The 62948-nt window shown below is 37.1% G+C and overlaps 5 protein-coding genes and 2 pseudogenes across 6 annotated transcripts in view; 3 read left to right on the top strand and 4 right to left on the bottom strand.

Annotated features, from left to right (window-relative positions):
- Positions 1-10557: 10557 nt before the first annotated feature.
- LOC117630392 (putative receptor-like protein kinase At4g00960) lies at positions 10558-13542 on the bottom strand. Its single transcript, XM_034363124.1, has 7 exons — positions 12705-13542; positions 12333-12476; positions 12076-12206; positions 11763-11973; positions 11405-11636; positions 11145-11301; positions 10558-11043 (listed from the first exon to the last, which is right to left on the bottom strand). The coding sequence occupies exons 1-7, from the start codon at positions 13540-13542 to the stop codon at positions 10696-10698; spliced, it is 2061 nt and encodes a 686-aa protein (XP_034219015.1). The 3' UTR covers positions 10558-10695.
- A 4029-nt stretch (positions 13543-17571) lies between these two features.
- On the bottom strand, positions 17572-19300 carry LOC117630391 (annotated as a pseudogene).
- Positions 19301-21728: 2428 nt separating this feature from the next.
- Positions 21729-23198, bottom strand: LOC117630390. The gene is made up of 3 exons (XM_034363123.1): positions 22650-23198; positions 22337-22562; positions 21729-21932 (listed from the first exon to the last, which is right to left on the bottom strand). Exons 1-3 carry the CDS (start codon positions 23196-23198, stop codon positions 21763-21765), a joined length of 945 nt encoding a protein of 314 aa, XP_034219014.1. The 3' UTR covers positions 21729-21762.
- Positions 23199-38558: 15360 nt separating this feature from the next.
- On the top strand, positions 38559-42595 carry LOC117631695. Of its 2 annotated transcripts, none has more exons than XM_034364972.1 (3): positions 38559-38878; positions 40037-40788; positions 41767-42595. In XM_034364972.1, exons 1-3 carry the CDS (start codon positions 38591-38593, stop codon positions 42293-42295), a joined length of 1569 nt encoding a protein of 522 aa, XP_034220863.1. In that variant the 5' UTR covers positions 38559-38590; the 3' UTR covers positions 42296-42595. The 2 variants fall into 2 exon arrangements, with proteins under 2 accessions (XP_034220863.1, XP_034220864.1); XM_034364973.1 differs by having other exon boundaries at positions 41781-41894.
- A 7720-nt stretch (positions 42596-50315) lies between these two features.
- On the bottom strand, positions 50316-53152 carry LOC117629572 (homeobox protein 5). The gene is made up of 2 exons (XM_034362094.1): positions 50588-53152; positions 50316-50481 (listed from the first exon to the last, which is right to left on the bottom strand). Exon 1 carries the CDS (start codon positions 52518-52520, stop codon positions 51117-51119), a length of 1404 nt encoding a protein of 467 aa, XP_034217985.1. The 5' UTR covers positions 52521-53152; the 3' UTR covers positions 50316-50481; positions 50588-51116.
- Positions 53153-56578: 3426 nt separating this feature from the next.
- Positions 56579-59502, top strand: LOC117630389 (annotated as a pseudogene).
- A 3196-nt stretch (positions 59503-62698) lies between these two features.
- LOC117630388 (succinate dehydrogenase [ubiquinone] iron-sulfur subunit 3, mitochondrial-like) overlaps positions 62699-62948 on the top strand; it is a 2613-nt gene continuing 2363 nt past the window's right edge. Inside the window, exon 1 of the mRNA XM_034363121.1 lies at positions 62699-62948. This exon is cut by the window's right edge and continues 20 nt beyond it. Coding sequence (XP_034219012.1) covers positions 62699-62948 — 250 coding nt within the window.

Here is a 62948-nt window from a genome sequence, read left to right as displayed (position 1 = left end):
CTACATTCTCACCAACCCGCACGGTTTTGTTTCTGGGAGCTCACGAAGCAACTTCCCAGGGTGGTCACCCATCCTGGGATTGCTCCAGCCTCCAACTCGCTTAACTTCGGAGTTCCTACGAACCCGAAGCCAGTGAGCTCCCAAAAGGCCTCCCACTATATTGATGCGAGGTGTGCCATATAAGGCACATCACCTCCTCTCCGTTTGGTCGATGTGGGATCTCACACCAAATTCGAAGAAAATGGTGGCCGGAGGCGTCTGAACGAGCTCCACGAAATTTCGTCAAAAACTGTCCAAACCGCCCTGTTTCGTGGCGGTTTCCGACGACCACGATGGCGGATCGAAGCTGAGATAGGCTGGTACTGGAAGAGAAAGGTATGGTGGTTCTAACGGGACTGGTCTTCCTTCAATTGGTGGTCGGAGTTGAGAGATATCACCTTTGGAAGTCAGCTGGTCGAGCTGCCAAACTGCAGAAAATCTGGGTTTTTAAAAAACTGAACTTCGAATTATTTACGGTTATGCCAATGAACTTCTTTTGGTCGTCATATCTCCGTTACAATTCCGATTCGAGTCCACTACGTGTCTAGAGACTCGTTTCAATTTGCTCTACACAAAGGTATAATCGGAATTCCTAAATTCCTTTCCAAACTTAAAATGACCTTTTTGCCCCTTATAATATTAAATAATATTTTAATTTCTCAAAAACCTTAATTAATTCAAATCATTTTATTTTAATGTTTATTTCAATTTATTTCCTCTTTTAAATTTATTCTTTCTTACTTTAAATATTTTAACACTTTTTCGGGCCAGGATGTCACAATTTCACCAAAGTCTCCCCGATCAACATGTAAACCTATTAAAATATTTCGGGGTAACGTTGTGTTTTTCTTTAATAATTTAGTATTTAATTATTAGTTTAGGACCGGGTCGTTACACTATGAGATACTATCATCCGTTAGAAAAGCTAATGACGCACCCATCAGGCACTGCCATGTGTCATTTTCTTCCATTTATTATTATTTTCCAATATTTTGACTTCCAAAAATCATAATAAATACGAAAAATTCACCAAAAAAATACCCCGGACTCCTTGCGACATTTCCAACATCTTTTGAGACTTAAAATATAAGTTTGACTAAGAGAATAATTCAAATAATTTCACAAAGTCAAGTTTGCTTCCATACTAACAATAACTCTAAGTTGAAGATCACTAGTCTTTATCACTACAACTCTTCCTCTTATTATTACTTCAAATTTTCTATACTCAAATTTTGATTTTCGAGTATCAAAGTCGAAGATAATGTCGCAAGGAATATGTGAAAATTTTTGGTGTATTTTTCTGATTTTTTAAATAATATTTCTTGCTTTTTTTTTAAGATAAACTCACAAAAATGAAACATTAATGACACATGGCGATATGAGATATTGAAACCCAATGGAAAGTTGACGACGCACTCATCAGGCACTGCCATGTGTCATTTTCTTCAATTTATTACTATTGTCCAATATTTTGACTTCCAAAAATTATAATAAATCTGAAAACTTCACCAAAAAAAACTATGGACTCCATGAGACATTTCCAACATCTTTTGAGACTTAAAATACAATTTTGAATTATAGAAAAATTCAAATAATTTCACAAAGTCAAGTTTGCTTCCATACTAACCATAACACCAAGTTGAAGATCACTAGTCTTCATCACTACAACTCTTCCTCCAATTATTACTTCAAATTTTTCAAAGTCAAATTTTAATTTTCGAGTATCATAGTCGAAGATAATGTCGCATGGAATACGTAGAAATTTTCGGTGTATTTTTCTTATTTTTTAATGATGTTTCGTGAATTTTTTAAGATAAACTCACAAAAATGAAACATTAATGACATGTGGCCCTATTAGATACTGACATCCGTTGGAAACGCAGATGACACAACCATCAGGCGCTGCTATGTGTCATTTTCTGCCATTTATTACTATTTTTCAATATTTTGACTTCCAAAAATCATAATAAAATCATAATAAATCTGAAAAATTCACCAAAAAATACCCTGGACTCCTTGCAACATTTCCAACATTTTTGTGATTTAAAATATAATTTTGACTTAGAAAATATTTCAAATAATTTCTCAAACTCAAGTTTGTTCCTATAGTACCTATGACACTAAGTTGAAGATCATCACTCTTCCTCACTACAACTCTTCTTTCAATTATTACTCTAAATTTTCAAAAGTCAAATTTCGATTTTCATGCATCATAGTTGAAGATAATGTCTCAAGGAGTATTTAAAAAATTTCAGTGCATTTTTCAGATTTTTTTATTAATTTTGTGTAATTTTTTTTAAGTCAAGGACACAAAAATGAAACTTTGATGGCACCTGGCACTACGAGATACTGACACCTGTCGAAAACTCATCATGTGCTATGTTTTAACTTCCAAAAATCGTAATAACAAAATAATAAAAAAATCTGAAAAAATTCATTAAAAAAATCCTAGGAACTCCTTACAATATTTTCTTCATCTTTTAAGTTTTAAAATATAAATTTGACATATAAAAAGTTCAAATAATTTCTCAAGACATTGTCGCTCATCATTTTCTCCCATTTATTGCATTTAATACGAATTTTTGAAGTTAAAGCATAGAAAATATATAAATAAACTGAACATAATCACACATGGCAATAGATGAATGATGCAACTTTAGTTTTTTACATGGGCATTGGTGGATCCACAGAGGCACAAGGAGATGCAGCTGCACCTCCCCTCGTCGGAAGCTTCCCTGGGGATGTTGGAATTTGCCCCTTTGCTAGTGCCCACAAATTGTTCGACCAAATACCTCAAAGATGTTATTTTGTTTGCTGCTGTACCCTAAATATTTACCTTAGATTGTTGGTCTCGATCTCACGAGCGTGTAGGAGAAAAAGGTTCATCAATCAGAGCTTCACAACCAAAGTTATGAATTTTCGAAATTTTTCTAGAACTAAAGTTGAGTTGCAGAGGCTCTTCGAGGAAGAAGACTGACTCTGCGCGCTTCTCACTTTTGATTCTTTTTTAAATGGTCCAATAGCAAGCTGACACATGTCCATTTCTAATTGACCTAACTTAAAAAATTCATTAAAAACTCATATGTGTGCCAAAAAATTCACTAAAAATTACCCCAAACTTTTAATCACGTGACCTCCAAATCACATGTGCTTTTAGTTAGATTAATTAGTATTGATTTTTGTTAGATTAATTATGTAATTGACATGGATTTTGTTCATATTTGATATGAATTTTGGTAAACTAATTGTGTCATTGGCATGAATTTTGTTCGTATTACTTGATATCCATACAGACTATAATCAATTAGTAATACACATAGAACTCTTATTTGTTTGAATTATGAATGACATTAGTATTGTTTAAATTCTAAGGGCATTTGGTTGTCTAAATTAATTTTTGAATTTTTAGCCTTTTTTAAACACACTACAAGGATATTAAATTTGAACCTTGCTTGAGTTCTTTGTGAATTTTTAGTCTTTTAAAAATTGCACATTCTCTGAAAAATTCATGGATCCGTCACTGTACACGGGTATCCTCTTATAGCGTCATGTGTAAAAAATATTTCTTTTTTATATTGTTTAGCAATAAATGGGAGGGAATGACAAGTGCGAGTGCCTTGAGGCTACGTCCTCAATGCTTCTCACGAGTATCACTCTCAATAGCACCATGCGTCATTAAAGTTTCATTTTTGTATGTTTATCTTAAAAACTTCACAAAAAATTTATAAAAAAATCAGAAAAATAAATGTGTAAGAGCAGTGTTTATAAAGCGTGTCATTGTCCAATTACACCACGTATTTATAGAATTACTCTAAGTGGAGAATAATATTTCACCAAAAATATGGGTTAAAATAGGTTCCATTAACATTTATACCTTCAATAGGTGTTTGCTAGAACTTCAGTAGGTGTACAATAAGCTTTCACCAATAGGTTTGCAGCAATGCGGTTTCAATAAGGGTACAAGAAAGTTCAGCTGAGGTTTCACACCTATTTCACGTAATATGCACAAATGTTTCACTTAGTGTTCATCTGAACCTAACTTGAGCAATTATCGCCAATTAGAAGAGTCATGAAGCCTTTAATTATCTACACTTCTTCACCGATCCTTCTGCAACCAAAGATCTGAAAAATAACAGAAATTGTCAACAACAACAAAAAAATAATAATTATCCCTCTCCATTAAGCATTAATCACAACAACAAAAAAAAAAAGCATATATCAAATAAAAGCCATGAGCAAATGCTCCCACCAACACATCAGTAAACAAATGGTAACCGTACAACTGAGTTCTTACTTAGCGAGAGTCGAACTGCAAAATCAAATATCCACAAAGAAAATTGTTGAAGGGGCACAAGACCCAGATGGGAAATATCGATAAAATCAATTAAGTCAAAAAAGAGTTGAGAAAATTGCAAAACTAACTGAGCGGAAGAACATGGGCACATATAGGAGCAACCAAGAACTTAAATTGGGAGCTCGTGCTTCTCTTTCTAATAGCAGCCTCATGTACACAATTTGATATCAATTACTAATAAAGAGAATAAATATCTATGAATTGAAAGGCAAAATCTATGTTGTGGGTTTCGTGGAACTTACTGATTAGAGGGATTGGACGATGAGGGCCAGGAGGCCATGGCGGAAAATTTTCTGAAGATGAGAGTAGTGATGCTTTGTATAGAAATGGAAGCAAGGAAATGGGTAAATTAAGGGCATGATCTGACATGGTTCCCTAAAGCACCTCACCATCCTGATTCCCACATGAAACTACCACGCACCAGACACAAAAAACCATTGACTCTTAGAAGTTGATTTACTCCTAATCAACTGCCCTCAGCACTTTGGAGATAGTAAAACCAGTCAAAAAATATGGGTAGAATATTTTTCAGGTTATATTTCATTCTCCAAAAGAAAGTATTTATAATACAAGAATGTAAAACAAGATAAAAACTTAATTCCACAATATCTGTACGAAAAGGAAAGAAATATAATCCTAATAAACAAGGAAATAAATACCCTAATTAAGCTAAGATCTCGCTAACACTCCCCCTCAAGTTGGAGCAAAGATGTCACGCATGCCCAACTTGTCAAGTGAGTTGAGAAAGACCGTAGTAGATACAGCTTTCGTAAGAACATCTGCCAGTTGATACTCAGATGATATAAATGGAAAGGAAATAATTTCAGCATCCAACTTTTCTTTAACAAAATGTCGATCAACCTCCACGTGCTTTGTACGATCATGTTGCACAGGATTATGCGCAATTGCAATTGCAGCTTTATTATCACAATACAAATTCATGGGTTTCTGGGGTTCAAACCCAAGATCTCTCAACAATCTTCTCAACCATAGTAACTCACACACATCTTGAGCCATCCCACGGTACTCGGCCTCGGCACTAGACCTAGACACCACTTTTTGCTTTTTACTCCTCCAAGTAACAAGATTATTACCAACAAATGTGAAATACCCAGACGTAGAACGTCTATCAGTGATTGAACTAGCCCAATCAGCATCCGTATACCCTTCCACATCTGTATGACCATACTTGCAAAACATTAACCCCTTTCCAGAAGTTACTTTCAGATACCTCAATATGCGCATCACAACACCCATACGGTCTTCACTATGAGAATGCATAAACTGACTCACTACACTCACTGCATATGTAATATCAGGACGTGTATGAGATAAATAAATCAATTTCTCCCCAAGTCGTTGATAACGCTCTTTATCTGTAGGGACTTGATCAAGATACAACCCCAACTTATGATTCTGTTCACTGGGAGTATCAATTGGTTTACAATCTAACATTCCAGTCTCTGCAAGTAAATCCAAAATATCCTTTATTTGATACAGAAAGATACCACGTTTAGATCTGGCAATTTCAATCCCAAGAAACTCCAATTTGCTCCCCCTCTCCCCATGAGTTGGAGAGGAATGAGAGACATAATAGGGCACTTCTTCATGGAAAGTCACGTCCAAAGTAACATGCACCTTCTGGGTAGGTGGATGATAGCACTTATAACCTTTCTGAGTAGAAGAGTAACCAATAAAAACACATCGCAGAGCACAATGATCAAGTTTACTTCGTTGATGAGAGTAGACATGAACATAGACAACACACTGAAAAACTTTAGGGGGCAACTTAGAGATTGAGACAGGGGAAACATGGTCACCAAACACATCATGTGGAGTCTTGAAATCAAGAACCCGGCTAGGAGTACGATTAATCAAATATGTAGCAGATAAAACAGCATGCCCCCAAAGATGATGGGAAACAGACATGTCCAACATAAATGAGCGGGCAACTTCAAGTAACTGACGATTCTTGCGTTCAGACACACCATTTTGCAGAGGAGTAAATGGGGTTGTCATTTGGTGAATAATACCTTGAGCAAGGAAGAAAGATGCCAAAGTGTTATTCACATATTCGCCTCCGTTATCAGTCCGGAATACTTTGACCCGAGCATGAAACTTAGTAGACACCATAGTATAGAACTCTGGAAGGATGGAAGCAACATCATGTTTATTTTTCAGTAAGAAAACCCCAAGTGAGTTGGGTACAATCATCAATAAATGTGAAGAACCAACGAAATCCGTTTGAAGTAACACGAGCCGGACCCTACACATCAGAATGCACTAAATCAAAAGGCTTTGCAGCTTTACTGTCACTCAAAGAAAACATAGTATGATGACTCTTGGCCCAAATACATGTCTCACACTTAAAACTGGAGTCATCACAAGAGTGGAATAAAGATGGAAACAGACGCTTAAGGTAGCCAAATGACGGGTGTCCCAAGCGACGATGCCATAACCAAATTTGTTGTTTGTCTTTGACACTGCAACTTTGAACAGTATTAATGACACGAGCACGAATTGGTGTAGAAGGCAATGTCAAATAATATAACCCCCTATCCGTTTACCATGCTCAATCGTTTCATGAGTCTTGAGATCCTGAAAAGAGCAATGCGTATGATAGAAAGTAGCATAAGCATTAAGTGTATCAAGTAATCGACCAACAGATAACAAGTTACAATGGATATTGGGAACTAGTAACGCACGAGATAAGGACAGAGTAGGAGTGAGAGAGATTGTGCCCTCACCAGTAATTGGAGAGGGCAAGCCATTAGCACTAGTTATGTATAGGTCACAGGTGTTACTAGACAACTCATCAAAAAATTTAGCATCATAAGTCATATGATCAGAAGCACCAGTGTCAATTATCCAAGTATTAGAGCCAGTACCTGGAATAGAATCAGAAACACACAAATTTGCAAAGGCAGCAGCAACAACACCAACAATGGAGTTATCACCCATGATTGCAATAGAAACTCAACAAATCACGGCAGAGTATACAACAGAACACAGCAGAGGCACAAATATGGCAGATGCAAGAAGACAGGCACGAACATAGCAGAGTACACAGCAGAACACAGCAAAGGCACAAATATGGTAGATGCACGAACACAGGAATGGCACGAACACAGTAAAGGCATGAACACGACAACACAACACACAAACCCAGGAGGGCGCACACGGCACAGGTAGAGAAAAAAAAAATGGGGATAGAACACGGGTGGGCACAATACACAGGTCACCAGAAAAGTTGGCTCTGATGCCAAATCAAACAATATGGGTAGAATATTTTTCAGGTTATATTTCATTCTCCAAAAGAAGGTATTTATAGTACAAGAATGTAACCCTAGTAGGGTCAAACTAGGAAACAAGATAAAAACCTAATTACACGATATCTGTACAAAAAGGAAAGAAATATAATCATAATAACAAGGAAATAAATATCCTTATTAAGCTAGGATCTCGCTAACAAAACTCATTTTGTTTAGGATTCCTCTTCAACAGAAAGGAGCACATCACATGGTGAATGCTCGGTTCGGATGAATTTACTTCATTCCATATCACATACATGCTCTGCAACGTCTGATAAATGTTCTGATTCATCTGGATGCGGTGCAATACCCAGCAACGTCCAACAACGTCTGATAAATGTTCTGATTCATCTGGATGAGGTGCAATACCCAGCAACGTCCAACAATTCACATTGTAGTGGCAAGCTTCCATTCCCGCTCTTCAAAATCTCTCTCTCTCTCTCTCTCTCTCTCTCTCTCTCTCTCTCTCTCTCTCTCTGTCTGTGTATGTCTCTATTCTTTAATCAACCCGTCTCTCACGAAACTTTTGTCGAACACATAGAAGATGATTGTGGAAAGCATAGCCGGCTATAACATATTGTGGAACGTGAAGGATTTGAGCTTAGCCTCTTCGAAATGATCTAAGAGCGTAAGCTTCTTCACGATATACGACCTGCGCTTCTTCACGATCTACAAGCATAAGCTCTTCAAAATGTCTGAAGATGAGAGCAGTGGCGGATCCAGGAATTTTGCTTGCAAGGGTCAACATCTTACGGGTGCAGCTCCTTAACCCTATGTCTGTGTTGGCGGAGCTATGTTTAGATCCAGAGAAAATGGGAATAAAGATGCTATTTTATTTATGAGTTTGAAGAGATAGGTTTAGATCGAGAGAAATGAAAAGGAAGAAAATTGGTGGAGCTAGGGTTTTTCTCTCATTATTTTCTTTTATAGACGTCCATTATGACCTTTGAGCTTCACATTGTGGCATTGTGGCTTTTCTCTCTGTGATTTCTACTTCGTGTTTTTGGGCTTTCCACCTTAAGCTACACACCCATGGCTTTCTCTGTCTTTTAAAATTTTTAGAGACTTAGACCTGGATTGATTGTTTAATGACAATGAACATATTTTTAATTACCTGAAAAATAAATGAACATATTTTTGAGTTAGAGACTTAGACCGTTTGACCCCCAAAAAAAAAAAAAAAAATCCTTGGACCAACCCGTGGATTTGGCCTACTTTTCTTTATTATTTTTTTAGTTTTTTGTTGCTACAATTACATGCCCATCACTTTGTGCTTAGCGTTGCATCAGTATCTGCCCTACCATTTTTATTTTTTAAGTTTTTGCTTAGTCTAGTACATGCCCATCACTTTGCTTAGTCTAGGACTTGGTTCCAGAGCTCCTTCGCGTTGACAGCAACCACCTCATCAAGCTCACGACCTCCAGCCACAAGCAGCAGTTGCTGCTTTCCACAACCACCACCAAATGAGACACTCTTCTTCTTCTTCCTTCTCATCCCTCCTCTCCATCTCCCAACCTCGAAAGCCCAGCACTTATAGTCCCACCCAGCTGCACACAGGTTGCCCCTTTGAGGCATTTCGTCGAACACTTTGCAAGGGTCAAGTTTGGCTGCTCTAATGGAGGATTTCAGAGGTTGCAGAGGTCAATTGACCACTCTTGCTCCTCTGTGGATCCGCCCCTGGATGAGAGGAGTGATGCTTTGTATAAAAATAGAAGCAAGGAAATGGGTGTAGATGGAAAGATAGATGAGAAAAGAGGGATGTAGCTCATGGAGATTGAAAAGTCCACTGGAAGGGTAACTGGGATGGGTAAAGCTGATTGCTTTCAGTATTTTAATATAATTTTGGGGCAAAAATATCTACATTCAGGGCAGGACAAGAGACAATGCGGGGAAAAATGGCGCCAGCTAAGAAGTTTTGGGGGTAAGAGAGAGAACGAGTTGAGGTGAGGGCCTTGTTCTAGTACAATTGTTTCAGTTACAATTGCTTTTCACAGAGCCTTTAGATTAGATCCAATGGTATTCTCATGTAATGTTCTCACAAAGTTGTTCTCACTAGATAATCGCCCTATTTTCTATGGTGCTTTCTTTTCAAAAATGAAATATAATGTAATATGGAATAATTATTTTGTCCAATTATGTGTCTCGGCAACTGTGGAGTTCATTCTTTATTGGTATCATTGAACTCGGCAAACTTTCAAATCGCAAAATGCCCACAAAGTCACATTTCCAATTTCTGCAAGTGCCATGTCCAAAATGGTAAAAGCAAACCACTTTTCCGGGTAATTGGGTGGGTGAAAATTTTAATTTAAAATTGTAAAAGAAGCTGGGGTGAGAGAGGCTCGAACTCTCGACCTCAGGATAACTCAGAAGCTATGAGACCTACGCGCTAGCCAACTGCGCCACCACCCCAATGTTGATAATTGCCTGGACTTTTTACTAATTAGTAAACATACTAACTGATTTTCTTAAAACAATCCATCCCGCATCTAATGATTTTACTTCTTCCATAGCATTGCCTTTCTGTTGACAAGTTTCTTTGACTTTGTTTCAGTGTTCTACTTCTGTTTGCTCTTGTTCAGCTACCCTGTTATACTTTGATATAGCATTCCTCTGTTATTGTATCAAGAACGTGCTGCATTGATTTGATACCAATGTGCTCATAAAAATTGATTTTATGGTTCGAAAATTGACTCGTTGTTTTGCTTTAGGTCTTGAATGTCTAGGCTTAGCTATTTACTTTTGAAATATGATTACTTTTATCAATTTACTTACGTGGGAATATCTTTCGCTACGCAAAATACAGAGGACCTAAGTTAATATGAACAAGAAAAGTTGATAAACAAATTAAAATACTAATTTGAAGTAACAGAATATTAGCAGACTCTTGCACTGTTCTTTGATTATGTCCTACTTGAACAATTAGGGAATGAATCAAAAGGGATGCTAATAAATTACATTACAATTTCAGAAAGCCAGTTTGATCTTCAACCACTAGCGAGGATGTAGTTCAGTAATTTCTGAAATCTCATATTCCAGTACTTTGGCAGAGTTACTCTTGGAATGATCAGACCTCGTTACCCCTGAATTATATTCCAATCCTAACGACATGTCCGATCCAATGCTATGCAAATAAAATGCTGGTTGGGAGGGCACTGGGAGAGAGAGAGAGTAGCTATTCAGCATGAGAATAACAGAAGCCATGGTTGGCTTATCAGGCACATTTTCTTGCACACATAATAATCCAATGTGGATGCATCTCATTATTTCTGTTCTTGAACCAGTCTTCAATGTGGGATCTATTAGATTTGAAGCTGTTCCTTCCCTCCAACTTCTCCAGGCCTGCAATGATTTGTGAATTTGATCAGAGATAAGTTTTCTTTCTTTGATTCGTTGCACTAAATTGTATTAAGATACCAAAACTATATTATATTTTCACTTACGAAGCTTAGAAGATCCTCCACATTTTCTCCATGCCGGAAGCCACTATTTTTTTGTCCACTGACTATCTCTAGAACTAACACACCAAAACTGTAGACATCGGACTTAACAGAAAAGTGTCCATGCATTGCATACTCTGGAGCCATATACCCACTGCATATCAACAAAAAGAATGTCAGCGTTCACCAACACATTAGGGAAGGAAATTGTTGACATAACAAACATAAGCCCACATGCAGTTAAGTTCATATTCTTACTAGGTCCAACAATCCGACTAGTATTGCCTTGTGTTTGATCAGGCACGAACAACCTTGCCATGCCAAAATCTGAAATTTTGGGGTTCATTTCTGCATCTATCAAGATGTTACTAGCTTTGAGATCACGATGAATAATTCTAAGGCGAGAGTCTTCGTGGAGGTAAAGGAGGCCTCGAGCAGTGCCTACTATGATTTTGTAGCGCCTCTCCCAATCTAGTTGTGCATGCTTTGTTGGGTCTGCAAATATATTAATGCAAAATCAAGACTTCAATTACGATGTTTGCTTGCATACATGTCACACAATTGGAATTTTATAATAAACATTCGAAGTTAAACGAAAACAATGCATAATTCCAGACATACCAAATATGATGTGATCGAGACTTGCATTAGGGACAAATTCATAGACAAGAAGCCTTTCACTTCCTTCTAAGCAGAAACCTAAGAGTCTAACTAAATTCCGGTGTTGAAGTTTAGCCACTAACAAGACCTCATTTTTGAATTCTAAATCTCCTTGCCCAGAATTTGTAGAAAGCCTTTTTACAGCTATATCTTTTCCATTGAGTAGCCTACCCTGAAAAAATATATAGGTACGGAATGAAAAAAAGCAGATGTGAGATAAGTGGCATTCAAGAAATATGAAAGTTATAAGTTCTTGTTATTAACTTGTCATTACCCAGTAAACAGATCCAAATCCTCCCTGTCCAAGTTTATTTGCTTCAGAAAAGTCATCTGTAGAAACTCTAATGGTGGCAAAGTCAAATTGCAGGGATTCTGCAGATCCAATTTCATCTGTATCATCGCCGCCTGAGGAACAATTTAACAAAAACTAAATTAAGTAGTTGTAGCATTATAAACTCTAAAAATGCCTACTTGACTTCCCCATATCAAATGGAATAATATGATTAATGTTCACTGGAGTTGCCTCCTTACCTGGAAGTAACTTCCTAGTTTCAAGTTTTTTCTTTGTCCTCTTTACTCTTAAACAAATGCAGAAGAATATAACTATTAGTGCCACAGAAACAACAATTGGCACAACAATAATGATGACAGTCCGAGATCTGTTACTCTTTGATCCTGCAAAAATCAGAAATCTCATTTGCATGAATTTGAATACATACATACATATATATCTATATATATATATATATATATATATGAACCTAACAAAACATGCATTACAACAACTAAAAATTGAATTGAGGGGCTAAAATGTAACCCGTGTACAAATTCATGGACAATTGCTCAAATTAAGCCAACTTTATTTCTTCAAAGCATAACATATTGGGACATATATATATGTACCTCCTGTACTGATTGATGGTGGAGGAGGACTAGATAGTGGCGGCGAGGACGGCAATGGTGGCACAGTTGTAGGGTCATAGAAGCGAGAGATCTCATACCTAACATTACAGCTGGGTTTAACAACTCTTCCACCTTGCTTCCCCTCACAACATTTTGGGATATCTTCCAAAGCACCAACCAAACAATCGCTGCAGGCCTGCTCGGCCAAATCCGGCGTGCACTGCGCAAGTCCATATATTGTTTGGAAATTGGGAGCTGTTGCGGTCCCTACCGCAAACTTTCGAAGTGAACCGTTCGCCGCAGCTTGACGACTCAGGTCCTCCAGTAGACTCCTAAGCTCTTGAAAAAACCCGTCGACGTCGGAGGAGGACACGTTCTCTAGGTTCCACAGCCAAAAAGCAGGAGCAGCTTCCATGGCGCCGTACATGGAGTGGTTTGCGTAGCGAAGCATGCACTCGTCGTAGAAGCCGAAAGCTTCCTTCTGATTGGGACAGAGCTGTGTGAGCTTTTGTGTGGAGTTGCTGAGGCAGCCACGGCAAGTGTCCCCCGTGACATCTCCTCGACATAGAGCAATTGCGTGAACCTCATCGGCGTTTTCTCCGTAGGATGAGTTGTAGAAGCCGTAGCCATTGCCGTTGTTGGAGGGGGAAGAAAGAGAAGAGAGAAGGGTGTTGAGGTTTGTCTGGTAGGTACTGTTGGTGGTGTAGTTGCCTTTTTCGTTGAAACAGCTATGGCTTCGAAAATCAGGCGGCGGCTGGGCAAGGGATTGAGTGCTGATGAGGAACAGAATGGGATAAAGGAAGAACAGAAATCTTGAGGAGCCCATTAATGGCGCCATTCTGTTTTGTACATTATCGTTGGTCAAGATCAAAACTGTGTTTATATACTTTTTATTGTGGCAAACGGTCAAGAAAAGATTTGCGTGTGAAATTTTTCACAATGAACATTTGTTGTTCAACCTGCAAAAACACCGGACACGCAATATTTGTGAAAAGTGCAAGAATAGTTGTCTGTCTGATTACACACAATATGAGAAGAAGTATCAAATTTAAATTCTCTTTTTGTGTTGATAAAAAGAAAAAGAAAAAAAAAAAGAGCATAATACATCAAAAAGAAAATGTAATTTATTTCTCAAATGATATATGTTATCTATATATATATATATATATATATATCTATATATATAAAACAAAAGGCAGAGAATGGTGAAACATTCAAAATACCAGAAAATACCCTTAGTTAATGCAAACATTACAAATTGAAATTATTAATTAAATGAGGATAATATGATAAATTCAAAATTTTTCGTATTAAAAAAATTTAAAAAAAAAAGAAAATTCAGATAATGGATCCTATTTTTATGGAACACAACTATCCATTATCTTTTTTAATTCTAAAATAAATTTAATTTTTTTAAAAAAAATCCTCTTGCAGGCGCAGAAGCGCGTGCAGAGAGGCTAGTATATATAAAGCAAAAAGTAAAGAATGATGAAACATTTAAAATACCAAAAAATGCCCTTAGTTAATTCAAACATTAAGAATTGAAATTATTAATTAAATAGGGATAATATGGTAAATTCATATTTTTTTTCATATTAAAACAAAATTAGATAATATGTCTTATTTTTATGGAACACAACTACCCATTATTTTTTTAATTCTAAAATTAATTTTTTAATTTTTTAAAAAAGCCTCTCGCATGCTCGAAAGTGCGTGTAGAGAGGCTAATGTAGTATAATACTCAGACTAAATCCTGCCAAATCCAAGATCAACCATATTGAAATATATTTCACGACTAAGCAGCCCATAAATTATTCATCAAAATACTTCTTTGACCATTTCTCACTGTTTTAACTAAAATGTAGACGGAGACTGGACTGGTACTGATTTTTGACTTTTGAGGATTGATTGAATATTAAACCATTGATTGAAACGGGAGTAGTTGAGGACAAGGTAAGAATTCCCTGCTGCGGCGCGTAATCCGGGTCAAAGGAAAGGAAAATTCCACAAAAGAAAAAGTTATGTAGTTTTGATCCAACTTCAAAATCTAAAGCATTTATAGGAAGTTCATGAGATTGAGAAAATATCAATTTTAGGACGTCAAACATCTAATTTCATGCAAAGCGTAGTCTAGATTTCCAATCATTTGAAAACAAAATATTGATTAACTATCCACGTATTGAAATGTGTCTCCTCTCATAAGTCCTTAAAGAAACTTAGTATGCTCTGACCTTAAAATGGAATAGCCTCTCTCTCTCTAAATTTTTTCTCATTAAAAAAAAAAAAAAAAAAAAGGTTAGTCTCCTCTTCACTTCCAGTTAACAACGTGGGTCAACCCTATACAACACCAATGCATTCCTCCATAATTGAGATTACAATAATGAATATCGTGACAAGTAATTTTTTGACGTAATTAAAAAATATATATATATTTAAATCGGAGTGACATCGACATTATTTATAAAATTTGAAAATATTGTAAACTGAATATTAAACAGAAATTCCTAACAAAGGGTACACGCATGCATCCTGCCTTTGTGAAAAAGTATCCATTGACCGTGTTTCTTATAGTCAGAATTGACTGCTTTTCTTTTTTCTTTTTTCTTTTTTTAAAATTTAATTTTTAATGAGAACTGAAATGTTTAGGGCCCTGAACCAATTTCATGGGGGAAGCCAGCTACAAAATGGATGGGTTAACTTATAGCCAAGAACATAACCATAACTCTACTTGACAAGCCTTATTAAGGACCTATCTAAAACAATGAAGAAACCACACAGTTTGAAGGAAAAATGAACCAAAGGGATATCCTAAACTACCTCAATGGCATGTTACTAATCCGTAATTAGATTAGAAGGAATTGAATTGAGGACGAATTGAATTGAGGAGGAGTTGGATTGAAGAGAATTAGATTCCAGATTCCTATTAAAGTTGTTTATTAAACCATATGAAATTGGAGTAGGAGTGGTACTAATTTCTAAAATATCCTCGTTGGGTTAAAGTATATGGCAAACTTGCTGGAAAGACTTCGACTGACAAGCTCAAGAAAATCAATCGCAAAAGTTGCCCTGGAAACCAAATTTCGTTGTTATAAAGTAAGTTCCGACCCAGCTGACCAAGAGCTGCTCTGGGTTCTTGAATATTTTGGGTTAAGTTCTTGAATCTGATTTTTTTATTGTTTGAATATGGAATTTGATTTTTCATGCAAATTTGAAGCTCAGTTGAGGTTCAGATCTGTTTTGCTGGATTATTTATTTATTTATTTATTGTGTGTATCTTTTAAGGTTCATAACTTCATATTTGGTTTTTCGGGTATGGACTCAGTTGATTTGTTCCATTGATGTTTGTAAAAATATTAGTTAGGCTAAATAGCCGCCCCAAACCGTGAAAAACCAAAATCAAACCGGACATAAACAAGTTCGGGTTGGTCCTTTTTTTATTTTTTTATTTTATACTATTTGAGTTTAAATCCGAACCGGACTAGACTGGATGAACAATGCCAGTTTTGATTCTGGTTTTGCCTGAGAATCGGGCCTAACTGGATCGTGCCCAGGCCTAGCGTTTGGTATATCCTATTCAAATAGGAAACTCAAAAACTTTGATTTTTCTTAAAAGCAATTAATTCTCAAATCTATTTTTAAGATTCAAAAACTTGTTTGGTATGCAACTTGCATGGTGAGTTGCTAGAAAAAAAAACTAAAGAAAAACATATATTTTTTATTTTTAATAATTGGGGTGTTTTTGAGTTGTTCTTGAGTTTGAGATTTTAAAAATAGGGCTACCAAACATGTTTTCTTTGTTTTGTCCTTAAATATTATTTTTGAGTTTAAAAAGTTGGATTCAAGTTGAATACCAAACAGACCCAAGTCCCACATGGGAAACTGGACTAAATAAATAAAATATATAATAAATGGTTCCATTACTAATATTACTGACGCATTTTGTGATAAAACCTCATACCTACTGGGCTTTATAGGTAGTTAAGTTGCTAGTAGTGGGCCGCTGACTCGTCTCTCTGAAATTTAACATGGTATTAGAGCGGGACCCCAATCCAGACCCAGAATCCGACCCAAACCGGCCACATCTTGATTGGGTATGGCCACCAACACGACCGACCGACCACACCTTGACTGGGTGTTGCCATCGACCCGATTGACTCCGACTCAAACTATAACCTATGAATCTTCCTCTGCACATAGACCGAGATGATTAACATCAATGTGGATTTAGTTTCACGTGTGGCCCACTATGTGGTGATCCCATTTGAGGGAGTGTGTTGAAGAATACAAAGTCCCACATTGAAAACTTGACTAAATAAACTATAACTTATAATAAGTAGTTCCACTCCTAATAACACCGAGGCCTTTTGTGATAAAATCCCACATTTATTTAGCTTTGTAGCTGGTTAAGTTGGGACAAAATCGATGTTGCTAGTGATAGACTACATGCCCGTTTTTTCTGAAATTTAACACATAGTAGATCAGCCGATGCCTCAGCCTGAATGATGACTTGTTAGTTGCTGGACTGTTCCAGGGAGTGAAGCATCCCATAATTAAGAAGACCAGCCCATGCCTGAATGATGACTCATCAGGCAACACCATCAACAAAACAGCTGCTAAAGGAATGGCTGAACCGGAATCAACAGACTTGGATAATTTTCTCCACAAATCCATTAGAAGAAAATGCTTTGCAATATAGCACTTCCTCTGTTATTGTATCAAGAATGTGAAGCTTTATTCAGAACCCTACTTGAACAATTAATGAATGAACCACACCATATAGAATTAGATAAGAAAGAATTAAAATGAATCAAAAGGGATACTAATAAATTACATTACAATTTCAGAAAGCCAGTTCGATCTTCAACCACTAGCGAGGATGTGGTTCAGTAAAAGTCTCATATTCCATTACATTGACAGAGTTACTCTTGGATCGATCTGACCTTGTTGCCCCTGAATTATATTCAGATCGTAACGACATGTCCAATCCAATGCTGCTATGCAAATAAAATGCAGGTTGGGAGGGCACTGGGAGAGTGAGGGAGTAGCTATTCGTCATGATATTAACAGATGCCATGGTTGGCCTATCAGCCACATTTTCTTGCACACATAATAATCCAATGTGGATGCATCTCATTATTTCATTTCTTGAATCAGTCTTCAGTGTGGGATCTATTAGATTTGAAGCTGTCCCTTCCCTCCAACTTCTCCAGGCCTGCAATGATTTATGAATTTGCAGAATTGATCAGAGATAAGTTTTCTTTCTTTATTTCGTTGCACTCAGTTGTATTGAGATGCCAAAACTATATTATATTTCACTTACGAAGCTTAGAAGACCATCCACATTGTCGCCATGCTGGAAGCAACTAATTTTTTGTCCATTGACTATCTCTAGAACTAACGCGCCAAAACTGTAGACATCGGACTTAACAGAAAATAAGCGTCCATGAAATGCATACTCTAGAGCCATATATACCCACTGCATATCAACAAAAAGAATGTGAGCTTTCACCAACACATAAGGAAAGGAAATTGTTGACATAACAAACATAAGCCCACATGCAGTTAAGTGCAAATTCTTACTAGGTCCCGACAATCCGACTAGTATTGCCTTGCGTTTGATCAGGCACGAACAACCTTATCATGCCAAAATCTGAAATTTTGGGGTTCATTACTGCATCTATTAAGATGTTACTAGCTTTGAGATCACAATGAATAATTCTAAGGCGGGGGGAATCTTCGTGAAGATAAAGGAGGCCTCGAGCACTGCCTACTATGATTTTGTAGCGCCTCTCCCAATCTAGTTGTGCCCGCTTTGTTGGGTGTGCTAATATGTTAATGCAAAATCAAGACTTCAATTACAATGTTTGTTTGCATGTATGTCACACAATTGGAATTTTATAATAAACATTCGAAGTCAAACGAAAACAATGTATAATTCCAGACATACCAAACATGATGTGATCGAGACTTGCATTAGGGACATATTCATAGACAATAAGCTTTTCAATTCCTTCCAAGCAGAAACCTAAGAGTCTAACTAAATTCCGGTGTTGAAGTTTAGCCACTAACAAACCTCATTTTTTAATTCTAAATCTCCGTGTCCAGAGTTTGTAGAGAGTCTTTTTACAGCTATATCTTCTCCATTGAAAAGCCTGCCCTGAAAAAATATGTAGGTACAAAATGAAAAAACAAATATGAGATAAGTGGCATTCAAGAAATATGAAAGTTAAGTTCTTGTTAACTTGTCATTACCCTGTAAACAGATCCAAATCCGTCCTCTCCAAGTTTATTTGCTTCGAAAAAGTCATCTGTGGAAACTCTAATGGTGGCTGAGTCGAATTTTGCAAATCTAATTTCATCTGTATCGTCGCCGCCTGAGGAACAATTTAACAAAAACTAAATTAAGCGGTTGTAGCATAATAAAATCTAAAAATGCCTATCAAATGGAATAATATGATTAATGTTCACTAGAGTTGCCTGCTTACCTCGAATTAAGTCTCCTCTCCACTTCTAATTAACAATTTGGGTTATTTATAAAATTATTAACAAAAGGCACATGCATGCATCATGCCTTTGTCAAAGTATCTATTGACCATGTTTCTTGTGTAGTCGTCATTGATCACTGCTTATTTTGATTACAACTGAAATGTTTAGAGCCCTAAACCAATTTCATGGGCGAAGCCAGCTACAAAATGGAGCCAAGAACCCATAACCCTAAAAAGAATATTTCCAAAAGATTGCACTCTACTTATTAAGAACCTACCTGAACAATGAAGCAACCACACAGTTTAATTTGAACCTACCTAAATTACATCAATATAATTTCTTTTTCATATATTAGCTTCCATAAATCATCAAGCACTATTGAGGATATAATTAACGAAGCCTCATTTTCTGGGTGCTTTGTTAGAGTTGTTCTTGTATCGATCCAACCTTGTTTACCTGGAATTGCCCTCCGATCCCAAAGACATGTCGAATTCAACGATGTTGAGCAGAAAAAATGCTGGCTGTGAGGGCACAGGGAGACTGAGGGAGTATCACAATAACAGAAGCCATGGGTTGGCCTGTCAGCCACATTTTCTTGCACACATAATAATCCAATGTGGATGCATCTCATTATTTCACTTCTTGAACCAGTCCTCAAGGTGGGATCTATTAGATTTGAAGCTGTCCCTTCCCTCCAACTTTTCCATGCCTACAATAATTTATGAATTAGCATAAATTAATTTGAGAAAAAAATTTGTTTCTTTCATTGCATTCAATTTCACTAATATATAAATACTCACATCGCTTAAGAGATCCCCCTCATTCTCTCCACAACAAAAACAACTATTTTTCAGCCCACTTACAATCTCTAAAATCAACACGCCAAAACTATAGACAATAGACTTAACATAAAACTGCCCATGCATTACATATTCTGGAGCCATATATATCCACTGTATATACCAATAAGAAGGTCAACATTGACTAGCATGGACGAAGATTTTGGAAATCATTGGTATATATATCATGATATGAGTAAAATAAAAGCCACATATATAGCACGATTAAGTACTTATTAGGTCCCCACAATTCGACTGGTAACGCCATGTGTTTGGTTACACTACTACATTTTACTATTTGCGCGATGATTTTTTGCGCAACGAAGACAAATTCATTGCGCAAGAAACATTCCAACGACGAAAAAAATAATTCGTCGCGCAAACTTTCCAAAACTTGAGCGACCAAATCTTTCCTCGCGCCATTAGAATTAGCGCGACCAAAATCGTCATCGTCGCGCAAAGTAAGGAAGAAAAACGCGGGTTCTTTTGTTTTCGCGCCAAGCACTTGTGCGACGACACATATCATCACGCAAGAAGACCTAGCACGACGATAATTGTTATTGTCGCATAACGTTAGACTAAAAACCGCGGGTTATTGTATTTGCCACCAAAAACTTGCGCGACAACAATTGTCGTCGTAAAAAGACAACTTAGCGCGACGACAAACGTTATCGTCGCGTAAGAAAAACGTGGGATTTTTTTATTTGGCACTAAATACTTGCGCAACGGAAAAATATGTCGTCGTGTAAAGGTTGATGTCGGCATGTTCATGGGCGACGAAAATTGTCTTTTGCCCAATGAGATTGAGAAATTGCGCGACGAAAGTTTGAGCGACGAAAATATTTTGTCGTCGCGCAAAAGTTGGATGTCGACACGTACTTGCGTGACGAAAAATGTATTTTGGGTGAAGAAATGGACCACTTGTGTGACGAAAATGAGGTTCAGCACAACGAAAATTTTATTTTGCACAATGACAGTTTGCGTGACGAATCAAGATTCGTCGCTCAAAACCCTTCTTCATGTAATTTGGATTCTGCCATTGTAGAGGCAGACTTCAAAAAAAAAGCTCTGCCTCTGCCTCTGCTTCTGCTTCTGCTTCTGCTGGGAATTCAGCACGTTCATTGGGTAAGTATTTTATGTCGTTAGTTTAAAAGTATTAATGTAAATTCATACTAACGCTATTAATTTCGTTTTCTTTAGGGATATTTGTAATTAGAGATTGGTGAAGAACGATTGAGAAGGTATTTGATTTGTTTTATATTTTAAAAATATAAAATTAATTATATTATGTTAAACTTAGTTTGTTAGGTTTATTTTTTTTTGTGAAATTTTTTACACGTAGCATATTATGATGTACAAGTTTTTCATTAACTTTTTTTTTTTTTATTATTTTTAGTTTAGATTTCTAACTTTTAAAGACTTTTTTTGAGTGAATGACTTTTCTAGTTGACAAATTCTTAATGACTTTTACATACTTTATAAAGTTAAGTGACATACATTGAACAAAAAATTAGGGAAAAAAACAATTGGATACAATTACATAAAAGCAAAGAATAGTTCTCCTTAACATTAGAAAATGATAAAAATGACAAAGTACATTTGAAAATGTACCATAAGGAAATAATTGGCGTTCAACTATCCATGTTCAGTTTTAAAAAAAGCTTAGCCATGATTCATTTCAATGACGGTGAATAAACCATAATACAAATTCCTTTTGAAAATTCCAATGCTCATTACCGTTGAGTTCCGTTATTATCTTGCATGGCATTTCTCCACATGTCAGAAGCTATACCAACTCTCCATTCATTAGCATTCTCTCGTTGTTGTTCTTGAGTTTCAAAAACTTGTTCCACATTATCTCCTTCATTCCCTGGTAATGGTGAAGATGATGAAGACTCATTCTCTAGTTCAATAGGAAATTCATCAGAACGACATTCCCTATGAAGAAAATTATGTAGTCCTGCACAAGCTAACAGAACCTCTGCTTGAGTCCTATATGGGAATGGAGGTGCTGACTTGAAAATTGTGAATCTTGATTTAAATATCCCAAATATCCTCTCAATTACATTCCTCAAGGAAGCATGGCGAAGATTGAACAACTCAGTTGCGTTTTCGGGGTCACGACCTTGACCAGCAAAATCTTGGAGATGATATCGTACCCCTCGAAATGGAGCTAAAAATTGACGTCGATTTGGAAATCCACAATCCACTAAGAAATATTTACCTAATCATAATATATATATATAATTTGTATGCAAAGCATGATATAATGAATGATAATAATAAAACAAAGAGATAAGAGTGTACCTTGTGGTACCTTGAGTCCATTCCTCCTTGATAAAGCATCATTTAACACTTTTGAATCATGAGCTGAACCTTCCCATCCACTGAGCACGTATATGAACTCCAAATCAAAGTTACATGCTGCTAATACATTTTGTGATATCTTTCCATGACGATTGCGGTAGCTGCTTACATCACATCCCTTTACCATGGCTAGAATATGTGTACCATCAATAGCTCCAATGCAATCCTGAAATGAATTAATAAGAAATTATAAGTAAAACATAGTTTTTGTTGGAATAATAACAATAATACTTATAATAATAAATTCCATTACCTTAAAGTAGGGGTAAAATCGTGTACTTTCTCTTATCTTAGCTGGCACTGCAAATCGAGATTTAGCCAACATTTCTGGTGCTAGCGTGTTCAATGCCTTCAAGACTTTGTTGAAGTTTTTGCTAGTAGCAAAATGTGATCGATCAAATGTCTTTCGGGTAAGACAATATCGAGAATTTTGACCTACAGTGAGTAAAAATGTAGCAAGCATTTCTTCAACACAAATAAATCTTGTATCTTGTAGGAGTGTTTTGTCTCTGATGATAGTGCATAATTTCCGAAACACATTTGGATACATTCTATAGACTTGTCGAAATTCTTCAGGATCTTCATGTAATATTTTATGTATATAATCATACCCACTTGTAGTAATTGGTCGTCGAGTTAATGGACGCTCAATATGCACACTACGCATGATAACCATAAGCTCATGTAGCACTTGGACCACTGCTTCCATTGCCATTTGTAAATGCTTGATGGTTTCGTAAAATTCTTCATCCATTTCTTCTCCCTCCATTTCCTCTTCCTCTGCTCTATTATCTCCATGCATGATCGATTGAGACATCATATGTGAACCACCTAAAATAAAAATTGGAAGCAATTACACCTTTTACTATATCACACGTACAAATCCTTATTAATTGTGTATATTTTCATAATAGCTTATTGGTAAACTGCATCCAATGCACCTTTTAAATTTTTATTTATCAAATCTAATCACATAGACAAGTAACATATTCTTATCAAAATAAATAAATATTACTCAGTCATCAATAATATTTCATAAACACTCACAAATCAACAGAAATGGTTAGATTACAAAAGAGTCTATATTCTAGCAATTCTCCTAACCTAATATGTGGGATGTAAATATTATATGAAAAAATTATCCACCTAACGAATTATGGTAAAGAAACAGTACCTAAAGAATAAATTAATGGGTTTAGGGGCAACAAATTATATAATAAAATATTATAAGCAAACATAGCATATGCGACAATCAATATAATAAAATATTTATATGCAAACACAGCTTTTTTTACTAATAGAAGAAATATTCATCAATAATAAACGTGTGGATGAGAAGAGAAGAAAAATATTCAATATTTTTTTACTAACCTGAAGGAAGTGGATGACAATGGGATACCAAAGTAGAGCCCTAACCATGAAGAAAAAAGATCTATCTGCTTGATGCTTGATATAACAAGGGAAGAAAGAATTGGAGACGTTTGGAGACTTTTTGGTTCTATCTTCTCAACTTCCCAATATTTTCATAAAGTCTGGTGTAAATTAGCAAGACTTTTGGTAGTAAGAATTACCTTTAAAAGTATTGAAAAGTCATTTATTTAACAAAGTTTTTAAAAGGCATTAATATTTTGGATACCTCAAAACTTTTAAATACTCTTTAAAACTCACAATTGAATACAACTAAACTTTTAAAGACTATTTAAAAGTCACAATTGAATACCTTCAGACTTTTAAACTCATTAAAACTCATTAAAAGTTATAATTGGATACACCCCCCTTAGTTTCCCGTTTGAGATTAGTTGGATTTCGTGCATGGATGCGTAAAGCATGACTGCGGTCCAATTAATTCTTGAATTGTCCCATTATTTGGATAGTTTGGGAATGCATAGTCATGTCACGTGATGTATGGCTACAGGATTAGGTTTCAATTTTGGAGATTTTGGTGTCATCTCTGTACGTTCTTCGAGTGGTACGTAGATATTTTATACCTACGTTACACCTCAACAACTGTATCGAGATGCTACTGAAATTCATCCACGTCGAAATCTAATCTCATGCACCCGTAAATTACGTGACATGACTATGCATTTTCGAATGGGATAGGGCCCTTACCGGAGACATAAGGTGACATTATGACTTCGTATGAAGTTGTTGTGATTGTTGTGTTGTGATTGTGGTTCCAGGAATTATGAGCAGGAGGTGGATACAGAACCCGAATAGATGCGCATACGAATACTTGAATGGAATCAAGGATTATACTGAGTTTGCACGTACACACAACCCAGGTGCAACTAGAATCAGTTGTCCTTGTAGGAGGTGTAACAACATGTTGTGGGAGACAATTGAAAATGTTGGATTTCATTTAGCAAGGCATGAAATGATTGAGACATATAGCTTTTGGAACCTTCACGGGGAACAATTAGACAATGCTTCGTCTTCAAATGCCATAAGAGTGGACAATATTGAACCTATTTTGGATCTTAATGAATAAGTCATGGATATTATAAATGATGTTTTTCCATTTGCATCGCCCAACATCAATCAGGAAGGGGAAGATGACGTGCCTATCCCAATGGACAGTGCAGAGTTCGAACAATATGAACAACTGTTAAAAATTGCCAACCAAGAGTTATACCCGGGGTGCGAGAGTTTTTCAGTTCTCACGGCGATTGTGGAGCTACAGAAAAATAAAGTATCGTATGTCGAACCTGTATTTCGATTACTTTTTGGGAGTTTTCAAGAGAATGCTTTGGAATGACAATTGTTTGCCTAAAGATTAGCTGCCAAAGTTATCTATCCAGTAGTAGATCCTTTATATTTAACATCAACTATGTTCCAACCTCAGATCATCGGTGAAGAAAATTTGATATCTAATCTCCTGTTGTTCCTCAGTAGCTCAATGGTAGAGCGGTGGCTGTTAACTGACTGGTCGTAGGTTCGAATCCTACTTGGGGAGATTTTATTCATTCCGAATAAGGTGTTGAATGGTCTTTGATTGGATTATGAAAAAATTCACGCTTACAAAAACAATTGCATGTTATTCTACAAAGAGTATGAAACATTAGATACATGCCCTATATGCAATGAGTCGAGGTTCAAAATGACATCTCAGAATAGAATGACTAAGATCCCACAAAAAAAGTCATGCGTTATCTGCCCCTGAAACCTAGGTTGCAACGATTGTATATGTCGACGCATACTGCCACAAACATGAGATAGCATAAGGAAAAACGGTAGACGACAATGTGATGCGGCATCGTGCAGATGGGGAGACATTGAAAGAGTTCGATCGAACGTTCCCAAAGTTTGTTGTTGATCCCCAAAATGTTAGATTGGGACTTGCCACTGACGGATTCAATCCATTTGGGATTCTAAACCAACGCCACAACACTTGGCCGATTTTCGTATTTCCATATAATTTGCCGTCTTTGAAATGCATTAAAAAAAAGGTACATGATGATGATTGTTTTGATAACTGAGGATCCTGGAAAGTCAATCAATGTTTACTTAAGGCCGTTGGTTGATGAGCTCAAGGATTTATGAACAAACGGTGTGCGCACGTACGATAAATCCACTGGGAAGATATTCACTTTGTGGGCAGCAGTTATGTGAACTGTGAATGATTTTCCTGCATATGCAATGGTTTTTGGGTGGAACACAAAGGGTTATATGGCATGCCCTGTATGCAAAGAAGGTGTAACTTCTGATTGGCACGTTGGAAAATTTTGTTATCTTGGTCATTGGAGATGGTTGCCACGGGACCACGAGTGGAGGGAAAATGATAAAAAGTTCGACGGGAACACAGAGCATCGCCTCAGACCTAGAGAATGTTCCGATGATGAGATCTTGGAACAGCTTAACCGTTTGGATTTTGCTCCGTTCGGAAAAACAGTTAGTCGGACCAAACCTTCTACACATTTGAACTGGACGCACAAGCCTATGTTTTTTGAGCTCCCATATTGGTCGAAACTAAAATTGAGGCACAATCTCGACTTTATGCATGTTAAGAAAAATGTCTTTGGCACATTGATGGGCAAGATAAAAGACACAATCAAAGCTCGTCTTGATTTGGAAAGAATGGGCATACGAAGAGGTTTATGGATGAACAAGGACAGTGATAAAGCTAGAAGGGATCTTGCATTTTTTTTCCATGAGACCGAATGACAAAAAAGATTTTCTAAAGTTTGTATCATCTGTAATGTTTCCCGATTGGTATGCTTCTAATATCGGGTGTTGCGTAAATGTTGACGGGGGTAAATTTACTGGACTAAAGAGCCATGACTGCCATGTGTTATGCAACACCTACTTCCTGTGGGTATTCAACACCTTTTGCCGGAAGATGTAGTGAAACCAATCATGTTGTTGTCCATATTTTATGCCCAACTAACAGCGAAAACGTTGCAAAAGACAGACATTAATCAGTTGTGCCATGACATTGTCCAAGTCCTATGCAAGTTTGAGATGATATTCCCTCCAGCTTTCTTCACAAGTATGATCCACGTGATGGCTGGTCCTGTCAACTATCGCTGGATGGATCCAATATAAAGGTATATAATCCTCATCATTTGTTTATGCATCTTTATCCCACACTTGCTAATTTGTATTGTTTCGTTTTATTTTCATAGGCTTCTCGGAGAGCTGAAAAAAACTGTACTCAACAGGGCGAAGCCCGAATGATCAATTATTGAGGCTTGGGTTGAATATAAGTTGCTTAATTTTTGTGGAATGTATTTAAAAGATGTGGACACGGCTTTCAATCGTCCTCAGCACAATAATGACGGAGGTGTGAGAAATGAGAAACTTTATGTTTTTGCCCAAAGCGCACGACCCTATGGAGATCCTGTACTAGGAGAGTCGTTTTTCAGAAATGACATGGAGGTAGTGCATTGGTTCATACTGAACAATTATGATGAGATAATGGCATACTTAGATGAGCATGAATAGATGATAAACGAGAACATCCATCACATTTGTATGCCATGAAACACCGTGAATTGTTTCCACAATGGTTTTTGGAATATGTAAGTTATAAGTGTTTTGTATTTGACATATATATTGTATTATTTAATGTTCTCGAACTAACATGTTAATGTTTTTGTATAATATTAGGTGAATAATTTGAAATCATCGAATTCCCCCTCTTACAATGAAGAGTTATATAACTTGGCGTTCGGCCCGATTGGCGCTGAATTGTTCTCGGGTTGCCATGTTGACGGCATCAAGTTTTTGGGGACTGCACGAGATGACAAGTTGTGTATGCAAAACAACGGTGTCCATGTCCCAGGTGGAGGCGAAAATATGGACATTGATTTCTATGGCAAACTCACAACTGTCGTGCAATTGCTTTACAAAAATCGATACCAAGTGATCATGTTTAAGTGTCGATGGTTTGGTACAAACCCAAGTAGGCAGGGAAGTGTTAAAATCGACCATGGCTTACTATCAGTGAACATTAACAGAACTTGGTATGATGACGACCCTTACATTTTGGCAAACATGGCAAAACAGATTGTGAATCTAGATGACCCTAAAGCCGGGATCGGTTGGAAAGTTGTTCAGCAAATGGATCAGAGGAACGTGTATGCTATACCAAAACTAGACCTAACTGACATCGCTGACCAACTTTTAGAATCTTCTATGGAAAATGATGCGGAAACACTTCGAGATACAAATGTTATACAAGAACCATTTCAGCTTCATGGAGTGTCTTCAATCGAAATACCGATTCAGTTAATTACAATTGACCTCAGTAATCTTCTGCGATACGATGTTCCAGTGGGCCCGAACAACGAAAGTGCTGAGGAGGAGGATTGGGAGACCGAAAGTGATGATAACGACGATAACGAAGGTTATTATAGTTCAGATGATGAATAATGCAATTCATTAGCAACTACCCATGTAAAACATAGTAAATGAAATTTTTTGTAATTTCATTATGATAGTGTAAAGATGACATTCACAAATTAAAAAGTAGTTGCACACGAAATTGGCAGTCACATATTAAAATAAGTCATATAATATGTAGATTGAAATTTATATATATACCTAAATTTGAAAAGAGATTTGAATCTAACTATTTGATTTTCAGTGGTCTTTATGAATTTAAGAATTAGGATTTTCTCTTTTTGGAGTTGAAAAGCTTGAAATCGAAAGAATAAAAAAATTTGAAAAAAATTCAAAAAAATTGAAAAAAAAAATTCAAGAATCGGGTCCTTAAGAATTGTTTTTTACTCCTCTTCACTTTTGGCTTCACTCTTTCTTGGCAATCCTTTCTTATTTAATGATTTAATCAAGCACTAAACTATTATACAAACTATAATGTGTAAATTAAGTCTCACATTGGAGAATAAAATAATAATTTATTTCAAATATAAATAATTAACTTTTAATTGCACCGAAGTCTTTGAAATTTGTCCGCAATTAATCTAAAACTTAAGTTGATTAAGGTAGCATGTGTATTTTTTATAATATTCTTTTATTTAAAAAAAAAAAAATTGCTAGAGCTTTGCGACAAATGCCTTTTGTCATTGTGCAACACCTCTTTGCGCAACGAAGGGAACTCGTACGTCACGCAGGTTGCGATAATTTTCATATCACGTGAAAATATAATCTTGCGCGATGAAAACACTACTCTTCGCTCAATGAAGGGAACTTGTACGTCGTGCAGGTTGCGATAATTTTCACGTCACGTGAAAATAGAAGCTTGCGTGACGAAAACACTTCTCGTCGCATAAAGTTATAATTTCGCGCGACGAACACAATTATCGTCGGGCCAATATATATTATAATATAATATACATATATATTATAATAATATACATGTCTATATCTATATGTATATATATATATATATATATTATATATGCATGTAGAGCGTGGATCCGTGGCACTATATTTTTTACACAAGTTTTCAAGCATTTGATTATAAAGGATTGAATGGTTGAGATTATGTCTCATTAATTACTTATATTAAATTAAATCTCTAATGCCAATTAAATTTCATTTTTATTTTGCTTTTTAACACTTTTTAATCAATTTTGTTGAATTTTGTTCTTTTTCTTTCCTTTTCTACCCTTATCCTACATTAATTTATTTTTACTTGTTCCTTCTTTTTCCATATTCTTCTCCCTCTCTTCTTCATCATAACCATTCGGAAAATAGATATTGAATGCAAAAGAAATTTATGAACTTGTGGACATGAATCGGAAAATGAAATCATCTCATACCTTCATTTTGTTTGGGTACTTTCTTAGAAAATAAGCAAAAGGTAGTGTAAGTGGAGAAAGGGGAGTGGGAAAATAAGCTCCCTAAAAAAACAAAACAAAACTCTTTGCCGATGCCATAACATCATACGTCGCACAAAATGTTGCGAGACGCAGACTTTCGTCGCGCAAAATTACTAAGCGCAACGCCAAAATCTTGTGTATCGCGCAACATTACTTTGAGCGAAGCCTGGACATCCTACGTCGCGCACTTTCGAGGGTTTAGGGTTTAGGGTTTAGCGTTCAAGGTTCAGGGTTCAGGGTTTAGGGTTTAGGGTTTAGGGATTGCGCGACGCTAGGTTGCTCTTACGTCGCGCAAGGTTGTGAGAATTTTGGAGGAATTGCTACCTTGCGTGACGATTCACGTTTGTCGTTGCGCAAGGTGACAAAATTTTAGCCGAAATACAACCTTGCGCGATGGTTTATTTTCGTTGTCGCGCAACTTGGCAAAATTTTTAGTGTTTAGGTTTCGGGTTTACGACTTGCGCAACGCTATGTTGTTCTTACATCGCGTAAGGTGACGAAATTTTGGCGTAAGTATAACCTTGCGCGACAGTTTAATTTCGTCGTTGCGCAAGTTGCGGAAAACATACCTCGCGCAATGACTAATATGTTCTTCGTCGCGCAAGGTCAAATTGCGCAACGGTTAATTTCCTTCGTGGCACAAGTTTGTTTAAATTTTTTGAAGAAAAAAAATCGACCCTCAGACCTTTCACTCTCTCTCTCTCTCTCTCTCTCACTTCCTCTCTCTCCTACAGCGATTTCTTGTCGTCAACCACCTCACCTTAACCCACGACACCGCCGCAAGACTGGGCCGTCACCACCTTCAACGCCAGACCTTTCCCCGCCGTCACCGTAGCGCTTGCCGTCGGAATTGGGCCAATTTTCACAGATTCTTCGCCAGCCTTGCTCTCTCTCCTCCGGCCACCAAATCCAACACCTGAGGTATGGTTTCTAGACTATTTTTCGTGCTCTAGCTGATGGTTTGATAGGATTTGATTAATTGTTAGTTTTGGTATCTCGAATTTAAACCCTAAGTTTGGCCATTTTTGAATTTAAATTCCGGCCACTTCCAGCCATATTTCGAGATAGGTCGAAGAATAAAAGTGCCTCCAATTGAGGTTCTGAACCTAGGGTAGGAAGCTTGGCCCTCAATTTTCAGAATTTTCAGGAGATTGTTATCGCTTTAGACACTCACCCGCTACACGCTAGTGTGGCGACGAGTGGGGTACTTTAGCAGAGGGGCATTGTGTCCTAGTGTGATCCCCTAGTTGTCACGAGTGTGTAGGTGTGCTCGGATTTCAATTTGGTTACCGTTTGAGTCTCGAACGGATTTCTCCTATTGTGCGATTTCAGGGTTTGATATGTTCGGACCATTGGATCGAACTCAAACTCACATGTGTTGTACCTTGAATTTCTAGGATCGTATAGGATTCGACGGATCGTGGATTGGAGTCCCGGATACACCAAAATTGCAAACCCTATGGCAAGATATACTTTAATTATTTAGTTCAGATTCGTAATGAAATTGCATATGCTTAGATTATAGCTTGGTAAATTATATTAATTTGTATGTTTATTAATGAAATTGTGCAAATGTCAAACCTAATTGGAAGTCGTAAGGCGGTGTCAACTGCACATAGTTCGCCTTCCACGGCCCAGTCGTCATCAACTGCCACAGCTCCAACACAGATGGACCACTTGCCAATTGGGCCCGGGGAGTCCTATGCTCCGGCATCATCAGCGTCATTAGTAGTACAACCTGTTAGCACCAGGAGTCGTCGCTGGCCCACCAGCACCACCGACAACACATCGACAGATGCTACTTGTGCGTCGGGGTCACAACCAGGTAAAGATTTCTTTCAACTCCAGTTGTTTTGGACCAATATTTTATAGTTGAATTTGTTATTTATTTAACGTTAATTTCATATTTGTTTATAACCAAGAAGAACACCCGGGAGCCGTGTCGGTAGTTGAAGACGGCGAAGGTCACTAGGGTGACCAACAGTTGTATCAACATCAGATACGACGAGCGGCATCGGGCTGCACCGACAGCGGAATTGCATAGCTCATTGGCCCACGACATTGGTCACGTCATTCGGACCCATTGCCCGATGCAATGGAAGTCTTGGAAGGTTATGCATGACAACATCAAGACGGAGGTGCGCGGACAATTGTCTGTACGTATCCTACCTTTTAATTGTTTTTCCTTCAAACTTTATATATTTCTGTTACTTAAGTATGTAATTAATTTATTGCAGACGAACTACAATTTAGAGGACCTCGACGATGAGTCGTTGGCATACATCAACAGACTCTTTGCTGAGAGGTACAGGCAGTGGAAGAGCGACTTGCACCACCATTTTCAGGCATTTTATGATCCGCAGGTCACTCTTCAGGAGGGTTGCCCCGAAAGAGCTTGAGGGGCAGGAGGATAGTTGGGCGTGCCTCTGCGCTCATTTTTAGGCTCCCGATTATTTGGTATTTTTTTATATTATGTTCAAATATATTACATATTTCTTACTAATGTTTATTTAATTTTGTATATTTAATTTCAATTTCAACTAATACGTTTATTTTTTGTATAACAGAATAAGGCCAAAGTAAATAAGGGCAATAGGAATTAGAAGACTCTTCTCCACCATTCAGGTTCCAGGCCTTTCTCATATAGGATGGACGCACGACGGCGGGTAATAATAAAATATTTTATATTCAATTTTTAATATGTCATTAATATTAATTTGTTTTTTTCGTACTAACATTTTTCTTCTCTTGTTCAATTCAAGGGGGTCCAAATTTTCAGAGATCGACGTTTTTGACGACGTTTACATTCGACTTGGGAATGAGTTTACCGAGTCACTTCATGTAAGTATTCTTTAATTTTAATTATTATCTTACGCATTCAAGTTTCAAGGTTATTATATGAATGTTTTAATTAATATTTTATGTTATCTTAAACAGACGACGATGGTGGAGAGGAGCCAGTTGGTTCTTCAGGTGTCCACCTCTCAACTTCCTCCCGATACTCTGCTCGAGTCTGTGGATCCTCCACAGGGTGCTGGGTTTCAGATCTTGATAGAGACGTTGGATCAGACTCTCGAGAGGAGGCTGGGGACATATTGTCGAGGGATGGGGAATGCCCGGCAGAGGGAACCTAGACCCCATTCATTGTCGCAGTCAAACAGTCATGTGACTACTTTGACAGCAAAGGTGGCCGAGCTTCAGGTTCAGATGTCTGTGCTTCCAGAGTCCCTCGCTCGGTCCGGCATTCCAGTCCCTCATTTTGATCCCTCGTCGACCTCAATGCTCTTCCAACCCGAGCATGGCCACCAGACCTCTGCCCCTGTGGATTATGTCTAGACCTCCAAGCCGCATTTGCCAAATGACCAAGTAGATTTTGGAACATTGTTTCATTAGTTTTTTACTTTCATAATTATATTTTAAACATTTCTCTTGTACTATACAAAAATTATGTTCATTACCTTTTTTTTATTGCAATTTCATTTTATTACCCCCAAAAAAAAAAAACCAACTTTATTTTTTTTACAAAATTAAATTTAAGTAACATATATTTTATTTTTGCATGACGAAACTCTTTTCGTCGCTCAAATTCACTTTTTACAAAATAAGAAAACATAAAACTAAATTTTGAATAAATATATTTTATTTTTACGCGATGAAGTCTTTCGTCTCACGAAAAAGAAATGCGCGACGACGACAATTTCGTCGCGCAACAAGCATCGTCGCGCAAAGGTTTGAGACACGAATTGCGCGACGAATATAATCCGTCACGTTGTGTACTCGCAACGAACATGCTTTCGTCACGCAAAGGTTTGTGAGACGAACAATTGTGTCGTCCCTAAACCTTTTGTGCAACGAAGGTTAACCGTCGCTTAGTTTTGCGTGACCAATGAAAAAACTTGGTTGCACAAAGTCTTTCTTCATGATCTTTGCACGACGAATTTTCTGTCGCGCTGGAATTTGTGCGGCTAAAATGTAGTAGTATTAAGAATGAACAACCTTGCCATGCCAAAATAAGAAATTTTGGAGTTTATTTCAGTATCTATCAAGATGTTACTAGCTTTCATGTCACGATGAATAATTCTAAGACGAGAATCTTCATGGAGATAAAGGAGTCCACGCACAATGCCTACTATGACTTTATAGCACATATCCAAATCCTGTTATGTGCGCTTGACTCGATGGGTTATGATGTTTGTTTAATGTCATCATTTTATGATGAGTTTTCATAGTTGAGAAGAAAAATGCAGAATTCCAACCATGCCAAATAGGATGTGATCAAGACTTGCATTAGGGACCAATTCATAGATAAGAAGCCTTTCCTTTCCTTCCAAGCAGAAATCCAGGAGAGCCTAACTAAATTACGATGTTGAAGCTTGGCGACTAACAACACCTCATTTTTAAATTCTACATCTCCTTACCCATAATGTGCAGAGAGTCTTTTCACTACTATCTAATGTGATTAATTGCAAGTGGAGAATATCGCTCACATTAGTATAGTACACTACTACAAAAAACAAAATAGACGACGGGGATCTACCGTTATTGTGATACTTTGAAAACTGTGGTTAAATAGACCGAGACCGACATCTTGAGTGACAAATTACGACGACTTTTCACCGTCGTTGTTTATCTATAAAGGCAATAATAAAACCGTCGTTGTTTTGATATAAAGATGACGGTTTTTTTGTTAAAAATTGTTGTTGATTTTTATATAAAGACGACTTTTTGTCAAAAATCGTCATTGTGTTCCTTAATTATAGGAATAAAGACGACGATTTTCATTAAAACTATTGTTGATTGTTTATAAAGACGACAATTATTTATAAATTCGTGGTCTAATAAGTTCCCAAGCTATTACATTTTAGTTTTTTTTCTTTTTCCTTTGATGCTGTACAACGATTTTAACTAGAAAACCAACCATAATGCTTTATTAATGAATATATACACTAAAAAATGGTTTCTTTCATAAAACTTGAAGATTCAATAGTTAGTACATAGTTAACCAATCTTTATTCTACAACATACATACTTTATATAATAATAAAAATGAGGAACTCTACATGATCAACTTCAACCAGTTACATGTGAAGTGGATGAATACCCAAAGTTCATTGGTTTGCCAGCGTTCATTTTTGGAGCTCTTAGATGAGTCTGTGTTTTTGAGGCTCAAAAGTTTTTGCACAAGGTCTTTCTGCCGAATAGAATCTACTTGCTCTTTCAAGAATATTGATTGGGGCGGAGACATAAAAAATAGTGAGAATTAAATTGATTGTTAAGAAAATGAATGCAACTACAGTTCCAAAGTTTAAGTATCATAATTCCATAAACACAAGCACAAGTTGGAGCCCAATTCAAACAACAGTAACAATAGCTCACATGTTAAGGATCCCTAAGGAGTCAAAATCTATTCAACCAAGCTATGTTGTTGCAACAATTTATAATCATTTTCAAAATGCACCAGATCTGTTTAAACCAAAAACATTTTTAAGTAAAGCTTTGTTCTTACTAGCTAGTTTTGTTCTTAAGCAAGTTCCCTTGCAGCTTATATATTTCTGCATAGTGTTCGAAAATAGAATCACATAGAACTTTATTGGGAACCAAATATAAAAGAGATGGACATGCAGTTCAGAAGTCCACCTAAAACTACAAACAAAGACTATCAAACCAACCAACAATGCAAAACTCCCACGCAATCAAGATGAATAGCATCAACAAAATACCACGCAATCTAGAAAACCCATTACATGAGGAGAGAACTGTGGTTTTTGGGGAAGGGTAACCTGAATTAAAAAAAGCTTGGGTTTGACAGAAGCCTCTTCTTTTTTTTTCTTTTTTTCTTTTTTTTCGGGAGATTACAAAAACAAAAAGCTTGGGTTTTTACAACTTTTATAACTCAAATTTGTCTTCCATTGAAGTTTCAGCATAACAAAAAAATCCGAAAAGGGAGCATTTCAGGGGAAATAGAAGGGAAAGGAAAAGGAAATGAGAAGTGAACTATGTTTGACAGATGGCAGCATTTGATTGGGCTGGGATACTTATGTGGTTTGCTGACATGACACCCCCGTGTCAGGGAAATTTTTATCCTCAAATACATGAGTGATTTCTCGATAGAAAGACACTCTGTGTGTGTGTGTGTGTATATATTACAATATCATTGCGTGTGTTCACTTCAAAGATATAATGAGCCAAATATGTACCTCCTAATCCTGAAATTCAGGTATTGGTTGATGGTGGAGGAGAAGACATTGCAATTGGTGGCGAAGGCAGTGGCGCCACAGTTGTAGGGTCATAGAAGCGAGCAGACTCATACCTAACTGTGCAACTGGGATTCAGAACTCTGCCACCTTCCCTCCCACAACAACATTGTAGGATATCTCCAAAAGCACCAACCAAGCATTCATTGCAGACTTGCTCAGACAAATCTGGACTGCACTGCGCAAGTCCATATATTGTTCGAAAATTCGAGATGTTATGGTTCAAACTGCAAACTTGTGTAGAGAACCACCTGCTGTAGCTATTAATAGGACCCTAATCTCTTGAAAGAACCCATACCTTAGATGTTGATATGTTGTTCATACTCATGAAATAGAGAAGTGGCCTAGTTTGCATGATGCCATAGATGGATTCGTTTGAGCAACGTAACATACAGTTGTCATAAAACCCTAGAGCTTCCTTCTGATTAGGACAAAGCCTTCTGAGCTCAAATGTAGAGTCATTGAGGCATCTACGATAGGCATCCGTGGCAATATCTCCTCTGCAAAGTCCAGTTGCATAAATTTGGTCGTTAGAGTTTTCACCGCCATAGGAGGAATTGTAAAAGCCATAGCTGTTACCATCGCTAGAGAAAAGGGTGGAGAGAAGGGTGCTGAGGTTTGTTTCATAGGTACAATTAGTTGTGTAGTTTAACTACACAACTAATAGTACATGGTTTATATATACTTGAGCGTGCAGGAATGTAACACAATTGTGTATTTAGTTGAATTGGAATTCATCCCCTAGATTTTAGTAGGCAAGTTGGATTCGAGTCGATATTGTGTCATTCAATAGTTGTATTTTTACATTTATACTCCTTTTTTTTTACATTTCAATAGTTGTATTCTAAGTAATATATACAAACTTTCTCCAATCAAACAAAAAAATTTGGAGTGTATTTCACTCACTCAAAACGAAACAAAAAAAGTTCATGTCTTCTTCCTCTTCCATTTTCTCAAATTGAAACATTAAAACCTTTATGAATGTTATTTATGATTGCTACTGCATGCTAATAGATGATGAATTTTAGTTATTAAAAAAATTATTTTATGGCAAATTTTTTTTATAAATATTTCCATATTAGATTGGGGGCTCCCGTTTAAATTTCGCATAAGGCCCTCAAAATCTCAAGATCGGCCTTGTGTAGTTACCTCTCCGATTGTGACAACAATAGCCTCGAAATTCAGGCTGATCAGCAAGGACTTGATCACTGATCATGAGTATCATAATGGGAGAAAGGAAGAAGAAGAACAACAACATAAGAAATCTTGATGAGGAAACCATTTCCAATTCTGGATGCCTTCGGAGAAGTAAGTTTTATTTTGTCCATATTTATGTCCATCGTTATCCAATTTTGATAATATTTTTTTGGCCATGCTAAGGTTTCACAGTGTGTTTCATTGGATTAATGTTGACAGAGACGGGACCGGTTCTTCTTGTGATTTTTGATCAGGACTAATTGGAGATTTCAATTAAATAAAACAATTGAATATTGGAAGGGGAGTGCAAGGAATTTTCTGCTGTGGAGATATTGAATGTTGACGTCAAGGCGAGGAGATATTGCAAGGAATTTTCTGCTGTGGAGATATTGAATGTTGACGTCAAGGCGAGGAGATATTGCAAGGAATTTTCTGCTGTGGACTGACTGCTTCTTTCTTTACCAACCTTAATTAAGTGGGCATACGCTTAATCCTCTTCTAAAAATGAAAAAAAAAAAAAAAGATTAAAATGTAGTGCTTTGTTCCAAATCTAAAGCATATGAAGTTTATGAAATTGGAAACATCTAAGCTGAAACTTAACGTCCATTTAGGGATACGAGGTCAAGTCAAGCATCTTTTTTTTTTATGGAATGTGCTAAGTGCCCTTTCATTTTCTTTTTCATCTTGTTGGTTTTTGCAAATTATGATTTTGGTCTCTATAATTTGGAAAAATTCAACGTTAGTGTTGATCCATTAAATTTCAATTCTGGCGGAAAATTAAAAATCATTTAAAGCTATCAAACATTTGACTAGAATTATGAATTATGATTTCATTCGACCATATAATAATGCCCACTAAATTTGCCCTAAAAGAAAGCTACATCACAACAATATGAGGCTAGCCACAACAAGAGTATCAAACTCATTGAGAGTGTAGATCATTCTCGCTGTTCATGTGAATTGAACTTGAAACCTACTCTAACTAAAAATATTACTAAAATACTGGTAGGTTAGTAGCTCAAAGTTCCTTTCAAGTTTAGAAAAAAATCTTCATAGCTCTGTTCTGTGAGCAGATCCGGAACACCTTGTAAAATAACATCGATTTGGAATCCCATCACCCATCTTGCTTCTTTCCTTCCATAAAAAGCAATTATACTAAAAATTGATCAAGACAAGAAGAATTAACCAACTGCTAGGCCAAATCTTTTATCCCCAATCTCCATTCATCACATCAATCCCAACCCTACACGTGTCAACAAGCCCAGATCTGCATACCAGGTCCCACATTCAACGTAGGTCATCATTTCCAAAGTAACCCTTCAGTCTCCATCTCGCCTTTAGTCAACGAAAACTTCTTCCCCTTCTGTCCCTAACATAAAACCTCTGATTTGTCCTTCTCCCCTTGGTCTGAGAACCGAGCAGAGTGCTCTGTTTTCAGTCCAAACAGAGATTGGAAAATGAAAGCAGGGGCTGTCACATTGTTGTTGGTGAACCTAGCAAGTATTATGCAGAGAGCTGACGAGTCGTTGTTGCCAGGGGTGTACAAAGAGGTGGGGGCCAGTCTGCACACCGACCCAACTGGGTTGGGCTCACTCACTCTGTTCAGATCCATTGTCCAGTCTGCCTGCTACCCACTTGCGGCTTACCTTGCTATGCGCCACAACCGAGCCCATGTCATTGCTCTTGGTGCCTTTCTCTGGGCTGCTGCCACCTTCCTTGTTGGCTTTTCATCCACTTTTCTTCAGGTCTCTCTCTCTCTCTCTGGTTTCTTATTTTCTATGGTGTTTTCAACTTGCAACTTTCTTTTCAAAAATGAAATATTGTGTAATATGGAATAATTATTTTGGTCATCTTTGAGGATCTAAGAGAACCCATGATTTGGATTGGTTAGTTTAGTTAGGCAAGTGATTTTGTTAGTGTTTTATGTTGAGTTGTTTCTCAAATGGGCAATACAAGATGCTGTTTCATGTCTTGTCAAATTATGTTTTTGGGCAACTGTGGAGTTCAATCTTTATTGGTGGCTCAATGGACAGGGATTTTATTGGTATCAATGCTTCAAATTAAGGATTTGGGGGGAAAATCATTGAACTCGGCAAACTTTCAAGTTCTCGTTCAAACGTAAGTCATATTAGAGTGTACTTCATTGTTTTTGTGATGATTCTGTCTAATGGATTTCCTGTTTTACAATAATGGGGATTCTGGATAGTTTACAATTATAAAAGTTTTGAGGAATCAAGCACATTGATGTACAAGAGCATAGAAAAGTAGGACACTTCAAGGAATTCAAAGCAACAATCTAAATGGAAGATGATGCCATTGAAGATGTGTATACGTAACACTATGAACTTTAAGATATCTTAGGAAAAATGAAGAAGGATACAAGGTTAACATTGAAGTTGTCAATGTTCTCTACCTGTTTTACATCAAAAGTCTAAAGTCACAAATGCAGTTGTCCTAACACAGTAAGTTTAATGATAGTGCTTGATAACCCAGCTGTTTCTTTCCTTTTTAGCAAAATTTAGTTTTAGCTCATCCATGACTTCTGAAGCTCATGCTGCATATTCATACCAATCAAGTGTTGCTGCACATTTCATTGTTTTCAAGAGAAGTAATTGGCTCATGACTCATAAATTCAAAGCTATACTAAGATGCTGTGCTTGTCGTGGTGAGGGGCAAAGAGATGAGTGCATGTTTTATCATGGAGCTCATAAGTCTTGATACGAGATAATAAAGCTTAAACAAATTAGAAGTAAACAAGCTCTAAAACATTTTTAACATAAACTTATAAGGTGTAATTGAAAATTGTAGGTAACAAATTCTTCCTGCGTAGTGAATTTCGTTGATTTGCAGTTTGACTTACCAGATTACAATTCAACACTTAGTTGTCTGATTTGGTTGATTAGGTGGCTGTTTCAAGAGGATTAAATGGGATTGGACTTGCCATTGTCACTCCCGCTATTCAGTCTCTTGTTGCGGACTCAACTGATGAGAGCAACCGGGGTACAGCGTTTGGATGGTTACAACTAACAGGAAACCTTGGCTCCATAATTGGTGGTCTTTGTTCTGTACTAATAGCGTCCACTACATTCATGGGTATACCTGGCTGGAGAATAGCATTCCATTTGGTTGGACTCATAAGTGTCATAGTCGGTATATTGGTTCGCCTCTTTGCCAATGATCCGCACTACTTAGAGAGCAATGGTAGAGCTAAAGATATAACTTCACATAAGCCTTTTTCGTCAGAAGTGAAAGACCTGATTAGAGAAGCAAAGTCAGTTATAAGAATCCCGTCTTTTCAAATCCTAATTGCTCAGGGTGTCTTTGGATCATTCCCCTGGTCAGGTTTGTCATTTGCTCCATTGTGGTTAGAACTTATTGGTTTCTCCCACAAAGAAACGGCAGTTCTTTGGACCATATTTATAATTGGTGGCTCACTTGGAAGTGTCTTCGGAGGAATCATGGGCGATGTTCTTGCAAAACCCTTTCCCAATGCTGGGAGGATAGTTCTTTCACAGATAAGCGCGGGTTCAGCCATTCCTTTCGCTGCTATTTTGCTTCTGGTGTTGCCTGATGACCCATCCACAGGATTCGTTCATGGGCTGGTCTTGTTCATTATGGGATGGTTCACTTCCTGGAACGCTCCTGCAACTAACAAGTATGTATCCTTTCCCACTTTGTCCTTTTTCCTTGTCTTCTAGAGCTAACTAGGCAGAGTTATATATATATATAACTTTCCCTGTGTTCTGGTGGGGTGGGGAAGAGGTTATTTGATACAATTGAATTGAAGATTGGATTGGTTGCTTTTCCTAGGATTGTCTGATGAAAGTTTCATACTTCTCTGAGTAACCAATTTATTTAGATTTGTCCTTGTTCACACATTCACACACTAATTAATAATTATTGGAGTCTCAAATAGCTTTCTTCAAGTCTTTCGCACATATGAAACTTGCAGAGGATATTTCTTTTCTGATAATGGGTCAGTTTTATATTGTTCCTTTCACATGTGAACTCATGTAGTCCATTAGATTTGGCCCAATGCTAGTTTGGTTAGTTCCTTCTGTATGTTCTCAAGTTTTCAGAGGTGCTCTTGAGTTCTTGATAATTAGTCAGCTTTAGAAAGTAACATTCAAATTCTTCTCAACTCATTTAGTTAGTCTGAATTGAGTCCGTAAGTTAGTCTGATTAGTTCTATATATGCGTTCACTCGTCTGATAGGTTTGAACAAATACAAAGCTACCATGTCCCATCTTCGACTTAATTATTAATCTTTGACCTTTGCTTTCACTGTTTTTTTTTTCCTTTCCAACAAACAACATTATGGACACTCTTTCATCTACCGAAACATTTATATGCATGATCTGTCAGTAAAAATACACACCCTTCAGTGCACCAACTTTGCATGACCAAGTAAGTTTCCACAATTTATGGTTGGTAAATCATGTCGACTAGAGTTACTTCATGAAAGGGTGATTCCTTTCCTACTATGAGTTATGGTTGGTGAGTCATCCTGACTAATGTTGCATGTTGTCAGTTCTCAAGTGAGACTGGTGCAATTAAAACTAAATTACTGGTAACGAAAGTTTCATATACATCAACCTTCTTGGAACTCTTCAATATGTAAACTTGTTCACAGTCCAATATTTGCAGAGATAGTGCCTGAGAGGTCTCGTACAAGCATCTATGCTCTGGATCAATCTTTCGAATCCATCCTATCATCATTTGCTCCACCGATAGTTGGGATTTTGGCTCAGCATGTTTATGGCTTTAAGCCAATTCCTAAAGGATCATCAAATTCTGTAGAGATTGAAACAGATAGAGAAAATGCTGCATCACTTGCCAAGGCACTATACACAGCTTTGGGCATTCCGATGACACTCTGTGTCTTAATCTACTCCTTCCTTTACTGCACATACCCTAGAGACAGGGACCGGGCGAGAATGCAAGCTTTAGCTGAATCAGAAATGCAAGAGCTGGAAACAGATTGTTCCCGTTTTTCAGGAGAAGAATACTCCGAAGTTCGTGTTTCAGAATCGAAAGTGCTGAATGGAAGTGAGAAAAGCAAAACTGACATGGAATATGGATTGGAGGAGAGCATTGACTTGGATGATACTGACGAGAAGTCCCTGCTTTCCTGTCAGCAGCCGTCGAATCTGAGAGAATAGAAGACCTATGAAGCAGAAGCTAGATTTTGTTCATTCGCTTCCTTTAAACCAACACAAATACAAAAAAGAAAGCTTCATCTGCTTGCTTCGGTAAAGACCGGATGCTCATGAAGTCTCTTTTACTTTAACCCCAAGACAATGTTTGCAATACCACATTTTCTTACTAATATGCATGATTTTACTTGTGAGACTTTCCACGACTACAGAGCAACTATATTGTAAGGTTACATATTGATTCTTGTTGTAATCGCAATTGTTCATTCTTGTATTAATAATAATGTTGTAGTCAGTCAGCGGATTTATATAAGTTCCCCTTTTAGAAATGTGGCTGCAGTTATTTATGCAAAATTCTCATACGTGAAAACCCCAACTTAGAAGTTTGGATGGGGCTTAGTTTGTCTGGGCCGCAACTAAAAGATTGATGGTTTCTTGCAAAGGTCTTAAGCCTATGCCCAGTCCTCAGAGCAGGCATATGATATCAGCCTCTAAAGTCTCAGAATTTTAGTTTATGATGATAAAACACTAAGATTATGATGATAATTAAATGGTTAATCAATTTCCGATCTTGATTTTGATTTTGATATATATAAGTGATTTGTATCGTATTAAGTTACATGCTAATATGTATTTGAAAATTGATCTGTTTTGTAATAACATTGGTGTCAAAGCATCAAGACAATTCTTCCATCATTCTTTTCTATTACATGGTTGGTGGTAATACACTAAACTCACACACAAAACACGGATGCTAGGACTCGAACCCAAAATCTTACATGGTGAAATAATTGCTCCAAACCACTACACTAGTTACCCTTCTTACAAACAGTTATTTGTTAACTCTGTCATTCCCTGCCTTATAGCCTACCACTCTTTTCTTTTTCCTAATCAAAAAATAATAATAATGATCATTCCATTCCTATTTATTTGATATTTAATATAAACCACAAGAGAAAATAAGCATAAGCATAACATATTAACCAATCAGCTCTAAATTATTTGCTGATCATCTGTTAACTTTGTATTGAGTAGAATCCAACCGGTCATCCATTTGGGCCCTTTGTGGTTCCTTTTCATCATGCTTGGGCCCTCCTTTGTTTTGGAACAAGGAGGAATAAGAAGCAAACTAATGGGAAGAAAATGAGATGAGGGCAAGAAAACAATTTTTAAAGAAACCAAATTTAAACTTATTACTTGTATCAAATTTCAAGAACTCAAAAGTCTATTTCCCATCCGAAAACAATCATGACAATTGGCCCTTATAGTTATAGCTTCAACCTAGGTGTTTTATTTCCACTTTCTTTTTTGCGGGAGGGGTAGAGGGAAAGGGGGCCTGATTTAGCTTAGCCAAGCTTTGTACCTAATTGTCTGTGAATTTTTATTTTATTTATTATAAAAGTGATATTCTAAATTAATCTAATTTACGGGAAAGTGAATTCGAATTTAAATGTAAAGAGACCGATTTACTGTCTTAATTAATTGACTTAACTCGCAATTTTTTTTTCATTTTTTTTTTCTTTTTGGGTAGTGAGGTAGGGACATAGCTGAGTCAGTTGGCATGATTAATATGGGCTCAGGGAATTAGAATCATGAAGAGGGAGCAACCATGATGGAACAAAGGACGGTTGCATTTGGCAAAGGCCCCACACTCTATGCCATCTCTCTCTCTCTCTCTCTCTCTCTCTCTCTCTCTCTCTCTCTCATCGCTTTATCATGACTTGCTTTGTCCTTGTGCTTGTGCTTGTGCTTGTGCAGTGCATATTCTCGATGTCAATGGGCTTCTCTCTCTCTCTCTCTCTCTCTCACTCTCTCTCTCTCTCTACCTTGTGTTCCTGTCTGTGTGTATTTATCTTCTCTGAGCTTTTACTGGGGGGAGACAGTTGACAAATCTAATCAAAATTGATGGTGCACCAAACCAAGCTAAAAGTAGTGCCTGCTTCTGCTTCTACTGCTTCAGCTGCTTTGGGCTTCAAGCTTTGCCTTGCATGCCGCCAGTGCATCATCCGCGTGTGCTGCTCTCTTCTGTACGTACGTGCATCTAGGCAAAAGCTTGAGAGCCACATAATTGCCACTGACTTAACTATAACCAAAACCAATACAATACAAAACACAAATAATTCCTCACGCCATTTAATTTTTATTTTATTTTTAAAAGAGAGGTAACCACATGCCATTTCAGTAGTGATGATCAATTTCACGCACTGATCTTTGCTTTATTGATATTTGTCACAAGTCAATTGAAATAACTCTAGATTTATCTCATATTAATGTGAGTATGAAATCTATTTGTGGTAACGCTACGTTGTCGTAGCATGATTTTGATGTCACATATATAGGTTGTAAATGTTAATTTATTTAAGAATTTATATCATTTCTTGTATATAAAAAAATTAAAAAAAAAAAGAAGCGGAAGGTATATGATGTAACGACATGTCTTTGTGTAATAACTTTATTAGGGTTCTAGTTTTTATGAGTTTGAGGACTGCGAGTTGCTTTTAATCTTGAGAAATTATAATGAGGCCAATACGGTACCACATCTCAAATAGTCCTTCCATAATTATTTAGCTTTTATTGTGCGATAAAGGAAGCCATCAAAGTCTAATTATTTTGATTGTTGAAGATTTGGATACTCGTGGGTTGTGAACAAAATTGTTATGGTTAAAGTCCAAAAGAGTAGGTAACTTTTGAGATCATGGTGAGGCAGCATTGATAAGTGGATATGTAGTCACAATCCCGATAATTTATTTTCCAATTGGTCCAGAAATGAATCCATCCTTGTAGAAATGAACAAATTATTCATTACTTTATAATCAAATTTGGAAAATTAAAGAGCATAAGATTCGAGAGAGGCTATTTCCACTTGATAAACTAAAACCTAAAGAATGAAAAAAGAAATCTATGCTCAACTGTTGCCGCATGAGTGCCTCTGTGGGTTGTATTTTTCAGTACCTGTAAGAGTTTGTGGGAACTGGAGACATCATAATTTGAGGAGCTGGATGTTAGTAAACAATGGTGTTGGCAGACAATGTAGGGTTAATGAAAATCACCTCTGACCCACTAAAGCAGACACAAGAGATAATGTGAAAAATCTTATTATAAGCACTACTAGTACTGAAGTAGGAATTCTGCAACCAATCTCTATTACTTTCTGAAAATAGTTTACAGTGATTAGGCAATAATTTTTTTTGTTTAAAACTATTGAAGGACGATCCAAGGGAAAGAGGTGGAGGTGATGGTAGTGGAAGTTGTTGGAGGTGGAGGTGGTGGTAGTGGTGGTGGTGGTGATGGAGGTGGAGGTGATGGTGGTGGTGGGAGGTGGCGGTAATGGTGGTGGAAGAGGTGATGGTAAGGGTGGAGGTGGTGGTGGGTGGTGGTAAACAATGTCTATTTAAAAAATTTAATGATTGTATTATGCGAATTGAAAAAATACATCAAAGGCTTTTATCTGCTTCTTATGAAAGAAACTTTTAAAATTAACATAGAGGTTCTTGTTAGGAGGCCATTTCTTTTAAAATATTCAGGATATTTTATTTGTATCAAACACCTTAAACTACTTAAGGTACCTTTTTTTTTTCCCCCCCCCTAGCCGAACCTTGATGGTACGAGGATAAATTTTATTAAATAAAAATCAAACTAGTACAATGAGGGACAACCTGAAATAAAAAGGACCCTGAAATAAAAGCACAACAATTAACGAAAACGATAACAAGTAAATGAAGAAAGATCCTGAACATAAGCATTGGCAGCACATGAAGGAACTTGTGACCACCAATAATAAGCATCATGAGTCGCACCAAAATTAGCCAATGCATCAGTCGCACAACCTCACGAAAAATATGGGAGACAAAAAAATTCATCTGATGAAGTTTCTAACAATTATTCCAAGCAATCTGTAAATACCAAGGAACATCTGAAGGAGATGAAATATAATGAAGCACCAAGTTAGTTGTGTTTGGTGTTTTTTTTTTAAGTTGAGAAATTCTAAGATTACATTCATAATTCAACTAAAAAAACCACTAGCCACGAATGGCTAATACAAACTAGCGATAAAGGGCCATTACAATACAAAGCGATCTAATATCAAACTTAAGACAATTTGGGGCTCCTCCACTAACGATCACACAATATTGAAGAAACTCTGGCATAGGCATCCCAACTAAGAGTGCAAACTCAGAATAACCAAAAATAGATAAAGCTTGAAAAAATCAAGTCATAACAATACAAATAAAACTATCACAAAGCAAAGAAAGGATAGGTGAAAATTTCTCGCAAAATGAGAGGTGAAACCTACACAAAAACCTCAAAGAGTCTTTGCGACTTATTCCAAACATGAAGAAACCGCAAAAAGGATGGTGGCAGAGATCCGAGACCAAAACGCAGGTGGAGATTCGATGCCGAGATGGAGGTAATATATTCCAAACATTGGATTTATAGGTGTATAAATTGTTTCTTGTTTTACTTTCCTCATATTTGGGATTCATGGTATACGATAACATGGTGTCTTCCGTGTAACACCCTAGGTTTTGCTAGCATGTTGAATCCCACATCAGTAAACTACTGGGTATGTTTGTGTAAATATCTCTAGGGGAAAATTCGCGGATGAAGCTTTTCTCACTTGATCGTCCTTCTTCTAGATTCCCTGCCAGATAAAAAGAAAACAATCGGAAAACTACCGTTATGGTTTTAGCCAAGGGCCCTTCGATGCTTAAGTCAGTAAATAACATGGGGTATTTTTGAAAGATACAGAGTTTTCTCTACGGGAGAGATGAGTGGTGGCGTGAGAGCCAATAGAGGGGGAGAGGCTGCGACAACTAGGGTGGCCGGCCTCAAGTGTGAGTGGGAGAGAGTGAGGGTCGACTAGAGAGAGAGAGAGAGAGAGAGAGAGAGAGTGTGTGTGTGTGTGTGTGTGTGTGTGTGTGTGTGTGTGTGTGATCTCTAGGGTTTATGAAAAATTACATTCTTTGTGTCTCCATTTAGCTTAAATAGCTTCCCATTTTGTAACCTTCTCTTGTCCAATTAAGGAGGGAATAATTCTCTTTTATGGGATTATTCCTTTCCTTAAGTAATTGGGTGGAGAGGATCAAAGGGATCTAGTGCAATTTACTCCCTTGTCTAAATAAAATAACTCCTCTATTAATTATATTAATAAACCAAATTAATTGATTTAACTAATATAATTTAGGGCAACTTTATTTTTCACGTGGCGTTGCCCGATTGGACGACGAATACTTTTACTCCCGCAAGGTTGATCTAGGCTCATAAGTTATGGCATGGAGCCTCATTAATGACTAGTGCTTTTGAGGTATAGCGCCGAGGTGACATGCATTTCCCTGGGTCGTGACAGATGATATCAGAGCCAACCTCGTGGGTTGCATTATGTGGGCTAGAGGCACAAGTGTCAATCTTGATGAGATGAGATTAGATGAGGACACCAAGCATTTAAGTGGAAGAGTATGTAACACCACAAGTTCTACTAGCGTGTGAGTCCCATCTCGGTAAAATACTCGATGGAGTTGAGCTTCAACCTCATTAGTGACTAATCATTTTGAAATAAAATACCCGATGTGGCGTGCTCTTCTTGAGTCATGACATTTTGAGTGGTTGGTTTCTAACCATTCAAAGTCTAGCAGATGCCTAGAACCCTTTGCATTGGAGGTGGCCTAATAAGAATCAAATCACATTTCTGTCAACAAAAAAAAAAAAGAACCCCTCACTTTTTAAACCCTGTTAGAAATTGTAAGAATCTCCTCCAAAATCTCATAACATGATTATTCTATATAGCAATATGATTATTCTATAAATACTAAACTTTTTGTCTTCATCTAGTGTTTGGCACTTGAATATATGCTTTCCAAGTGAGGGAATGGTTTCAAAGTAGAGAGAGGAGGGAATGGTGCCAGCCTTTTGGTGCAGGGGATGCCAAAAGTTGAATATCTTTTTGAGTTTACAGGCTCAAAAATGTAGGGCAGTATTATTATAGAGTGAGAGATAACTTTTCCAGTTTGCCTTACTGTTTCTGCGTTTGACATTTCTTCCCTATGGGCTGAGATGAAACAAACAGCCATCATTGCAAATGAGCAAAGGTTTTATTCACAAGCATGGGCCACCATGATGGCAAAACAAGTGTCACCCTCTTCTCTCTCGAACGGCCTGGTCTGGCCCTTCAAAATCTCTCCAAAATCCCATGCCTAATCATTTTAGGTTTATTTACTGCATTTATTTTGAAAATAAAAAAGATTTGATTTGTGAAAGAAAGTGAGAAAAGAGGAACCCTTTTTGAAAAGAGAGAATTCGAAAATTTTTGAAAGCGGTTTTGCATATACCCCTCTCATCATTCCAAATTTAAACCAAGGGTGAAAAAAAGATGCATAATTGAAGTGAAAAAGATCATGATCTATCAATCAACAAATGAAAAAAGATTATCGACTTTCACATGGATCACCGTTTCATGTTATCTTAATCATAACAATTCCAAAGGAGTGATTGAAAGTACTTCAACTTTTTCCCAATCCATAAATTTCAAAATTGAAGCATTCTTTTGGTTGGTTTTCAAATGTAAAGACAACCCCTTTTGGCGGGAGATTAGGGAAATCTTTTGCCATAATACTGTTTGACAAAAAGTGTACCCAAACCAACCAATAAGGGTTGGTTCAGTTGGTAAGGTCCCTATACTGTGTGTAGCCCTGTTAGTGTTCAAATCTCACTGTCAGTAGTTCTCATTAGTGCGCAATTTGTAATTTATTACATAAATTCATACTGATGGCAGATGGCAACTGGTAGTTGAGTGCCACACGTAAATCCTTCCGGCTTGAGGTTGTGGGTATGCTCTGACGCTGGTAGTGAGAGTAGCCAATCTCCCTTTAAAAAAATTTCATTTAAAATAAAATTTAAAAAAAAAAGTGTACCCAAACCCCATTTAGTATTTTACTGTACGCTCGAGCAAGGAAGATTTGTTATATGAAAGACAAGGAGAGCTGAGACAAAAGAAAAAAAAAAGTGTATGGGAGAGTTACAACGATGCATGCTCGTACTATATATGAATTTTTTTGTACGTATTTGTGCAAAAACAAGATCTCACTAATATTCTTGATCGCTCTGGTTGAAAAATCGTTCGAAAAAAATAACTTTTAAAAATACGGAAACATTTACTAAATAGTAAATTTTATGTTTCTGTTTGATAGCGATTTTGGGTACTTTTATCAATTTTCAGTGGCTTAAATTTGTAGAATCACATCGCTATCACGTATGCATATTCACAGCTAAAGATGAAACTAATTGGATAATTGTTAGATACAAATGATAGTCTAAAATTATAAGGAGAATGTAGGTTTCTTATAATCTTTATCTAAGTGATGTGGGAATTCAAACTTGAAACAACTGGTCTGTCCGCAATTGCTAGGGTGCTTTTTCGTTTTTAGCATGTGATATGTGTAGCTCAGATTAGTTCAATGATGTCAGCACACATGCCCCATATATGTAATAAAATCTTTTGATTTAAAAAAAAAAAAAAAGAGTTGAAAGTAACATATATATATATATACCCAAGGGAAAAACAAAAAGGTCACATATTTTTATGGTGTAATAATCTTAGGGTATGAAAAAGAAAAGTGCAAAACTTGGTGAATTTGCAATTAATTTTTGTGGTTGTACAGAAGAGACAATAATCGGAATTTGTGTGGCTACCTTGTCCCAGAAGTACATGCATCAAGTGTTTTATCGCATTTCTTTTTTCTTACTGTTTGAGTACAAGCATGAAGACATTTACGTATGAAATGAACAAAAGTATTATGTGCGCATTCATGATTATCTAATGGAGTGCAACGTATGGACGATCCTCTATGGTTTTGTATAATGGGCATCTACGAGTAATTTATGTATGTGCCGAATTAGTGTATCATCCAATACACATATAATATGTAAAAATATTCTTCAATATATATAGAATATGAAAATAAAATATTTTCATACGTCCTATGTGTATTGCATGGTACACCACCATCCCGAAAAATACAAAAATTTATTGGCATCTATATATATATATATATATATATATATATATCTTTCTTTAATTTAATAAAAATGAAAAGAACAAAAAAAGTTTGGAAACACAAGCACATGAAAGATATTTGATTCGTATAATAAGAGATTGCGGCGGCTAACTATACCCCAAATCACGCCACCAATCACTCCTAGACATCATATAAAATATTCAGAAAATATAAAAAAATAAAAATTTTGAAAGAATATTATGAAAATGGAGGGGTGGAGAATAATAAAGCAAGCAAGCAGACAAACCTCTCAGACCATTTGGTAGATTTTTCTTCTTTCTTCTTCTTCTTCTTCTTCTTCTTCTTCGTTTCAGATAAGATTGAAATCACATGGCACAAAAAAGAGAAGGTACGAGGAAAACTATTAAGCTGTTCATGGTTGGTGGGCTTATAATAAATATTCTATCTGAACCGTCATAAATCGATCCAGAGATTCTGGTTTACACAGGACTTGTTTTCAGACTTTGATGACATATATATATATATATATATATATAATCAAACTAACAGCATTTTAATTACTGTTCGAACCACAAATTGACAAAAGAAAAAACCCAAGATGGTTCGTGTATGGAAGTGTATGAAAATATATGAAAAAAGAAAGAGAGAGAGAGAGAGAGTCTATTATTTACATACAAATATTAACTAGAAAAGGAGAAACAAAAAAGAGAAGAAAAAAAAAAAAAAAAAGTGTTCAATTATGTTGGTCGTGGTCATGGTTAAAGACAAACACAAAGATTCTGTGAAACTTTTCTCATGATTTGGGGTGTAAAAGCCTAATCTGAGGAGCAAATCCATGATTCTACCATACCTTCACTTCTAGCAGCAGCAGCAGCCACATTCTGATCCTGCGCCTTATCGCCATGGATAATATTATTGGACGAAGAACCAGCAGAGTAATTTAGCTTCCCGTTGCCGTAATTCCCATTGATGGATCTCATCAGACCTTGATGATCAACATTGTTGTTGTCAATGTTGGTCTTGTTGTTGTTGCTGGGCCCTGTTCCGTTACCCCAGTTGGAATTACTGTCGTGCCTCGAGAGCGCGGCATCCGAGGAGGATACGATGTTGTTGGGAAGCACATTGAGCTGCTGCTGGGTCAAGCCAAAATGGTCCAAAGAGCCTTGGTGATGGTGGTGGTGAGGTGTCTTGGAGGCAAGGAGATCATTCGGAGAATTAATGGGCAGTGAGTATTTAGGCTGCTGCTGCTGATGTTGGGGTTGAAAGAGGGACTGGAAATTAAGAACTGAGGAGGAGGAGGGTGATGGGTTTTGCTGCATATTGAGGAGATTATTGTGGTGGTTAGTGGCACTTGAATTAGTTGAGGGTAAGTTTGGATGATCAAGAATGGAAGAAGAAGATGGTGGTTGGTGAGAGACTTTGTGAGCAAAAGGCCTCAAAAGGTAAGAAGGAGGTGAAGGCTCCAAACCCAAACCCCCTCCTCCTCCTCCTCCTCCTCCTCCAGCTGATCTCATGAGGGCAGAGGCGGCAGCAGCTGAGCTAAAGAGATCCAGTCTGCTTCTCGGGAAAGGCGAGGAGGATGTAAATGGAGGAGCAGGGATACCTGTAAATTCCTGAACCATGGCTCTGAAATTTGTGGTGTCTGTTGTCAGCACAGTCGTCGGTGCGCGCCTCGACGCTCTCGACCTCTTCTTCGGGTTCCGAACGACTCCGTTGCTGTTGCTGTTGTTGTTGTTGCTGTTACTGTTGATGTTGTGGGTTTGGTTGTTTGGAGCCGAAGAAGAAGCCGAAACGTTTTGGTGATCATGCGGGATCTGAAGAGCCGCAAAAGTAGACGAGCCGCCTCCGCCGCCGCCACCGCCTCTGCTTTGTCCTAATTGATTAATATTGGGGTTGGTCAAAAAGGGTTGGCTTAGGCCACCGAGATCGGTGGGATTCGGGTCGGATCTTAGGGTTTTGGACCACGCCATGTCGAAATTGAGAAGCGGGTTCGGGTTCGTGAGCCTGGAGGATAATGGATCGAACATGTTTGATAGAGGGTCTAGGTGGTGATGGGTTTGTTGGTGGTGGTGGTGGTGGTGATGTGGCGGTGCGTGGCTAGACATGTGGCCGAGTTGACTCGGTGGGTTACTCAGTAGAGCGGAGATTGACTCGGCCCGCGAGTCGTACTCGTCATCGCCGCCGCTGGAGGACTGCATACTTCCACTACCAGAATCCATGAGAGAGAGAGAGAGAGAGAGAAAAGGAAAGACGTGAAGGGGGACAAAGATATGGAGGAGGTGAGAGATATTTAGTTACTTAAAATACAAAGCTCAATTAAGAAGAGGAGAGAGAAAGAGAGAGCTGAAACTGTGAGGTAAGCTGATGAGAAAGTACCAACTATGAGAAGCCATATATGAAAGCTAGCTCTGTGAGATCTGCAAAGCAAAGGAGTACAGTGCTTTGGTTTGGTTTGGTTCTTGTGCTTTATCTGGGAGCTGCAAAAGGGTATGCGTGAAGAAGAGAATAAACAGCCTACGGAAATTGATGGTTGCAGAAAGAGACAGTTTCAAAAATACATATGAAAGCTAGCTAGCTCTTCTGCCCCTCTTCTTTTTTACTATTTTTGGGTTAAGATCAATTAGGGTTTCAAACAAAGGGTTGCTGCTGATAACAGAGATGCTAAAAGGAGAGAGAAGGAGAGAGGGAGAGAGAGAGAGAGAGAGAGAGAGAAAAAAAAAAAGAAGAAAAAGGGGTTGTTCTCTAGCCTTTTCTCTTCCCTAAAAGAGAAGCTACTTCTCTGCTTGAGGTTCCACTCAAAAGATCAGGGTGGGGTAGCCGTAAGTGTTTGAGAGAGAGAGAGAGAGAGAGAGAGGGGGGCAACTGGTCAAAGTAAGTAAGAGTTGTGGTTTTGATTCGCAGTGTGAAAAGAAGAAAAGAGATATGAGGTTTAGGAAGCTGTTAAAAATTATAATAATAATTAATTAGTTAAAAAATTAATTAATTCAGCGAATGTCATATTTTAATTTATTTGGAATATTATGAGGTGGGCAGGCAGGCAAGCAAGCAACCAAATCTGGGAAGATGGTTGTTGAATGGTATGTGTAAAGGTCAGAGAACCCACCATCACCACCGTTACTTTTAAAAAGCCTTCCAAACAAAAAAAATTCAAAACAAAAACCAAGTAAATTAATAAAAGCCCAAATCATTTTCGCTAATTATTGTTCTATATGTCAAACCTTTTCTAATTTCTGATCACAATTAGGCTCAGTGTTAGGTTTAATTATGCCAAAGTAAGTTCATTAACTACCTAACTCTTCTTTGTTTCTTTTCCTAAATTTAAACCATGGAAAATATTTTACCCTGCAGCTTTGACTATGTCAGCAACTTGACATAAAAATATCAGTCCATCAGAGGAAGAAAAAAATCAAAATCAAAATATAAATCTGGGTTATTATTGAAGAACCTCAGAGAATCTTTCAGTCTTCCTCTGCAGAAAACGTATAGATGGAAGTCATGATTTATCTCCCTGATATTTTTATACTCCTTGCAAATTTTTCTTCCACTTTGTGTGTTTCTTTAATGGAAAATAACTGTTTGGAAGAAAGAAGAAGAAAGAAATCTACAAATCTGTATTTTGGATAGATCAGTTCAACAACATCTAGGTTCGCTGCAACCATCAAAACTAAAAAAGAACTAACAAATATTAAATCCCACATTTATCATATCCTTTTTCATATTAAATAATCATATTTAATGACACTTAAATAAACACAACTTGGGTTTTAGATGCATAAACGTCATTATCGTTCTTTACATTGTACTTCCATTTTATTTTATATACAAGCGATAATCTACTTTCAACTAATCTAAATTGTGAAGAGGAGGATTCGAACTCGGATGCAGAGTGGAGAGCACATCCATCTTAACCAACTTGACTAAGCCTAAGTCTGTCACATTATATACTTTATAATTTTCAATATTTACATGGTTTCCATCATAAATTATTAATATTATTACTTACTTTAGCAAACAAAACCCTACAGAACAAAACCCTAACCCTAAAATTTGGACAATTGCAGACCGTAATGTGCATGTCATTTTGCTCTTTCATGAGCTCATCATGTGGATCCACGTGGCGTTTATTAACCTCAAATCAATTACCTAATTATGTCTTATTTAAGTTACTTGAACCTGTGAAACTGCTTTTGTTTTTAACTGTAAGTGGGGCCCGATCTCCTCCGCCAACTACAAAGATTAAGATCGATCAAAATTTTGGGTTTGATGGGACCTCCATCATTTTCAATGAACCTGTACCTCACACAAGGAGACGCAATTGCATCCAAACCTTGTGATTGATCTGGACCGTTGGATTTGACGGGATCTTCCGCTTCCAAAAGTTAGTGTACGCACTTGATAAAGGCATATTGAGAATTCTACCCAGGTCCCATAACGTGGCGTATTTGAATGTATTCTTTTCTTTTTCTTCAAGTATTTAAATGTAGGGAGAAATTTAGCAATGGAATCTCAACTTTCAACATGGCCTTAAAAGTTAGTAGTGTGCGTTGGACGTGATGGAAATTAAAATACTTGGTGAGACATTGGGCATGAATTAAAAGTTTATGGGGCTCAAAATTAAATTAAAATTTCAAAGGGCAAAGTAAAATTCAGAAGTATTTAAAAAATCGTATTAGTTATTATGTGAGGGTATCCAAACATATTAAATCGTACTATTTGAAAAATACTATTTATGGAGAAACACTCGTGTTGATAAAATGTCTTAAAATTAAGAGAGAGAAAAATGAGGAGATAAATTAGAGGATTGGAAATAGTGGGTATAGAAGACTACATATATACATGATTAGGGTATACTTGTGGTCAGCCATGATTTACAACTGTCCATTATTGAGTGGATGAATAATTTAGTTGAAAAATGACATGTGTTCAAATTTGTTGATAAATCTTTAATTCATGTAATCTTTTAACTAGGTTATTTTCTGACTTGGAATGTATTTATCATATGAAGAAAACACTTTCATATAAGTTTTTCTTCGTGAACATGTATAATTTTACCATCCAAAATTTATTTTTATTTTGTCCTATGTTTTATTGCATGTATAATCCAAAAGACATTATTGTCTTCGTGATTGATTGTGACGAATAAGTCGGGGTGAGTATAACAGGATTTTTTTATTGTTGACAATGACGATATTAGTTCGAACTATTTTAATGTACGAGGAGGGAGTTCAAAATTGAGTACAAGAGGACAGACACACTACCTTAATCAACTAACCTAACCCACATATACTAAACTTGTATTTATAATAAAGTGAAGCAAATAAAATTAACACTGCCCCAAAAATATTCTCCAAATCAAAATTTCTTCAACACTACTAAGTAGAATATTTTCTTTTGTCTTATTTTTTGCCTTTTTTTTAAAAAAAATAAATTTATTTCTGGTGTGGTTTCCTCTCTGGTGTTATTGTATGCCTGCCAGACATCCAAAAGATATACGAATAGAAAGTTCACTTAGCTGCATATAATTTCTAACCAAAAAAAAAAAGGGCACTGAAAAGAAAGAAGAGAATACAAGAAAGTAAGATATTTTATAAAGAAAATTTGGTCAGCGGTAATACAATCACCACATTTTATTATTGACTTTACAGAGTTTTTCTATTTGGACCCAACAAAGTTCCAAGCCCACCCGACAAAATGCTTCTGGACAATTTTACTCTCCAAAAACTCACATACCCAATTAAGAGTCTCTCTCTCTCTCTAAACAAGTTTTATTATCAAAATTGTTGCTTGAGCTCATTGGTAAGTTAAATTCAAAATGAAAACAGAGTCTCTCCTGCTGGTTTGGGTCAAACCCTTATAAAATTCAACAAGGTGGTCCTAAATGGTTGCAGAGAAGAAGATGTTTAGTGGGACATATGACTCTATTTATTAAACTAGTGGGATGAGTTTGACGGTTGACTTGTCCTGAGGATCTCCCACACATGACCCGAGGCTCTGACTATCTACCAGAGCTTTGACAAACTGTACACATCACACCCAGAGAGAGCATGTGGTAAATCACTTGTTCAGTTTCTGGACTTCTAATTCAGTCCAACTTAAGCAGAAGACCAATTCAAGCCCAAGTCCAAGCTCAATTGAAACTTGTGACAGGTTTATTTATGGAAATGTGTTCCGCTTGCATGGCTACAGATAATTGTATGTTCTGACACCTGTGATATATGCAAAGGCCTCAAATGTGCAAGCAAAATCTGCAGCAGTTTCATATGAGAAATAGATAAAGATGTCAAAGAGCTGGATCCGCCATGGCTTCAACAGGGTAGCTCGAATTGTAGGCAGAGCTGCTGACCCAAAGAAGGAGAACTTTCCTGTGTTAGAAGGCCACCCTGTTGCCCAGCAGCATGCAGAAGTAGCTCTTGAGACCCATGACACAGTCAGAAAGAAAGACCAAGTGCTGAAGGAGTTCAAGATCTATAGATGGAGCCCTGACCATCCCAACAACAAGCCCTACCTTCATTCTTACTTTTTGGACCTCTCCAACTGCGGTCCTATGGTAAATTTATCTTCTCTACTTTTATTATTGTTCTTTTGCTACTATTTTTTCCTAGGTAGAATGTTTAGTTTAATATGTCTTTTTATATTCACTTTTTGGGTGCATGCAAATGGTTTCATAAACTTAGAAAGTGGTAATAAAGGGCTTGTTGCTCAAGAGCATTTACTTCTGCATCTGAAGTTCTAGATTTGATTCCCTTTTTTCAATATCGCTTATATAAAAAAAAATTGTATGTACAAAGAAAAGACTAGATGAGCCATTTGTAAGTACTTGATAGTTGAATTTTCAATTTTAGGTTGAATATTTTGATAAAGTTTGGTCATTTAGGCTGGTCCAACTTCCAAGCAGGGCAATTTTCGTTGAACCAAACCAACCATATGATATCTAACTCTAAACTCTAGTAATTTTAGGTTTTGGATGCATTGCAGAAGATAAAAGCAGAGGATGATTCAAGCTTGAGTTATAGGAGGTCTTGCACGGAAGGGATATGTAGGTCATGCTCCATGAACATTGATGGGACAAATACTGTGGCCTGCCTCAGGCCCATAGATGCAGACACTTCCAAACCCACTACTATAACCCCTCTGCCTCACGTGTTTGTGATCAAAGATCTGGTTGTTGACCTCACCAATTTCTACCAGCAGTACAAGTAAGATGAGCATTTCTAATTCTATTTAGGGTTCAGACCTAATTATTAAAGTTTCCAGCCCAGTGCTTTGCAGTATATTTTTCTAAAATATTTTGTTTTCATCTTGCTAGCTCTTTCTGGTCGGTTAGTGGTATTTCTCTTCTTAATATTAGAACTAATCTCAAGTTTGAATTCATAAAAGAGCGCTTTCATTTGTTTTTGGGCAAGTTATGCATCCATTTAAATGCGCAAGATGAGCTTTATGATTCTTAAAGGGTATTAATTCTTTAGAATTTAGTTAACGAGAGTTAAACTAATCACTTTTTATTATGAACTAGTACAACGCATCCTCATGAGAGTTTCATTTCTTGATATTACCTTGGCTAGGTTGATTGAGCCATGGCTGAAGACGAAGAAGCCGCCAAAGGATGGCCGAGAGTACAGGCAATCACCCTGAGACAGGAAAAAGCTTGATGGGCTTTATGAGTGTATAGTTTGTGCTTGTTGTACTACCTCCTGCCCTGCCTACTGGTGGAATCCAGAGTACCCTGGACCAGCGGCTTTGCTCCATGCTTATCGATGGATTGCGGATAGGTAACCTTATGAATAAGTTATCAAATTACTCGTTTTGTTTTGTTTTGAGTAATGCAATCAAAAATTTGAGTAATACTAGAGACACCAAAACAAATTTCAAATTTTGAATCCCAACAGAGCTGGAAATATTTTAGTTGTATATTTCTAACTCCCACTATAAATCTCATTTATTTTGAACAAGTAAAAAACTGGGAATGAAATTTCGGTGCTTGAGTAGTATTCTCGTAGATTATGTATGTGTTGTGATCAATTGGGTTCTGCTTTGGCAGTCGGGACAAGTTCGCAGAGCAACGATTGCAGGCATTGACAGAAGACAACACGAGGTTATATAGATGCAGGACTATAAAGAATTGCACAGCCAATTGCCCCAAAAGCCTCAATCCTGCTGATGCCATTAGCAAAATGAAGACTAGGCACCTCTTGTCTCAACCAGTCGAAAGGGTTGAGGACCAAGGATATGTTGTGTCAGGCAGACCAATTGGTTGAGAGCTTGTAAACTTGTATATCCTAGGCTTGTAGACATTAAAGAATATAGAGATGCAAGTAAGTCCAATAAATGTATAACTCTAAAAGACCATGTAGTTTGTTTCCAACAAAGAACCATATATTAAAAAAATGGAAATGCTTGCCACAAGAAGTATTAATTTGAAAAAAAGGTACCGGTGATTTTTTAATATGAATATTTAGGAATCAAAAGTACTACATATTTCCTCCCAAGTTGCAAATCTTTTTTTGGCTTGCGTCCCAATGTAAAATCTTGTCCAATGAGTATAGAGTGAGGCGTCAGCTAGCTATTGATTTTTCTTGTGGGTTATGTGATTGGCCTGTGGAATCTGTGTTGCATATTTTCCGTGACTGTGAAAGGGCTCAAAGTGTTTGGCATGCTCTTTCTATTCCTGGATTTGCTCCCCATTTTTTTAAGCAGGATTTCATACCTTGGCGTAAAGTTAATCTGCTTTCTAAAGCTAAATGGGGTGGTGGTCTGCCTTGGTCAGTTGTGTTTGTTTTCACCTGTTGGTACCTGTGGAAATGGAGGAATAAACATATTTTTCTCCCTTTTGATGAGTCTATTGCTGACCCTGTTAAGACTATCTCAATGGCTGTGAGAGATTGGGTCAAGGCTTCTCAGGCGGGTGTTAAGATGAGTCCTAAAGCTCAGCTTTTACTCAGTTAGGAGCCTCCTGGTTTAGGTATGTTTAAACTGAATGTGGATGTTTCTAGGAGAGCAGCCTCAGGTTGTATTGGTGCTAGCAGAGTGATCCGTGGGGCTAATGGCAATTGGATCTGTGGTTTTGCTGTGAATCTAGGCAAGGGGCAGATCCTTGAGGCTGAGCTTTGGGGCTTGTATTTTGGGCTGCATTTGGCTTGTGATAAAGGTATCTCTAATCTTCTTATTGAGATGGATGCTGCAGTTGTTGTTTCCCTTGTTTAGCAAGTTGGTACCTTGAGTTGTCATCCTTTTGCTGCGTTAATTCAGAGATGTTGTGTTCTTATGAGGCGTATTGGCAACTGTCACCTTGCTCATGTTTATAGAGAAATGAATGTTGTAGCTGATCGTATGGCTAACTGGAGCTTTACTTTGGATTTGGAGGTTAGCTATTTGGATGAGGCCCCTGCTTGGGTTAGCTCTTTTTTGGAGGATGATTTTTTAGAAGTTGTTAGGCCTCGCTTGATCTGTACTAGTTAGTTGTTGTTTCTTTTTGGGGTTAGTCCCCCCTATTTCATCAATAACAAAAAAAAGTACTACATATGTGCAATATAGTGGACAGATTTTTCAACAACTCCACATCCTAATCCTGTCGTTCATCTAGCAACAGTTATAGGGCTTCCTAATGTTAAAGTTCAGATGATGGCAGTAATCCCGAGACTTTCTAAGATTTTTTTAAAAATACAAGCGATATTCATAGAGAGGAAATTCGAATACATGATTTTAGGGCATGAGTAACTGTTTTTAACTAATTGAGCTACAGGCCCTTTGTAAAAATGTTTTAAAGGATTACAAATATTTTTTTTATCCATTTAGTTTTTATTTTATTTTATTATACAAGCGATATTGATAAAGACAAGAATCAAATTTAGGATCTCGTGCGTATGGATAAATGCTCTTAATCATTAGAGCTACAAGTCCCTTGCGTACAAGAGAATAAATGTGCCTCATATTCGTCTATGTTGGCACTTTAACAAACTTTAGGTAACAGATGGGATTTTTCATGAGTTTTAGTATAAGGCCCTATAAAATCGAGTACTAGTTTGAAATGCACCCACAATTGAGAATTGAAAGAGAAACGTGGTGTAACCACAATGTATGGTGCAGTTGGCAAACTGCCACCTACAGCTGGCGAGTTACCTAGTGCCTCAATGGCAGAGGTTCGATACTCGTTGAAAGAACTTTGTGACCAGGGGCAAGCCGAACTCGAGCTGGGATTAATCCCACCCTTCCAGTGTGGAGACACCTTGTGGTATTTACCAAAAAAAAAAAGAAGAAGAGAGAAACGTGGTGTTGGTCATCGATCTTGGAATGCACTGTAAGACTTGCTGATTCAAAGGAGCAGACAAAATTTGAGGATGGATCGCTTTAGAACGGGCTTATGGGCTTTCCTAGCTTGTGCTAATCCAAAAAGAAAAATAGAAAAAATAATAATAATAATTTTCATAGAAGGCAATTTACAGAAGGACAATGCTTGGCTCCTAACATATATGGAGCCATTCCTCCTCAACAATGACGTGGGCTCCTTACAAAACAACACGTGTTTCCTTTATTCTTCTTTTTTTGCCCTTTTCTTTCATAGGATTTAACCAAGCATTTTGGCTGGTTTTACTCAAGCCTCCCACGTAAACCTCCGGCCAATTTTGGAGCCCAAGACCCTGGATTGAAATTATTATGTGCGTTTAATTTTGAGATATTTAGTGATATATCCATTTCTAGCACTAATATTATAAATAAACCCTACACAATTGAATTCCTATAAACAAACCCAAAAAAAATCCAAAAAATGATAGCTAGCCTTATTGAATTTAATATTGATTATTAAATTACTTTGATACCCTATTGAGTGCTTTGGGTATTTTTATGAGATTTTGGGGTTGGGCTTGTTTTAAGAAATTGATGGCAGTTTTGTAATTTATAAAAAGTTAAAAGCTTTTTTGTTATGTTGTAAATGGGCTTTGGGTGTGTTTCTAAAGTTCATTTTATATAGGGTATTTTTATAATTTGGGCCCCCATATTGGGTATAATAGTGAATCTCCCTTTAATTTTTGGTTTTTGAATTTGCAGCCAGAGCAGAAGTTTGATTGGCTAATTTGAATACCATATTCCGACGAAGTGAGGGAGGGGAGAGAGAAAGAAATGAAGATTAGCTGTCGAAACCTCGAATCCCCCCACCTTTGCTCACCTAAGATTTGAAGGATAGACTGTGGAGGATAGAAAGTCGCCGATCTCTATTGTTTCTGGCGTGAAGAGAGTGAAAGAAAGGGAGAGATAAGTGATGGAGAGAGAGAGAGAGAGAGAGAGAGAAGAAGAAGAAGAAGAAGAAGAAGAAGAAGAAGAAGAAGAAGAAAAAAAAAAACGTCAGTGGGTTGCCTGCTCGTCCTTATCGATTCAGTGGCGAGGTTGGTGATGAGGGTGGATTCGAAACAGGGTTGGTGGTGGCTTTGTAGTGTCGGGTTGGGGAGGTGACAGTTAAAACCAGCCCAAAGGTTGGGTTAAAAGTGTTAGGAGAAGAGGGAAAAAAATAAAAAAATAAAACACGTGTTGGTTTTTTAAGGGGCCCACATCATGATTGATGATGAATTGCTCCTGATATATCAGGGTTCAAACATTGTCCCCAAAAAAACATGTACAATAGGTGAAGATAGGGTTTGTTTGATAACTATTTCAAATTTTTTTTTTAAATAGAAAAAATATTATCAAATACGCCCTTATTCTTCTTTGACTTTATTGTTCCATCATTTTACATATTCACGCGACAGAAGAGGCCCGTTCGGTAACTTTTTTTGGAGAATGTTTTCTTAGAATATTTTCAGAGAATGAGAACAAAAAAACAAATTTGCATTTTCAGGAAATGAAAATGCATCTGGTAGATTAATTAGAAAACATCTTTAGAAAACAAAAACAATGAAAATGTGTCTGGTACTATAATTTAAAATAATAATATGTGAGTTATTTTTATGAAAACGTTTCCCATGAGAATGAAAACAACTTTTTTCTCTTTTCTACAAGTACATATGAACTTGTTTTCATTTTATGAAAACATTCTCAGTGTTTTCTGTTTTTGGGTCACCGCACGTGTTTTTGCCTCATTTTTGTTCTCTAAAAATGAAAACAATCCTTTAAAACGTTACTGAACGGACCCTAAACTACCTATAGAATTTTTCTAAAAAGATTGGAGAGCACTTGGTAAATCACTTGTTCAGTTTATGGACTTTTATAATTTAGTCCAAACTTTAAGCACAAGACCAATTCAAGCCCAAGTCCAAGCCCAATTGAAACTTGTGACAAGTTTATTTATGGACATGTGTTCCGCTTGCATGGCTACAGATAATTGTATGTTCAGACACCTGTGATATATGCAAAGGCCTCAAATGTGCAAGCAAAATCTGCAGCAATTTCATATGAGAAATAGATAAAGATGTCAAAGAGCTGGATCCGCCATGGCTTCAACGGGGTAGCTCGAATTGTAGGCAGAGCTGCTGACCCAAAGAAGGAAAACTTTCCTGTGTTAGAAGGCCACCCTGTTGCCCAGCAGCATGCAGAAGTAGCTCTTGAAACCCATGACACAGTAAAAAAGAAAGAACAATTGCTGAAGGAGTTCAAGATCTATAGATGGAGCCCTGACCATCCCAACAACAAGCCCTACCTTCACTCTTACTTTGTGGACC

The sequence above is a fragment of the Prunus dulcis genome, chromosome 6 (genome assembly GCF_902201215.1).
Source record: "Prunus dulcis chromosome 6, ALMONDv2, whole genome shotgun sequence".
Lineage (NCBI taxonomy): Eukaryota > Viridiplantae > Streptophyta > Magnoliopsida > Rosales > Rosaceae > Prunus > Prunus dulcis.
Note: the sequence above shows the minus strand (reverse complement) of the source record. Positions and strands in the feature narration are given on the sequence as shown.

Excerpts from the sequence above, each read along its gene's own strand:
- LOC117630392 (XM_034363124.1), bottom strand. The coding sequence starts at position 13,542 with ATGGCGCCATTAATGGGCTCCTCAAGATTTCTGTTCTTCCTTTATCCC. Across the intron at positions 12,207-12,332 it reads AACTAGGAAGTTACTTCCAG|GCGGCGATGATACAGATGAA; the intron begins GTAAGGAGGCAA and ends ATTGTTCCTCAG. Across the intron at positions 11,302-11,404 it reads AATACTAGTCGGATTGTTGG|ATGCAGTGGGTATATGGCTC; the intron begins ACCTAGTAAGAA and ends CTTTTTGTTGAT.
- LOC117630390 (XM_034363123.1), bottom strand. The coding sequence starts at position 23,198 with ATGCATGGAGATAATAGAGCAGAGGAAGAGGAAATGGAGGGAGAAGAA. Across the intron at positions 22,563-22,649 it reads GATTTTACCCCTACTTTAAG|GATTGCATTGGAGCTATTGA; the intron begins GTAATGGAATTT and ends AATTCATTTCAG. Across the intron at positions 21,933-22,336 it reads TGGACTCAAGGTACCACAAG|AGAATGAGTCTTCATCATCT; the intron begins GTACACTCTTAT and ends CTATTGAACTAG.
- LOC117631695 (XM_034364972.1), top strand. The coding sequence starts at position 38,591 with ATGAAAGCAGGGGCTGTCACATTGTTGTTGGTGAACCTAGCAAGTATT. Across the intron at positions 38,879-40,036 it reads TTTCATCCACTTTTCTTCAG|GTGGCTGTTTCAAGAGGATT; the intron begins GTCTCTCTCTCT and ends TTGGTTGATTAG. Across the intron at positions 40,789-41,766 it reads AACGCTCCTGCAACTAACAA|TCCAATATTTGCAGAGATAG; the intron begins GTATGTATCCTT and ends ACTTGTTCACAG.
- LOC117629572 (XM_034362094.1), bottom strand. The coding sequence starts at position 52,520 with ATGGATTCTGGTAGTGGAAGTATGCAGTCCTCCAGCGGCGGCGATGAC.